The following is a 60,948-nucleotide window of genomic DNA, read 5'->3' as shown; positions in this document are numbered from 1 at the left end:
TCATCTTGAAATAGTTTGTTAGAAAATAACATATGCGGACCGGGCGCGGTGGCTCAAGCCTGTAATCCCAGCACTTCGGGAGGCCGAGGCGGGCGGATCACAAGGTCAAGAGATCGAGACCATCCTGGTCAACATGGTGAAACCCCGTCTCTACTAAAAATACAAAACATTAGCTGGGCATGGTGGCGCGTGCCTGTAATCCCAGCTACTCAGGAGGCTGAGGCAGGAGAATTGCCTGAACCCAGGGGGCAGAGGTTGCGGTGAGCCGAGATCGCGCCATTGCAGTCCAGCCTGGGTAACAAGAGCGAAACTCCGTCTCACAAAATAAATAAAATAAAATAAAATAAAATAACATATACAAGAACAGTGCATTTTAATGACGAAGAATGCTGCCTCGTTTTCCTGTAGTTCGAAAAGAAGATTGCTGAGATTAATGGGCCAGAAGAGATACAGGATTTAAACCTCCAAGGGTAAGGACCCAGGTTCCACTGTTAAAAGAGGGGGGAAAAGAATCCGGCCTAGCTCAGCGAGAAATTGATTAACTAACAGAACATGAGTATGTAATGTTTTGTACGTACAGAAAACATAGTTTATAATGTACTTGGAGAGACTGAGTTTTTAGAATAAAAATAGATAATTATTAAAGAAGTAAATAATCGAACACATTTGAAATATAAAAGGTAAACATTACTGATGTTCAGGAAGAAAAAGAGTGAATGTCGGCAGAGAAAATCTGATATCTGGAGGTGTGCAAGTCAGGGCCAGAGAAAGGTGATTCCAAACAGCCTAGGTCAGGAAAGTCACCCAAGACTCTCCCTTCGAAACTCTTTTTATTGGAATAAAGTCATCCTTGGTTTCTCCCTCCTGCACTTTATTTGTAAGTTTAAAAGACAGGGTTCCTGGGCACAGCTGATTTCCTAGTTCAACAGAAAAGAATGGGGGAGCTCAAGTGGCATGTCGACCACTTTAAGAAAATAGAGGGTAAAAGCTACCTTTCTTCCTCAACCAGCTTCCTGAAGTGTTTCTAGGTGAATGAGGAAAAATATAGAAAGTCAGTTCTTCCCCCAAAAATGTGGCCAGCGAGGGAGAGAAAGAAACAGAAAGAGCCAAAGGTAAGGAAAATAACAGAGAACCAGATCTGAGAAAAGGTGAGGAATCTCACCTTGAAGCTCTCATCAGGCGTCGGCCTTTGCAGTCAGCCGCTCCACAGGCTGATCACTTTGAGATTGTAGGAAGCAGTTTCTACACCCGATTTCACAAATGCCCGAAGCCACTGTGATTACCCCTCTAGAGAGAGCGCCACTAGGTTCCAGCAGCCACAAGGCACCAGAGCAATGGATGCTTAGAGGTGACAGGGAAAACAGACAGCGAAGACTCAAAGGAATATCCCTGCAGCGGTGCTCAGCGCAACACACCGTGGAAGGGCAAGGTGAACAGAGTATTTTTAATTGGGCTTCGTTTTTAGAATCTCGAGTTTAAGCACCGCCCTTTCTATGTTTTCCTGAAGTCGTGGGCAGGGCTCAAGGTCTGTAAATTGAGTGACCGGATGCAGCTGGAGTGGAGAGCTCTCAATCAGGTCCGATTTATCACTATATAAAGCGCTGCTGCGAAGGTCGCTTTCTCGCCTTCTGCTTAGAACAGAACATGTCTGGACGCGGCAAAGGCGGGAAGGGCTTGGGCAAGGGCGGCGCCAAGCGCCACCGCAAGGTGCTGCGCGACAACATCCAGGGCATCACCAAGCCCGCCATCCGGCGCCTGGCTCGCCGCGGCGGCGTGAAGCGCATCTCCGGCCTCATCTACGAGGAGACCCGCGGGGTGCTCAAGGTGTTCCTGGAGAACGTGATCCGGGACGCCGTGACCTACACGGAGCACGCCAAGCGCAAGACGGTCACCGCCATGGACGTGGTGTACGCGCTCAAGCGCCAGGGCCGCACCCTCTACGGCTTCGGCGGCTGAGCGTTCCACTTGCTTATCCCGTTCCTCAAGGCCCTTCTCAGGGCCACCCATGAAATCTGTGAAAGAGCTGTAGACTAAAGACTCGATTTCCTTACACCTAAACGTTTGGCAGTTTTCGTCAAAATAGCGGTTTTACATAAACAGTCGCCAAAGTTTCTGCAGCTCGGTGCCCCTTTTCAGCATCACTTAGTGGTTAGAAGTGCCGGATCCTCTGATAAACCACCAAATGTATACCGCCTCTGGTGTCTCCAGAAGCTACAATAGCATCACGGCCGGATTCATTTCGCTTATATGGATTACTTAAACTGCAAGGTCCGTGTAGCTGACAGCGTGGTCCGCAACGCCCAAAATGCTTCACTATCGCCCTTCGCAGAAAGTCGGTCAACCCTCAAAACATTAAGTACGTTTAAATCAAATACTGGCATGCCGCAAGGCTCGAATTTCATACTCCCTTCAAGGCCTTCATTTACAAATTTACTCTTTTCGCTTTTCTTTCACGATCTTAAACTTTTTGTCAAATAATAGTGACGCCCAACAGTTAAAATAGTGTAAGGCAAGTTTAGATCTTCAAGCTGACATTGAAATAGGATTTCGATGCTTGAAAAATCCTACAGTTTTGGAGGGTTTTTTGTTTCCATTTTGCGTTTCTTGATGCACAGCAGAGGCGGAATGTTTCCCTTTCAACAGCGGATTCAACTGGGAGCCAATTCCGTGAGTGAGACGTGACACGCCACAGTCTACTGTCCAATCAGAATGCGAGGGCGGCTATAAATACCGGGATGGTCGGTTTTTTTTCTTTCATTTGTGTTGAGCAGTTGGATCTACTTAGCCATGGCAAGAACTAAGCAGACGGCCCGCAAATCCACCGGCGGCAAGGCTCCGCGCAAGCAGTTAGCCACCAAGGCGGCCCGCAAGAGCGCGCCGGCCACCGGCGGCGTCAAGAAGCCGCACCGCTACCGGCCCGGCACGGTCGCTCTCCGGGAAATCCGCCGCTACCAGAAGTCCACCGAGCTACTTATTCGCAAGCTGCCGTTCCAGCGTTTGGTCCGTGAAATCGCGCAGGATTTCAAGACCGACCTGCGCTTCCAGAGCTCCGCGGTGATGGCGCTGCAGGAGGCCTGCGAGGCCTACCTGGTGGGGCTCTTCGAGGACACCAACCTGTGCGCCATCCACGCCAAGCGGGTGACTATCATGCCCAAGGACATCCAGCTCGCGCGCCGCATCCGAGGGGAGAGGGCATAAATTTGTTTATATCAGCCCACAAAGTCTTCCTCACCCCAAAAGGCTCTTTTCAGAGCCCCTCAATTGTCACCAAAAGAAAGCTGTAGCTTTTGAAACTGTCTTAGCCCCATTTTAAGTGCAAGTTACGTACAAAACGTGTTGGCTCAACACTAAAATCAGGAGTCAGGTCACAGGCTGGTATGCTAACCCGATTCCATTTGCAGAACATAGTCCTAACTGTTAAGGGTATTTAGTTTTGAAAAGCATTCCTGTTCTTATTCTTAAGGAATGTATATACTGCTTGCCTACCTGCCCCTAAGGAACGGAACAATCAGTATGAGTGTTTAAGAAACAGTCTTCTTCGGACGGGTGGCTCACGTTTGTAATCCCAGCACTTTGGGAGACCGAGGCGGGCAGATCACCTAGAGTCAGGAACTCGAGACCAGGTTCGCCAACGTGGAGAAACGCCGTCTCCACTAAAACTACAAAATTAGCTGGGTGTGGTGGCGCGCACCTGTAAACCTAGTTACTCCGAAGACTCAGGTAGGAGAATTGCTAGAACCCAGGAGAGGGTGCGGTGAACCGAGATCCCCCGCATTGCACTCCAGACTGGGCAACAATAGCGAAACTCGGAAAACACCACAGGCTCTACCGGGCCCCGAGCTCACTGTAATCCCTGCAGTTTGGGAGGCCAAGGGGGGCGGATTGTGAGGTCAGGAGATCGTGAGATGGTGTTGAAACCCCATCTCTACTAAAAATACAAAATTCTGCCAGGCGTGGTGGCAGGCGCCGGTAGTCCCAGCTACTCAGGAGCCTGAAGCAGGAGAATTGTTTGAACCCGGGAGGCGGAGGTTGCAGTGAGCTGAGATCGCGCCACTGCTTTCCAGCCTGGGAACAGAGCTGACTGCGTCTCAAAAATACAGACAGCAACAAAAGCAGCCTCTAAAAACTTCACCTGTAGGACAGTGTAACAATAGACAATGAGGACTCAAAAGGGAGGAGAGAGCGAACAAGTTACTTAGTTGGTACAATGTAAGTTATTTTGAGACAGTGTAACAACAGACAATGACGACTCAAAAGGGAGGAGAGAGTGAGTAAGTTACTTAGTTGGTACAATAAGTTATTTAGCTCTTGTATACCCTATGTAACTTGACCACCATGGAACTTATGCATATAAGAAAGTTGCCCTTCTACCCCCATAAATTTCTGCAAGTAACAGTTTTGACCAAAAGCACAACACTTTTGTTCTGTTTCAATGTAATGTTTAGCAAGCCATGTGGGCCCCAGAAGACGGAATCATTAACTTGCTGCATGCTGTCATCTGCGAAATTAACTTCTAGCTCTGTAAGTGGACCTTAAAAAATATTTCCTGGGCAGGGTGGCTCAGGCCTGCAATTCCAGCACTTTGGGAGGCTGAGGCGGGTGAATCACGAAGTCAGGAGTTTGAGACCAGCCCGGCTAATACGGTAGAACTCCGTCTCTACTAAAAATACAAAAATTAGCCAGGCATGGTGGCAAGCACCTATAGTCCCAACTACTCGGGAGGCTGAGGCAGGAGACTTGCTTGAACCCGAGAGGCAGAGGCTGCAGTGAGCCGAGATTGAGCCCCTGCACTCCAGCCTGGGCAACAGAGTGAGACTCCATCTCAAACAAAAAAACAAAACTTTCAGGTCGGGCCAGTGCCTCACGCCTGTAATCCCTGCACTTTGGGAGGCCAAGGCAGGTGGATCACAAGGTCAGGAGATCAAGAACATCCTGGCCAACATGGTGAAACCGCGCCTGCAGTCCCAGCTACTGGGGAGACTGAGGCAGGAGAATCGCTTGAACCTGGGAGGCAGAGGTTGCAGTGAGCCAACATCAGGCCTCTGTACTCCAGCCTGGCAACAGAGCAAGACTCTGTCTCAAAAACAACAAACCTCCCCCCCCAACCCCGACACACACACACAAACACACACACACACACACACACACACACACACACACACACATTTCTCTGTCATTTCACAATGTGCTTGTTGTAAAGTGTAAGTTGAATTTTCATGAGTTTGTTTTGTTTTGTTTTCAGCAAGAATCAGTCTGGATATTAAAATTCAAGTGCTATTTTAAAGCTCTTCCTGGTTTCTAACCAAACTTGTCTAGTATTTCCAGCTGTTTAGAGTTTCCTCATGTGCTCTTCATATGTGACTGTCATGACCTCATTTTGCTATTTAGCCTTTTGAAGTACACATCTTGACCTAGGAGATATCTGGCAGAGATGTGAAGGCAATTTTTCTCCTGAGTGTTCTCAGCCAGCTCAGCCCCTTATTTGCGCCTTCCCTTCTTTGTTATATTAGGTTCACTCCTGCAAAGAGGCGTCTATCCCAGCAACGGGTGCAGCAGTGTCCAACCTTTTGGCCTCCCTGGGCCACATTGGAAGAAGAATTGTCTTGGACCACACGTGAAATACATAATCACTAAGGATAGCTGAAGAAAGAAAGAGAAAGAAAAGAAAGAGAAAGAAGAAAAGATCTGTGCATAATTTTTGTCATATCCACCATCACAGATAAGCAAAAAAGTCCTCACATTCAAAGGGTTGGATACTTGTAAGATTTTTGGAAACTTAAGATTTGGTTCTGGAAAAAAAAACAAAAAAAAACAAAACAAACAAAAAAACACACACAAAAAAACAACCAACCAACCAACCAAACAAACAAACAAAAAAAAACAAACCACTTCTGACCCATAGGGCCAGAAGCTTTTCCCAACAATTTACTTAGAACTCTTTTAGTGGCTGTCTGCTAGGTGTAGGAACAGCTTGACACTGCCTCTTCCAAGCTTTGAAGATAGTTCTCTCCTCACCTCTTCAAGGATTTTCCCTCCAGAATGGAGCTGAGGTCATTTTGTATGTTTAAACCTCAGAGCTGCCACTTCGTACCTGTATAACCTTTGGCAAGTTATTTGTTATCTCTGGGCCTCATCTTGTATAGCTGTAAATGTGGCAAATTAACAAAAACCTGTAGAACATATTTAAGGTGACTTTCTGGCACGTAATAAATGCTGAATGAGTATCAGCACTTATTATTATATCCCTGCTACCATTACCCATGGAGTTTTGGGACTTTCTTCTCTTGCATCTTACAAGTTTTTTGTATAGAACAGTGGAAAGTGCTCGGTTAGAATATTTTCTTGTGAAGATATCCTCTTCCTTAGTTTTCAATTTGCATTGTTCGGTAAGAGGCCTATAGCAATATCTGCATCTCTGTGGAGAAATTTATAACACAGCAAAACGACTAGATAATAAATACGTTAGGGCCGGGCGCGGTGGCTCACGCCTGTAATCCCAGCACTTTGGGAGGCCGAGGCAGGTAGATCACGAGGTCAAGAGATCGAGACCATCCTGGTCAACATGATGAAACCCCGTCTCTACTAAAAATACAAAAAAATTAGCTGGGCATGGTGGCGCGTGCCTGTAATCCCAGCTACTCAGGAGGCTGAGGCAGAACTGCCTGAACCCAGGAGGTGGAGGTTGCAGTGAGCCGAGATCGCGCCATTGCACTCCAGCCTGGGTAACAAGAGCGAAACTTCGTCTCAAAAAATAAAAATAAAAATAAAAATAAAAATAAATAAATAAATAAATATGTTAGGGTTTAAAGGCCATATCTAGTCTCTGCCACATGTTCTTTTTAGTTTTTAGTTAGTTTGCTTGTTTTTTGAGAGGATCTTGTTCCATCTCCCAGGCCTGAGTGCAATGGTGCTACCACTGCTCACTGCAGCCTTGATACCTTGAATTCAAGTGATCCTCCCACCTCCACCTGCCCAGTAGCTAAGACTACAGGGATGTGCCACCACACTCGGCAATGGTTTTTGTATTTTAAGTAGAGACAGGGTTTCACTATGTTGCCCAGGCTGGTCTGGAACTCCTGAGCTCAAGCAACCCACCTATCCAGGTCTCCCCAAGTGCTGTGATTACAGGCATGAACCACCATGTGTGACCTTTTTAAAGACAGTTCTTAGTTTGAGGGCCGTACAGAAAGAAGCCATTGCCCAGATTTGGCCATAGTCTTCCAGCACCTCCAGGAGCTCATAGAGAGAAGATGGACTGTGTTGGCTACTTTAAATTTTCTTGCACAGCATTTCAAGGTGGTAAGAAATAAGTGACTGTTTATTTCATTAGAGATCCAAATCATTATCTGATCTTTTTTTTTTTAAATCATTCAGGAATCCTGTCCATTCCCCTCCACTTCCCATATATAGCAAACTTCACATTCATTTCCACCTCACTGTATTTGCCTCCATTGTTTTCCTGAACCTCTATAATCTGAAGTTTCTCAATATCCAACACAACCTTTTAAGTCAATAGCCAGATATTCTTCTAAAATATTAGTCTGTCTGCACTTAAACACACAAACATTCTCATATTGATGTATCCTAGCTGCTTATAGGAGACAGTATTCTTGTTAAATGCAGCTTGTTAAATGTGGATGGAGATTCAGGGGGCACAGTGAAAACATTTTGAAAACCTGACAGAGACGTGGGTCACAAAACAGTTTGTGCATCTGAGGATCACTGGGAGCGCTTGAATAATTTTCCACAGATTTGAATTTTTTCTAAACGGAATTATCTATATTATTTTTCTTCCCCATTTTCATGGATTTTCCCAGGAACTAAACGGAGAAAACACTTTAATCAGAAAACATATCACATGTAAGTTTGAATTTGAATCTGTGCAGTTGGATTCTTGAAGCGATTTTTATTACTCGTGCTACAATGCAGTCACTCTGACAGTGGAACTCTTCCAAGCTGCACAATCCCATTCTGTAAAGACATCAGCACATGGAAGCTCCTGGGACACCGAATCAGTTTGTAAAGTCAAGTCTAAGTGGTTGAGTTGAGGCTGTAGGCAACCAGCTGCCCTGTGCCTGTGTTACTTGCTACAGTTAGAAACAAAGTTCATGCCCAAACCAAGAAACACACTGTCTTTTCTCTTGCAAAAATCAAAGCCTGAACTCACGGGCAAATTTTTAAAAAGAAGTTTCTCCGGATACTTAGTGGAAATTTATCATGACACCCAACTAACTAACATGATGCCCGCAGTCTAATGGAGTCTTACAAAAAGCTGAAGGGATTTTTTAAAAATATCTTTCATCAATTGCACGAGATTCGTGAAAACACAAACAAGTCTGTGAACCTGGAGGCTGTTTTCCTCCTTTGGAGCTTCAAAGTACTAAATTCTGTATCGTTATTTCAAGCATTTAATCAAATTTTGAGGACTAACAAACACAATTTGGGAGTCCAACCGCGAGCTGCGGCGGCCAGAGGGCGGTGGATTGGACGCTCCACCAATCACAGGGCAGCTCCGGCTTATATAAGCCCTGGGCCACGAGCATAGCAGCAATGCAAAACTTGCTCTTTGGATTTTGAGCTTAATCTCTTCTAGCAGTTTCTTGTAGCCATGTCGGAAACCGCTCCTGCCGAGACAGCCACCCCGGCGCCGGTGGAGAAGTCCCCGGCTAAGAAGAAGACAACTAAGAAGGCGGCCGGCGCGGCTAAGCGCAAAGCGACCGGGCCCCCAGTCTCAGAGCTGATCACCAAGGCTGTGGCCGCTTCCAAGGAGCGAAATGGCCTTTCTTTGGCGGCCCTTAAAAAAGCCTTAGCGGCGGGTGGTTACGACGTGGAGAAGAACAACAGCCGTATCAAACTTGGTCTCAAGAGCCTGGTGAGCAAGGGCACCCTGGTGCAGACCAAGGGCACCGGCGCTTCCGGCTCCTTCAAGCTCAACAAGAAGGCGGCCTCCGGGGAAGCCAAGCCCAAGGCTAAGAAGGCGGGCGCCGCCAAAGCTAAGAAGCCTGCGGGGACCACCCCTAAGAAGCCCAAGAAGGCTGCAGGAGCGAAAAAGGCAGTGAAGAAGACTCCGAAGAAGGCGAAGAAGCCCGCGGCGGCTGGAGTCAAAAAAGTGGCGAAGAGTCCTAAGAAAGCCAAGGCCGCCGCCAAGCCGAAAAAGGCAACGAAGAGCCCTGCCAAGCCCAAGGCTGTTAAGCCGAAGGCAGCAAAGCCTAAAGCCGCTAAGCCGAAAGCAGCAAAACCTAAAGCTGCAAAGGCCAAGAAGACGGCTGCCAAAAAGAAGTAGGAAGCTGGCATGTGAAAACCGCAACCAAGCCCCAAAGGCTCTTTTCAGAGCCACCTACAGATCTCTAAAAAATTGCTGTGCACAAATGACTTTGCCTTCTCACACGCCGTTTGCAGAAACGTGGTTTGTAAACACGAGCAGGCAGAGATTCCTTGCGTTCGAATATCTCGGGCAGTTTTTCTTCCCTGAGCTTAATGGCGTCATGAAAGGCAGGCAGGAGCCCGGGGTGCTGGCTAGACCCTCCATGCAATTTCCCAAAGCAATCGGTCATTAAAGTATATGAGTTCCAGCTGGTGCTTTTGGAGAGTTCGTATCATGCTTTCTAGCTTGGCTATAGAAAAAAAGCTTAAAAAGCCCGCTCTATATTCTGATTGGTCAGTTTCTGTTCCATCAGTTTTCCCCGGGTTTAAGCCGTTTAGGCGCCAGCCGCTAATGGAGACGGTTGGTGGAAGTAGCAAGTTTAAAGCTACATGTCGATTTGGGTATTTTAAATGTTAAAACATCTCAAGATGAGAGCCAGTTGGCATTTGTGTCACCCACGCCGGCGCGTGGTCTCGACTCACTGCAGCCTCAACCTCCCTGGCTCAAGCGAACCCTCCCACTTCAGCCTAGGACTATAGGCGTGCACCACTACGCCCAGGTAAATTTTTGTAGAGACGGCGTTCCGCTACGCTTCCCATGCAGATCTCGATTTCGAGTTCAGTGAGTCTCCTGCCTCTACTTCCAAAAGTGTAGGGATTGCAGGCGTGAGCCACTGCTTCTGGCCCTGGACTTTATTGTTGGCTCGCGTACATATAACACCGGATGAATAAACTCAGAATAATTATAATATGACTTATTCAAATCTGACTTAAACCAGTGGCCCAGCGCTTCCGCAGAAATAGTAGGTGGCTCTGAAAAGAGCCGTTGTACTGGAAAGTGATTCGTGGAGACATTATTTGCCCTTGGCCTTGTGGTGGCTCTCGGTCTTCTTGGGCAGCAGCACGGCCTGGATGTTGGGCAGGACGCCGCCCTGCGCGATGGTGACCTTGCCCAGCAGCTTGTTGAGCTCCTCGTCGTTGCGGATGGCCAGCTGCAGGTGGCGCGGGATGATGCGGGTCTTCTTGTTGTCGCGGGCCGCGTTGCCCGCCAGCTCCAGGATCTCGGCCGTCAGGTACTCCAGCACCGCCGCCAGGTAGACCGGCGCGCCGGCCCCGACCCGCTCGGCGTAGTTGCCCTTGCGGAGCAGGCGATGCACGCGGCCCACGGGGAACTGGAGCCCGGCCCGGGAGGATCGGGTCTTGGCCTTGGCGCGGGCTTTGCCGCCCTGCTTGCCGCGTCCAGACATGATGAAGAAACGATCCGCGAAGGGTGAAGAACGGATTAGAGAAAGTCGACAGAGCTCCACTACTTATAGTCCATACCGGGCGCGAAAAGAAAGCTGTGTGATTGGCTCAAATTACAACTGTATTTCAGCCAATGGAATCGCTGATTTTAAGTACGCGTCTTTGGATTGGACAAAGCGGCATCTGACGTCATCTAGAAGCGCCACCAGTCCTACACAGTAATCACCTCGTTTCCGTAAGAATTCGTGAAGCGGAGGTTGCACTACGCAAGACTCTTCCTTGTTTTTATTTATTGATTTATTTGAGACAGGTTCTCTCTTGTCACCCAGGCTGGAGACCTCCGCCTCCCGGATTCCAGTGATTCTCCTGCCTCAGCCTCCTGAGTAGCTGCCATTCCAGGCGCAGCCACCGCAGCCCGGCTAATTATTGTAGTTTTTCGTGGAGGCGGGGTTTCATCGAGGTGGCCAGGCCGCTCTCCAATTCCTCACCTCGGGTGATGCGCCTACCTCGGCCCCCCGACGTGCTGGGACTGCAGCCGTCAGCCGCAGCGCCCGGCCTTCTGTGTCCTGCTTTGAAACAGGGTCTGGCTCTGTCGCCCAGGCTGGAGAGCAGCCTCCGCCTCCCTGGCTGCAGCGATGCTCCTCCCTCAGCCTCCCCCGTCGCTGGGACTACAGGCGTGCCCCACCACGCCCGGCTAATTTTTTACATATTTTTGGAGAGTCGTGGTTTCGCCATGTTGCTCACGCCGCTCTCGAAATCCTGACCTCAGGGGATCCGCCCACCTCCGCCTCCCAGACTGCTGGGATTACAGGCGTGCCCTGCTGCGCCCTTCCGATTTTTCCTATCCTTTGTACCTTTTTTACAGTTAAACTACAGCACGTCTGTCCCCGCCAAGTCGGCCCCAGACGTGAAAAAGCGCTCCAAGAAGGCTATGACTAAGGCGAGACGCGCAAGCGCGGCCGCAAGGAGAGCTGCTTCGTGTACGTGTACAAGGTACGTCCCCCGACACCGGCATCTCGTCCAGAGCTGTGGGGATCCTGAACACCTTCATGAATGATATCTTGGGGCACATCGCGGGTGAGGCCTGGCGCATTACACCAAGCGCTCGACCATCACCTCCAGGGAGATCCAGACTGCTGTGTGCCTGCCAAGCACCCTGCGTCCAAGGGCACCACGGCCGTCACCAAGTACACCAGTTCCAAGTGAGCTCCTCGCTGGTTTGTCCAGTTGGAACTCCACTCGGTTCGTCCTGACCCACACCCCAAAGATTCTTTTCAGAGCTGTCCATCCTTTCTAAGCTGAACTGACGCTCATTTAACTCTAGTTTTGAAATGCCCAGTTGGTTTTAACCTAAAGCCTTCATAAATGCTTCTTGATTTATGCAAAAGATACATTGTGGCCTTATGGTATTTCCAGTAGTATTTGCTACCAAGTATTTTATGTTACAAATGTCAAACACACAAAACAGGAGTTTTATTGTGTACATTTCACTTATCCGGATTAAAGTTCAACCCTGAGAATCCCGTTGAGTAAGTTACTGTCTAAAAAAACAAGTATTCTTTAAAGTAAAATTCCTATTTTCTTCTACTGAAGTATCATTGGACGTTTTGCAGGTTATACCACAATTTTCGGGCCTCCAGGTAGGATGCTCAATGAATAGCCTCCCAAAGTGCTGGCATTACAGGCATGAGACACCACGCCCTGCCACTTCCATCAAATTACAACTGAAAAACCAAAGTTACGCTTTGTGCCTTGTAGAAGCCTATGCTCCATGGGTGTGCCCACTGCCAAAGTCTACCACCAGGACAGAAAGAGACAACAATTGCGTTAAAAGACATGAAGGTAGCTGAAAGAGAGAAGCATCCCTTAGAAAGTCAGGATGCTCTTTAGGAATTAGACCCAGCAAAAATAGAAGGATTGTCAGAGGACGGAAGTGGTGAAGTCGTTTCATTGCAGATGTCACTTAGTTCTATGACGGCCTGAGAAGGATCATCTTAATGTGAAAAGTGGTGGATATACGTAGTTCTGAAAAACAAGGCAGAAGTGAAAGTTCCTTCTGAAGTGAAAGATGTGATTGAACAGATGACAGGTTTTGCTTAAAATGTTCCAGATGGTAAAGTGAACATATTTTGATGGTTGAATGTTAAGCTGTTTGGTGAGAATCCTGCAAAAATATAGTCAGGATAAAATGCCTAGCCTTCAAGAGATTTGATTCAAATAAAACATGTAGTTTCTAAGATAGCTACTATTTCTTCTGCCACTAGCCTACCCTTCAAGAAATTTGATTCCAATATGATATGCACTTTTTAAGGTACCTACTATTTCTTCTACCAATAAGGTAGTGCGATTAATGTCTGTATTTTTATTTTGGACTTCACAGACATGTGAACTGTAAAAGTCATCGATCTGTTTAAATTTTCAAGCAGATTTACCGATTCAATAATAGGTTCTTTAGTCTCTTCCTCTAGCTCTAATGCTGAATTCCCCATAATTTAGCAACTCACTTCTTTGGCAATACACAACTGAATCAACATGGCAACTAATTTGCTAACTTAAACATCATTAGTGAGAATTTGAATTATTACATGGGAAATTCACTCCTGGACCAGAGAGTATGATGGCACTGATGTATATCATTTTATAGAACTGCATTTTGAAGAATTGGAAGTCCTAGAATAATTTAATTATTGATATTTTTAAAACATGTTAACAAATACTATACTATCGATTCTATTTTCAGTAATTATTTTCAATAAGGGTAGACTAGACATCTTAGATCAACCCTGATGCTTAAAACAACTAGAAAACAATCTGATTGAAACTGTAGGGGAGGGAAGACTCTCTCTGCCCTCTGAGGGTTTGATAATTAAGTGTATGAAATAAATTGACAGCAGGCAGATTAATAAAAGATGAAAAAAATTTACTTTGTGCATGGAGTTATCACATGAAACAGAAGTGAATGCCCCCAAATCCCCTGAGATCTAGAAGTTTATATACTCTCAGAGGGAAGAGAGGAAGAGGGACGTAGGCAATGTAGGGGAGAGGAAATTATTTTGGGGAAAGATGAATGGGTCCTCCAAAGAATAGATGACTGTCTGTAACAAAGTTTGTCTTGTATGATATCAATTTCGAGTCTCCTCCCCTGTGATACAAATTAATCTTCTCTGGGTGATGAGATTGATTGGGAGGGGACAGATGACACTCGAGTTCCTTTTGGAGGGACTGTCTGTTTGCAAATATGGGGAATTCAGAGAAAGTTACACCATGTATTTGCTGTTTCCTAAGTGCCTTCAGTGACGTATTTTGAGGTGGCATTTTCTGAACTTCTTCAAAACTCTCAGGCAGCTTTCAAGACAAGGAGGAACTACACACCAAGAATCTGCAAAGGAAAAAAATCCAGAGTATTTTGCAGCTGGGAAATAATGAAGGAGGAAAATTTCCCTGTTATAAATGATCTCTAATATATATAAAAGTGAAATAAGCAAGATAGAGAAAATTGTTATGTAGTACATTACTGTTTATCTAATAGAAGCGTATTAAGAATACATAACATATATACTTATAATAAACAACAGAAGGCTCTTTCATAATATTTAAAATTATTACTCTAAGGTAAGAGACGCTGTGAGGATGGAGGAGAAAGATATCTTTGGATATGATTTTATTTGACCTTGGGATTATATAACAATATTTTATGTAATGGTAGAGTCAAATATTAAAAGGTCCAAACCCTAAATATCAACAGCAAAATGAAGTAAATGGATTTGTATATCAAGATCATAAGTGTACAGAAAGGAATACTCCAAATACTTTGAAAAATAGTCATTTGAACATAAATGAACATTTTTAGTGTGGTGTATACCCTAAGGCAGCAGTTCTCAAATCTTCTGGTCTTATGACCCACTTACACTTTTTTTTTTCCTTTTGAGACAGAGTCTTGCTCTGTCACCCAGGCTAGACTGCAGTGGCATGAATTCGGCCCACTGCAACCTCTGCCTTGAACCACCGGGTTCAAGCAATTCTCCTGCCTCAGCCTCCTGAGTAGCTGGGAGTACAGGTGCCTGCCACTGTGCCCGGCTGAGTTTTGTATTTTTATTAGAGACTGGGTTTCACCATCTTGGCCAGGCCTGTCTCGAACTACTGACTTGATGATCCACCCCCACCTTGGCCTCCCAAAGTGCTGGGATTACAGGCGTGAGCCACTATGCCAGGCCCGCTTACATGCCTGTAAAGTAGTGAAGTGATGCAGAGCGTAATTTGAGCATTACAATGTGGATGCCAGCAGTGACAGTCATTAAAATGAAATATGCTGTCCTGACATAACATTTCCGTGAACACGAGGTCAAGAGATCAAGACAATCCTGGTCAACATAGTGAAACCCTGTCCCTACTGGAAATACAAAAAATTAGCTGGGCATGGTGGGGCGTGCCTGTAATCCCAGCTACTCAGGAGGCTGAGGCAGGAGAATTGCCTGAACCCAGGGGGCGGAGGTTGCGGTGAGCCGAGATCGTGCCATTGCACTCCAGCCTGGGTAACAAGAGCGAAACTCCGTCTCAAAAAAAAAAAAAAAAACAACTTCTGTGAACAAAGCGCCATGGAGTTTTTCAGGGAGCTCTCTTTTGAGCCTTGATCTACAGCAGGTTAGGTGGTGGAGCTTTGAGATCCAAAGATTTTTTTTTCTGTAGGTTATAACTATTGACATTTACCATATTATATAGTAAAAAAAACTGGCTAACTCATTTAGAAATAACAAACCCATTTTATGTTAGCAAGCATATTTTATGAAAAATAGCTATATGTGGGCCAGGCGCGGTGGCTCACGCCTGTAATCCTAGCACTTTGGGAGGCCGAGGTGGGTGGATCACGAGGTCAAGAGATCGAGACCATCCTGGTCAACATGGTGAAACCCCGTCTCTACTAAAAAAAAATACAAAAGATTAGCTGGGCACAGTGGCGCGTGCCTGTAATCCCAGTTACTCAGGAGGCTGAGGCAGGAGAATTGCCTGAACCCAGGAGGTGGAGGTTGCAGTGAGCCGAGATCGCACCATTGAACTCCCGCCTGGGCACCAAGAGCAAAACTCTATCTAAAAAAAAAAAAAAAAAAAAAAGGAAAGGAAAAGATAAATAGCTATATGTTTAATAAAAAGAAAAGTGACACTGTTTTACGTTTTTGCAAATATCTCTAATGTCTTGTGTAATAAAAGACAGTTGAATTCTTATATTTGCTTAGGCATGCAATCTGTTGCAATATATGTAAAGTGAAAATAATGATGAAAAAGAAGTGTCAGAATTAGTATGAAATAATTTTAGCCTCACAGACGCACTAAAAAGGTCTCAGGGACCTCAGAGGTCTCCAGACCACATTTTGAGAATCACTGCAGTTGTTGTCATTATAGAAATCACTGTCCTTAGTACCAAAAAGGAAGCAAACACTTTTTAAAAGTTATTTTTTTTAGTAACCATATTGTTGGTGACGCTGGAGGGGATGGCTATGGCAGAAGCTGATGCAGATGATAATTTGAGAATGCCTTGGGAATTAGAGTTTGGATTCCCGGCAATGAGAGTCATTAAAATGAAATATGATTGTCTGAAATAACGTTTCAGTGAAAAAAGCACCCAGGAGTTTTCCAGGGAACTCTATTTTGAGCCTTGATCTACAGCTTAGGAGGAGGTGGAGCTTTCCCCAAAGTAAATACAACAGAACCTTACAAATGCAATGATGGAAGCCTCCTGTGGAGCGTGACACTCATCAGAGATGTAGGGCACAGTGACCTAGGGGAAGACAAATCTTAGACCACAGAGTAAGCTTATTGTTCAGTTCATCATAGTGTTTGTTCCAATAGAATTGCTGGCATTTTACATGCTGAATCTATTCTAATTGACGACTGCAATTGTTCTATTTAACTAAAACTCTCCAATTAGCAATACTTACACAGTGAGGATTCTTTCCGGCTTTCTTGCTTCCCTCCTGCCCTAACTTATTTTTTATTGCTTCTCTAGACATCTGAGATCATCCTCACTTTGCGTCAGCATGATGTCCTACACTCATTACGATTTCCTAGTCCCCAAAACTTGTGATTGGATCCTCTTCAGGAACTTCAGATTCTTGACTAGATACTGAAAATCTCTACTCTGGGGTTTATGTTAGATTGTTTTCTGTGTGCCCTGATGCACATGGCTGACCTGGGGGACTTTGAGATGTTTTTTTTTTAATAACAGATTTAAAATCCAATTTTTTTTTTCCCTCCTCTTTCACATATCAAAGAACACTGTTTTTAAAGGGTGGGTGCATGTTACTCCTTTCACTGAAAGTCCTTTTTCCTTTCTAAAAAGTTTTCCTTTTTAAATCTCACTTTTCTTCCCAATCTAAAAGCTTCATTTATTTCTGTCATAAAACATATTCTATTATCAAGGCTAATTTGCTATATTACAAGTTGTTGATTTAACAAATGTGTTTAAAGAACAGTATTATTTAAAATTTTAGAAAGCACATAATGGACTTTTATCCATGTACATATTAAAGTCACACTACTGACTTTAGAACCAACTAGTAAAATATACTAATATACTTGGATTATAATGCGTTTTAGGTGCAACTTCATATATATTCACGTCACATGTACAAAATTCTAATATTAAATTAAAGTAATTGAGATGTAGATTTACAGGTTTTATTTTTCTTTGAAAAGTACAGAGACTTTAGAAGTTATCATTACACAACATCCTCGTTCTATGTAAAACCTGAATTTTTGCCTGACTAGGCCATGCCTATACTATCAGTTTTATATTCTCTATTAATTCTACTATTAAAGCTAACATAATATAAAACATAATCTTAAGAAATTAAAACACATAAAACACACACACACACACACACACACACACACACACACACAGGTCCCTTAATTTATTAATGGATGCTTTTCTTCATTCTAAGCATCTGAGGAAATCCTCTGGAAAACAGTTCATATCTTTGTTTTAGTATAACATGTTAAACTAAAATTACTGTTTTAAAAGTAGTGTTTTATATCATATGGCTTCCAGAACTACATAGGCCATACTTATTCAGCTTTGAATGTGAGGCTTTAAGCAAAAATTCAGTTTCTCTCCTTTCCATAATGCAAGACTTTTTTTTCCCCCACACCAGGATATATGACAGGAAAGAACTGAGAGACATTTAATGGGCAACCAGTAGTTTATATCTTGGGAATACTGCAAATTAAACAAATTAGGTCACCTCTATGCATCTTCATGTGCAACTTGAACAAAAGGGAAGTACTGTAGTAAGTGGTTAATTGGTAGAATAGTGGTTTTTGTTGTTGTTGTTGTTCTTGAGTAACAAGATATGTTTCCAAAGTTTAGTGGCTCAATAGGTAAGAAATACAGAAACAACAACAAAAAGAAATACAGAAACAACTATATATTGCTTTTTAATTCTTATTTTTTACAATGATGGCAATCCATAATGTTACTTGTTATTTAATCCATAAGCATGTTGTTCTAGTTTTTTCAGTAATTAAAAATACAGCTCTGGAAGCTTCCATAGACTTATCTATAAATCTGTTATTGTTTTGACTTCATATGACTTTTAAAGATTGTGTACACTTTTTTGTTTTGTTTTGTTTTTTTAAGTAACATGGTGCAGCTATTTGCCCCAGCTGGAATGCAGTGGGGCAATCCTAGCTCAGTGCAGCATTGAACTCCTGGGCTCATGCTATCTTCCTACCTCGGCCTCCCAGGTAGCTGGGACTACAGACAAAAAGCACCTCGCCGAGCTTCACTTTTAAAGGATTTAGAATCTAATCTTTCTCTGGTTTTAGATTGCTTTATACAAAATTCAGTTGTGTTTTGTTAGAAAAATTCCTCTACTTTGGGATTGTGGTAGAGATCCTCTTAGCAATGGTGATGGGCAAAACAAAAGGCTTTTGATTTTATTGAAACGTGTTTGATAGAGTACACTTAAGCAACTGCACAGAGAAACCTCCTAGAGCAAAGGAGTAAAGAAATCATTGGTGAAACTCTGAATCTTGGAAGGGAACTCAAAAGATCATCTTATTAAACTTTATCTTTACTTACATTCGACGGAATGAAAACCTGAAGCATTGGTGAAAAGCAATCTGTCACACCAGAACGCAGGTCTCTGGGATTCCTGTACAGTGGTGTGTGTGTGTGTGTGTGTGTGTGTGTGTGTGTGTGTGTGTAGGAGAGAAAGTGGGAGGAGGGGAAGGACCAAAGGGAGACAGACAGCACAGTTCTCTCATTCAGCATATATGTATTGAGTGCCTACTATATGTCAGCGATACACTAATACATAATATGGATTGTAACACATACTTTTATAAATGAGCATTCCATTTTAAAAGATAAATATGCTTTTAGTTAGTAAAATAGGCAAGCATGCTTGTTTTAAATAGGCATAAGTAGTTAGTAAGTAGAGCATATGTTGTTAAATAAAAATGTAAGGGATGGATGAGTCAAAAGAGACTAATGTTCATGAGGCACAAAATATACGAAAGGAGCCACATATTCAGAATTCACAGATACATGAGACATCAAAGCACTGACTCATTATTCATGAGGCCCTAAATCACCCGCACACTGGAGACACCATAAGTTCTCTACTTCAGAAACAAAAATAAATTCCATGGCTGTTCAGTTAAGTAATTGGTTGGGACCAGGCATGTATATCTCTGTCTGTCAAACAGGCTGATTCAGTGATGTAAGACAGATCACGCATAGGGAATTGCTCACACTTGATTCAGATAGGGTGGTTCTTCCAACTCGCACACTAAACTGTTAACTTGCTCTCCTTTTTTCCCCTTGCTGTTTGGTGTGTTTTTTAATGAAGCTGTGATTTGAGCATTTCACTGCATAGTCTGCAAACCTATTTGTGCTGTGTCCTCTGGGAGAGCTTGCATGGGACCGTACTTGGAGCCTATCAGGGCACCAAGGCAATTTCCCACGTGGTACCAATAAGGACCCTCCATCATAACCAAAATGTGGAAGAGTCACCTTTGGACAGCAAGTTGCAGGAAATGAGGGGAAAATGCTGCAGGTGTGTTCCAGACAGAGGTAAATAAAGTACAGGGGCTCACAGAGACACAATGCTCAGCAGTTTGAGGAACATCAAAGCGGCCAGGGTGGCTGGAATAGAGGAAGCAAGTGAGACAGCCCGAGGAGATGAGGCCACATACATCACCGGGGCCAGAGTATGCAAAACCTCACAGGGCAAGGCAAAGGCTTTGGAAGTTTCTGAGTCAAGGAGCAGGCAATCTGACTGAAAATTTTAGAAGGCTATCTGGATGCTGAGGGAGGCACAGAGGTAGGAGCAGGTGCACCCGATAGAAGATATCCAGTAATCGGAAGACAGGAGGTGGGTGTGGAGGAGGTCAGCGCTGGCAGTAGGAAGTAAAGGGCTCCCAGTCTGGATTGTTTGTCCCTAGATTACTGCCAAAAGGGTCTTCTTTCATAGTCTCATTACTCTGTTCATTTCTGTCCAATTAAGATCTCTAAAATGCTTTTTCCTGTTTAAAAACACTTATCAAAACAATGCTTCCCTTTCTACACAGATTTAAACTAATCTGCCTGAGCATTGTGTTTCTAGAGCTCTGAAAGATGGTGCCTGTTTTGTTAAAGAATTTGTCCATTCTGTCCCATTTCTCTGAATTAGGACACACCACACTAAATCCTGGTATATCAATTGTGTATATCAGTAAGGCTTCTTTAGTTGTCATCTGTTATGATGTATGTCCTTTAGGACAGTGACCACATTCTTTTGTATTGACTGTTTCTCCAAGAACACATTCAATGAAATCAAGTTCTTTCCTCCATGCCTCCCCTTCCCCCATACCCGCATTTATTTTCATTCCCTTCCTTCTAGTCTGGCACAACATGTCAGTAAAAAGGCCACAAGACCAGAAAGCAAATTCTGAGCTGTGGGGAATCTGTCTCAGAATAAGCAATTGCAATACACCTTATTGTTCCCAGAACATGTTCTTGCTCCACGTCCAGCAATAAAGTTCCAAGAAGAATTCGTCAACATCTCTGTGACTGATTTAACACAGTGAAGACATACCTATTTAACGGTTATTGCTGGTGGTCAGAGTACAGAAGCTATTGAGACCTCTGCAGTGAGGTACCTGTTGCAAAGCCCTACCAAGAAGGGGGCTGTTGGGAACTCATTCTTCATTGGGATCAGCATGGTTCTGTATTACAGTTTTAGAAGAGTTGAGTTTCCTTATGTTCTTAAGGTCCAGGGTGTATACAGGAGCTCCAGTATCACAGTGGACCCCATAGAAGTGGCCAACTACTTATATTTCAGTATCCTTCTCTGCTTTTTTATCAGGCTAAAGCTGAATGTGAATCTGAAGCTGCTGCTTTAGTTCACACGCAGTATTCTCGTTGACATCTTTCCTGCTCTCAGTTCCTAAGTTATTCAAGTAGTTCCTGATGGCTCAAACTTACATAAAGATATATAGGTGCAGAAATAGAGACATCTGTCTATATTCTCTGAATGTTTAGTAAGGAGTCACTTCACTATTCTTTATTCTGGCCTGGAGAATGTGTTTAGGTAACTTAAACCTTCTAAATCCTCTTCTCACTTTCTCTTCTGGATTTTAACTACAGATTCCTCCGTTCCATAAAACCAACCAATAACAGAATTTCTTGCTGATTATCTGCATCAATGGAGAGGCTCAAAGGCACCTGTGCTATGAAAAGTTGTGCTGAAAAAACTTAAATGCATAATGAATTTACCATCCTCAAGTATTTTTATGGTGAGAGGAGATGATACTAAGTGAAAAACATATAATCTCTGTTCTAACAGCATATGCACACATACACATGTATAACATATATACAAAATCCACATATGCATACACACACAGCCTCCAGAGAGATGTTACAAAGATTGTGTGGGAAGCTAAATAGAAATTTATAAGAGCTAGAGGAGCTGAAGGAAGACAGCTCAGCTAGGTCCCAATAGGACTTCAGAGAGTGAGACTTACGTGAACTTTGGAGGATGTTAGGATTTAGATCTGGCGTCCCCAAACTACCGCCCCCTGAGGCCATTTATCCGGCCCCCCGCCACACTTCAGGAAGGGGCACCTCTTTAATTGGTGGTCAGTGAGAGGAGCACAGTGTGTGGCGGCCCTTCAACGGTCTGAGGGACAGTGAACTGGCCCCCTGTGTAAAAAGTCTGGGGACGCCTTTTAGATAGGTAAAGAAGTAGGGAGAAAACATTTAATTAAATGGATTTCATGAAGTCTGAATTGTATCAGTTCTGTGCTAAATGCAGGTTCAATACATCAAGTAATGTAAAGAAACCAACTGCAATGAAGCACCATCAAGATCTTCCAAGCACTTTCTAGGAATCAGGATTCTTGGTTTAGGGTCTTTAGTCTACACTACAGATTGAGAAGCAAGGGTACCTGGAGATTGCTTGCTGACTCTTAACTGTAGCCAAAATCTTGAGCTTTCTGAATCTGTGGGCCTTCTTAATACCCTTGGTCAGTCTTCTTTTTCTCTTCCTTAAGAGAGGAAGAGGAATGAATAATATTTAGAGAATGAATAATGGAAACACTATTAGGTTTGGGTTTCTCATCTATAAGTTTTCCTTTATGAGAAACTATGTGATGCTTGTAACTTGTTTTTACAAAGGGATTTTTATCCTATCATATTTTCTCATATAGTATTTGATACCTAAATTTAATATATGTAACATATATTTAAAGTTTAAATCAAATTATATCAAATACCCATGATCAAACATCTAACTCAAAACTGGAGTATTGGCAACAATTTATATTTATCTCTGTGTTTTTCCCCATCCCCTTGTCCTGCTTTTATCACTGACATAGCAACTGCCAGGTATTTTTAAAAACTCTCTTAAAAGTTTTCATCATCACACGTATATGCATACTTATGCTGTATAAGTGTTTCTATATATACTTCAACAATGTATAATTTTATTTTATTTTCATTTTACTTTATTTACTTATTTATTTTAGAGATAGAATCTCAGGATGTTGCCCAGGCTGGTCCTGAACTCCTGAGCTCAAGCAGTCCTCCCACCTCAGCCTCCCAAAGTGCTAGGATTACAGGTGTGAGCCACCATGCCTGACCATGGTTTTGAGTTTTAAAAAATGGTATTATATATGAACCTTCTGAAACTTATGTTTCGAAAACTCAACCGTGTACTATGTGTACCTCTATAAATGCATTTATTCTTTTGGCCACAAACATGTAGTTGCCTCTAGTGTTTTTATCTATTAAAAATAGCATTTTTTCCCATTATTGTATGGCTGCTGTTGCATTTGTGCAGAATATTCTCTCATGTAAACAGCTAGAAGTCAAGTAGTTGGGTCACTGGAGTGCACTTACTAGATAAAAAATAGCATCAAAAACCTTCAGCAAATACAATTCAGTGTTGAAGAGCTCCCACACTAATTCCCAACAAAGACCAAAATAGTTTTAAATGTGCCACTCCTAAGGGCTTAAAAATGAAGAGACTGATTTTCATTTCCTGACTTGGGGGTAAGGGAAAACAACGGAGAACACCCCTTTCTCCTGCTCTATGTTTTTTTCTTTTAAAATTTCGTCCAAGTAAGAGATACAGTAAATGCAAGAAAACAGGGAGTAGACCCTAACAGAAGAGGTAGGGAATAGAAACTATGTTCGTAAATAGGAATTCCACATAAGAGAAGTATGTGAGTGAGTAAAACAGCAAGATTCCTCCCAGAACTTTGCCCTTCCAAGAATTTTCCTAATTAGAACACTCACCAGAGAAAACCGTGGTCAAGTTTCAAACTGCCCACACAGCATCAGGATTGGCCACTGACATCAGCTGGGCAACAGCTGACGTGTAGGACGCTGTAAACTGGGTTCAAACTTTTTTTCTGCTGCCTTTCTATCTTAATATTTAGGAAATTCAAACTGGGGACGAGGGAGGAGAAACAGCGCCACTCAAAACAAGGCGACTTGTACGTTTATGTGTGTGCCAACTGCTTATTACTAAAGGACACGTGAAGTTGAGGGACGCAGCACCAGAAGCATTGTGGATTTTACCAACTGACACTTGTAATACTAGATTTGGGGACAAAAGAAATTGGATTTTCCCTTTACTAGGTTTGTCTGATGATAAACCTGATCCTTCTTCATAGAAACCTATATAAAATGGTGTCAAGCCTTGCTGCAGTATGCAGTACACTGCAGTGCAGATTGACTTTTTTTTTTTTTTTTTTTTTTGAGACCGGAGTCTCGCTCTATCGCCCAGGCTGGACTGCAATGGCTCCATTTCGGCTGACTGCAACCTCTCCCTCTCGGGTTCAAGCGATTCTCCTGCCTCAGCTTCCTGAGCAGCTGGGATTACAGGCGCCCGCCACCATGCCCGGCTAATTTTTTTTTGCATTTTTAGTGGAGACGGGGTTTCACCGCATTAGCCAGGTTGGTCTCTAATTCCTACCCTCAGTTGTTCCAGCCGCCTCGGCTTCCCAGAGTGCTGGGATTACAGGCGTTAGTTAAAATTAGTTTCTAACAAGGTTAAAATAAGGAATCTTGGAAATTGTCTTTGTAGCAAGAAGTACCTGTAAAAACAGTGAGTGCCAGCTCTCTTTGGAAAGAGTGGATGGCTCTGAAAAGAGCCTTTGGGGTGTGGGCCGAGACAGACCGAACGTTCCGCGGTGGGCGGGCTCACTTGGAGCTGGTGTACTTGGTGACGGCCTTGGTGCCCTCGGACACCGCGTGCTTGGCCAGCTCCCCGGGCAGCAGCAGGCGCACGGCCGTCTGGATCTCCCTGGAGGTGATGGTCGAGCGCTTGTTGTAATGCGCCAGGCGGGAAGCCTCGCCCGCGATGCGCTCGAAGATGTCGTTGACGAAGGAGTTCATGATGCCCATGGCCTTGGAGGAGATGCCGGTGTCGGGGTGGACCTGCTTCAGCACCTTGTACACGTACACGGAGTAGCTCTCCTTGCGGCTGCGCTTGCGCTTCTTGCCGTCCTTCTTCTGCGCCTTGGTCACCGCCTTCTTGGAGCCCTTCTTCGGGGCGGGAGCGGACTTGGAGGGCTCAGGCATGGCTGGAAGCAACTGGCGGAAAACTGGAGAAAAACGGGAAGAATTACCGCAGCTCTGTCTACCAACTGCTCATTCAATGCTTCTTTAGCAAATGGGGCCGACAGTGAAGTCGTGTGTTTAACTAGAGGCGAGTCCTGGAAACCTATATTCGCTCTGTCCAATCAAAATAAATGTTTTTCAAAACCTCAATTTCATTAGTTAAAGCGAAACTGTAGTCTTAGCCAATGGCACAGCACAGTTTTCGCGACCAGTATCGACTATAAGTAGCGGAGCTCTGGCGACCAAGCCCCAGCCAAGCCATTGATTGGTTCTTCGCCATGTCTGGACGCGGCAAGCAGGGCGGCAAAGCCCGCGCCAAGGCCAAGACCCGATCCTCCCGGGCCGGGCTCCAGTTCCCCGTGGGCCGCGTGCATCGCCTGCTCCGCAAGGGCAACTACGCCGAGCGGGTCGGGGCCGGCGCGCCGGTCTACCTGGCGGCGGTGCTGGAGTACCTGACGGCCGAGATCCTGGAGCTGGCGGGCAACGCGGCCCGCGACAACAAGAAGACCCGCATCATCCCGCGCCACCTGCAGCTGGCCATCCGCAACGACGAGGAGCTCAACAAGCTGCTGGGCAAGGTCACCATCGCGCAGGGCGGCGTCCTGCCCAACATCCAGGCCGTGCTGCTGCCCAAGAAGACCGAGAGCCACCACAAGGCCAAGGGCAAGTAGCCGGTCTGGAGTAACTCATTACTCATATCGCTTCAAACCAAAAAGGTTCTTTTCAGAGCCACCTACTTTTTCACCAAACAGCTGTGTCACTGCTTTTAGATCATGGTTGACTCATTTTGCAGGGGCATTGGAATGCTGTGTAGAAATAGCGCGAAACCAAAGGGCTTTTGCACCACATTGTTTTGAGAGACAGCAAGTAAGATACATTCGTTACATTAAGAAATAGGCGCGGCAGCTCCCCCTGCAATACAACCGAGACAATAGGAAAAGTGAAGCAAGAGAACAGCAAAGGGAACTGAAAGTTAGGTAATGGGCAGGATAAGTAAAAGCAACGAGCGGCAAGGTGGACGGGAGGGTGGTCTTTGCCGCCCTGCTTGCCGCGGGAAAGGTGGACGGGAGGGTGAACAAGAAGCGAGATAACAAGCGCAGGGAACCTTCTGCAGCCAAAACAAAAATGAGATAATGAAAGCAAGGACCTCGTGGCCGGCAAGATCCGGAGGGAACCAGTAGGAGGCAGCGCTTCAGAGATGTGCATGCGCATTAGAGACGAAAGAGTATCCTTAGCAAAAGGCCGAATAATGATTATCCGCTGCTTAAGGTTCATGCACATGGACTACGTATCATGCATGTATTTAGGATGATGGAATAGAGGTGATGATGGAATAGTGGCAGAAGCCACAGAGGCCAAACTAAGCAACAAACCTATCAATCAAAAGGGCAGACGCTGGTTAGATATTAGACAGCATTGGAAAGAGAAGACCAAAAAAAAAAAAATACACACATGAAATGACCCAAACCACACCAAGCTGATGCTGATCTCATCTCGCAGAGGCGGGTGCGCTCTCCCCTTCCGAGAGTGTAACGCTATGCATAATAAAGTTTTGCTGCTTTGCTTTGCTATCTGTGTGTGTGTCGTCCAATTCTTTGTTCGGGGCACCAAGAGCCTTGAACTGCGTGGCACCGTCGGGTAACACAACCGATTTCGGAGGCCGAGGCAGGAGGATCTCTATGAGCCTAGGAATTCGAAGCCAGCCTGAGTAACATAGCAAGACCTGATCTTTACAAAAGTAAAATAATTATCCGTGCCTCGTGTCTCATAGCCTATAGTCCTAACTACTCCGGAGGCTGAGGCCAGAAGGATCACTTGAGCCCAGCAGTTCAGGGCTGCAATGAGCTATAATTGCACCACTGCAGTCCAGCCTGCGTGATAGAGCAAGAGTGTTTAAAATGAACCCAGTGTCAGATATTTACTTTCTGTATTATAGAGGACTGAAAGCTAGCTAAACAGTATTTTTCACTGTACCTGTGTTTCGGAGATAAAATTGGTAAACTGACCTTTGCTCCTCACTTGTGCTTTTTAGTTTATATTTCATAAGACCATGAAAGCAAAATTTAGGTATCTGATACTTCTGCAGAATTGAATGTTTATCCACACAAATTAAGGACCCCATGAGTGTTTGGCCTACCTCTTCGAGTTTAATTGAATCTTTCTGGGCACCTATGGTGTGCCAGGCACCCTCCTAAACGGGAATGCAATATTCATCCAGATACATAAAGTGTATGTCCAAAAGGACCTTCAAGTTGGCTTGGGCGAAGAATACACATCGTTTATATAAATGGACTATTTATATAAACAATGGGAAAGGGTTAGGGTTAGGGTGTGAGATTACATTAGAACGTGTTACCTAAAAGCAATATGAATGATGGACATTGTAAGTCAGGTTTTTTATTGTATCATTGTCATAAAGTCCTGCTCCTGTCAGTTTTTACTGCTTCTTTTCTCTTACCAAGATCATCTCCCTCTTCAGATCACCAGGTCCTCCTAGCTACAGAGGGCCTTCTATTCCTGTCCACCTAAACTTCTATAAGCTACTGCTTTCCTCATAAGGACATGTTAATGAAAATGAATTTCTATAAGCATCTCTAGTCCATTGAAATACATTGATTTTTGAGTCTCTTCACATATATTTATTTCCTAGATTTAATTATTAATTGCAATTGCATACAAATAACATTACTTGGACTAAAACAGCAATCACAACAATCATAAATATTACTTTAAAAAATTTATCAGTATTTGATGTTGAGGATTCCATCCTCATTTCAATCAATTCATTTGTTCCCTTTCAAATGTCATCTGCATGACTTATGTGTATAAATTTTCAACAATTGTTTCTGTTACAACCATCAATATTAAGTAAATGATTCAGTTGCATAGAAGGCCTATAAGATTTTTGAAATTAAAATAAGTTTTTAAATAAAATATCCTGCTATGATCATTGAAGTTGATGATAAAATTATTAGCACTTGCTTTATTTCATTGTTTCTATTTCCTCCCAAAACCACCATCTAATAGTGAAAGCTAGCTAAATAATATTTTTCAGAGTTTGTGGGTTCCAGAAGTAAAATTCTTTAAGCTAGACAGTTTGTAACTTTTGCTTTATAGTTATTATAATTTTAGGTGTTATTTATGCAAATTCTAATCCATATACTTGTAATCAAAACACTCACAAATGCAAACTTATGTATTATGTAAAATAAAATCTACAAGTGTGATATACCATTGTTTATAAATCTATAGACAGGTAAAGGAAAATGGAGCTGTTAGATAAGTTGCTTCAAAGTAAGTAAACTAGAGGAGGCAACCTAAACATCAGAGGGATCCCAGGGGCAAGAACCAATTAGGAATATTTATGCAGCCTTCTCAAGGTTTTAAATCCTTATCACTTCAGAGCATTAACTCATCTGTAAAAAGATTGAACTAGATGGATGTCCCTACTGATTTGGTGCCCTCTGAAGGTTCGTTGAAAAATCAGACAGCCATATTAATAGAAAAAAAGACATACACATTTACAGCGTGCATGGGGAGAATCAGAGTGACGGCCCACCCCAGAACGTGGTTCAGAAGTTTATATACCATTCTAGCAAAAAAGTTTCTGGGAGGGAGAAGAGGAATTCATTTGAGGGATTACCAGGGAGAATGAATGGATCAGGGAAAAGAAATTAAACTTGTGCATTATCTTGTGAAATGATCTGTTTAGGTGTGATTAAATTCATCTCACCAGGTGAGTCCGGATCATAGGGAGATAAAGGTTGGGGAGCGGGGCGAAGGTCAAAGGGACCTTGAGGCTTCTTTAGTTCAGTTTGTCACCATACCATAGTTTGGGGTGTTGATTTCTGAGCCCAACGTTGACAACAAGTACTAAAAATAAATACTAGTTATTTAAGTTAACTCTTAATGTGTTATACATAACATAGATTAGTTTATGATATATTAACATGTTTTAAAGTGTAATAGAAATATAAAATATTTGTAAATTAGTTATAAAGAAAAATATGGTGGGGCACAGTGGCTCACGCCTGTAATCCCAGCATGTTGGGAGGCTAAGGCAGGCGTTCAAGTTCAGGAGTTCATGACAAGCCTGGCCGACATAGTGAAACCCCATCTCTGCTAAAAATACAAAAATTAGCCCGGCCTGGTGGCTGGCACCTGCAGTCACAGCTACTCAGGAGGCTTAGGCAGGAGAATTGCTTCAACCTGGGAGGTAGAAGTTGCAGTGAGCTGAGACTGCACTACTGGAGTCTAGCCTGGGAGTCGGAGCAAGACTCCATCTCAAAATAATAATAATAATAATAATAATAATAATAATAATAATAAAACAAAAAGAATAAAAACTTAAACAGAGGTAGGCTTTGTGCTTGATATTTTATGTAAATTACCTCCTTTTTTTTTTTTTTTTTTTTAAGATGAAGTTCCTGTGATGTTTCTGAGGCTGATTTCTGACTCCTGAGCTTGTGCTATTTTTCCACTTTGGCCTCCAGAGTAGCTGGGACTACAGGGAGGCCACCGAGCCTGACCTCCATTAATCCTTACAGTAACTCAAAGAGGTAAATACTGCAGGGGTTAAGGGAAGTTTCAGAGATAATCAACTGACAAAAGGCAGAATAATGGGAGAAATGACATACAAATGTATTTACGTGGACGAGGGAGAATCACAGAAAGATCACCCCAGTTCCTCATGGGGTATAGAAGCTTATGTAAGCTTATGTAAGCTTCTATAGGGAAAAGAGGAAACTTTTTTCATAGCGGAAAGAAGAAATGGGAAAAGTAAACAATTCCTTTGAGGGACAATAAAGGATTGTAAGGGAAAATAAATGGACCACAGAAAGAAATTAGCTTGTAAATGATTGTCTTTGATATTTATTAATTTAATTTATTTATTTATTTTGAGATGGAGACTTACTCCATCACCCAAGCTGTCACCCAGGCTGGAGTGCAGTGGCACAATCTCCACTCACTGCAACCTCCACCTCTGGGATTTAAGCGATCCTCCTACCTCAGTCTCCCGAGTGGCTGGGACCACAGGTGAGCACCACTATACCTGGCTAATTTTTTGTATATTTTGTAGAAACGGAGATTCGCCATGTTGGCCAGGCTGGTCTCTAGCTCCTGTGCTCAAATGATCCGCCTACCTCGGCCTTCCACAGTGCTGTGATTACAGGGAGGAGCTTGGGCATCTGCTATCTCTTGGTAATTTAAATGAGACCGAGAGGCATGGATTATCTTGAAAAAGTCCATATTCAGTCTTCTTTTCTGCAATAATGAAATAACAGGGATGGGATAGAAGGCAATTCTGTTTCTTTTAGTAAGAAATTTTCTTGGTCCAATAAGGAAATGTCAAGAGTCCCTTCTCATGTTTGGGAAAGAGAAACAAGAGGAAATTAGAGGGGCTTTGATTCTGAAGCTTTTCAACGTTCAAAGCACTCAGCATACCAAAGAGCCACATTCTGGGAAGCATTCTACACTGCAACAGTACTGTCACTATCCTGATCTAACTTCGTAGATGAGCAAAGAATTTTTTTAAAAATAAACAAGTCACATCGAGTCCGATCGGTTACAAGTTAGCTCGGGTCTGATTGGTAGACATTTAATCTAAAACTACTTCTACTTGGTTTTTCTACTTCCAGAGTTTCAGCTCTTAAACACTTTCTAAACAAATAATTGAATAAGAGGTTATATTACAGTAGTTACAGGAGTTTTATAATTTTCATTAAGGTTAAAAGTAATTTCAAAGTATAACCCTGTATTAGTGAAAAAGAAAAAAAAGTAAATATATGCAAAGTTGTTGCATAATTGTTGATAACAAATCTTTATTTGGATCATATAAAAGTGACCTTTTAAAAACCTACAAACTGCTGGGCGCGGTGGCTCATGCCTGTAATCCCACCACTTTGGGAGGCCCAGGTGGGCAGATCACGAGGATAAGAGATCAAGACCTTCTTGGCCAACAGGGGGAAACCCCGTCTGCACTAAAAATACAAATAATTACCTGGGCGTGGTGGCAAGTCCCTGCAGTCCCAGCTATTCGCAAGTCTGAGGCAGGAGGGTCGCTTGAGGCAGAGGATGCAGCGGGCCGAGATCGCGCCACCGCACTCCAGCCTGGCGACAGAACGGGACGCCGTCTCAAAAAACAGAGAAATGAACAAACAAACACCCTACACACACCAATTTTCTAGTTATAAGAACTTGTTTTGAGGATTTTAATTCTATCCCAATTAATTCCTAAGGCTAATACACTCATGATAAGAATCTCGAAAAGAATTTATTCAAACTTCGCAAAATGTCTCTAAAGCTAAAATGTCCAGAATCTTTGGTGAAACAGATTAGGAAATTTGGTAAAATGAGACTCGCAGTGCCAAATCGTGAGACCTCTAATGGAATTTTAAATATCATTTTAATAAAAATTTAGGCCGGGCGCGGTGGCTCAAGCCTGTAATTCCAGCACTTTGGGAGGCCGAGGCGGGTGGATCACGAGGTCGAGAGATCGAGACCATCCTGGTCAACACGGTGAAACCCCGTCTCTACTAAAAAATACAAAAAATTAGCTGGGCATGGTGGCGCGTGCCTGTAATCCCAGCTACTCGGGAGGCTGAGGCAGGAGAATTGCCTGAACCCAGGAGGCGGAGGTTGCGGTGAGCCGAGATCGCGCCATTGCACTCCAGCCTGGGTAACAAGAGCGAAACTCCGTCTCAAAAAAAATTAAATAAATAAATAAATAAATAAAAATTTAAATTTTGGTGTAATAAAAAAATCATACAAATTTCGATACTGGTCACAAGTAAAGAGAAAAAGTAAATTCATGTGGAACGTGGAAAACATTGTTTTTAAAATATGGCCGATTAAAAAATTGCTGGGGAACTGATTAAAACTGTTAATTCCAGAGAAAGACATTAAAAATCACTTTTATCTCATAAAGAGAAATTGATTAAACTATAATCAATGTAAGGAGGCTGCAAAAGGCCATATACAACACTGTATACATTTTCTTGGAAAAATGTGCATCTGCTAAGCAAAATACTTTATCAACTGGCAGTAGTGATCTCTGTGTGATGTGCAAACAGTCTGGAGTTTGTTGATTTATTGTCCTTTTTTGTATTTCCCACAGTATTGATGTCTTTCTTCTGCATTCAAAAGCAGTTTTTTAAAGCCTTATACCGTGGCTAACAAAACGCTCTCGGCACGTTACAAAATTCAGAAGACGGAAAGGAGAAGCTCGCTTTTCTTTCTCTATTTCGGTTCGGCCCTTTGGACCACCCCTCCCCCACCCGGGCGGGAGTGCCCGCCTACTTCTTTCGGGTTCTCAGTTCGGTCCGCAACGGTCTTATAAAAGCGCCGCCCGAGGCCAGCGTCCTCACACAGGCCGTCCGAGTCTGGTCTCCCTCAGCATGTCGGGCCGCGGCAAAGGCGGGAAGGGGCTGGGCAAGGGCGGCGCCAAGCGCCACCGCAAGGTGCTGCGCGACAACATCCAGGGCATCACCAAGCCCGCCATCCGGCGCCTGGCTCGCCGCGGCGGCGTGAAGCGCATCTCCGGCCTCATCTACGAGGAGACCCGCGGGGTGCTCAAGGTGTTCCTGGAGAACGTGATCCGGGACGCCGTGACCTACACGGAGCACGCCAAGCGCAAGACGGTCACCGCCATGGACGTGGTGTACGCGCTCAAGCGCCAGGGCCGCACCCTCTACGGCTTCGGCGGCTGAGTGTTTCTCGTCGACTCCAAAAAGGCCCTTTTCAGGGCCCTCTACCTTCTCAACGGAGGAGTGGTAACACTGGGTCTGGTTGGGCGGATATTTTGCTTGTTTTTTTAACATTTGGGGTTAAGAATCTAATGACAGCGCTTGTGTGGCCGCTCAGCTGTGGCCGCTAGCGAGGAGTTGCAATGTGTTCTAAGCATTTTCTCCGGGCGCGGTGTCTCACCTTGTAATTCCAGCACTTTGTGAGGCCTAGGCAGGCAGATCACAAGGTCAGGAGTTTGAGACCAGCCTGGCCAACACGGTGAAACCCTGTGTCTGCTAAAAGTACCAAAAATTAGCCGGTCGTGGTGGCACGAGCTTGTCCCAACCATTCGGGAGGCTGGGGCAGGAGAATCGCTAGAACCCGGGAGGCGAGGTTGCAGAGTAAGCAGAAATCGCGCCACTTCTCCAGGCTGGGCAACAGGAACGAAACTTCATCTCGAAATCAAATGCCTTGGTTAAAAAGTTCGTGAGGCTCTTTTGTCTGCAATAGGGCGAATACACACAGAATGTGCTATAGCAGTAACAAGCTTGGTAACCGGAAATATTTTTTGAAAAACCCTCAAGTACAAAAGGATTTAGGTTACTGTTGTCTTTTTTGGGGGCAGTCTAGCTCTCACCCAGGCTGTAGTGCAGTTGGCACGACTTCAGGTCATTGCAGCCTCTACCTCTCAGGTTCAAGTGATTTCCTGCCTCAACTTCAGCCTCCCAAGTGCCTGGGATTACAGGTTGTGCTGCCACACCCACCTAATTTTTGTATTTTAATAGAGACGGTGTTTTGCCATGTTGGCTAGCTGGTCTCAAACTAGCCTCAAGTGGTCCACCCACCTCGGCCTCCCAAAGTGCTGGTATTACAGGCATCAGCCACTGCACCTGGCCTCCTAAAGGATTTAGAGAATTTTACGTTCCTCCACCATCATTAAGGTCTGACAAATTACAACATGTATAATCTGATCTGACATATTGATCGTGGAATGATTAAATCCAGCTTGATATCTATCTAATTTCCTGTGGCGAGAACATTGTAGTTTTCAAGTATACAGTTCATGAACTAGTGTCACTATGCTTTACAATAGACCTCCAGAATTTCTACCTCCTGGGTCCCGTTGGACCTCCATCCTCCTTCTCTGGCAATCACCATTTTACTCTGAGTTCAACATTTTAGATTCCTAAGTGAATCATGCAACATTTGTCTTTCTGTGCCTCGTTTGTTTTACTTAGCATACTGGTCTCCAGTTTCATCTATGTTGTAAGAAATGACAAGATTATTTTTTAAGGCTGAGTAGTATTCCATTGTGTATATGCCATTTTCTTTATCCATTCATCTGGCATTGGACGCTTAGGTTGATTTATTGAGATAGCTTTATAAGTTTAAATTTATCAATGAAATCTAGTGAACAAAGCTAATTTTTGTTTTTTGTTTTTGTTGAGGTTAAGTCAGTCAGTTATTTTATGACGATGAAAATGATGCATGTGTGTTATTGGGGATATCAAAAGATCTGGAAGGACAATAAATAGTCACATTGATTCAGATTAAGGAAAGTCAGAACTTTGTAGTCCAAGTAATTACTACAGTGAAATTTTAATTATACTTTTTAATTTAAATTTTTGTTAAGGCAAAAAAATTATATTTTACATGAAAAACGGTTTTAAATCGTGAAAAGTCAGATGTAGAACTGCTGAGTCTAAATAAAAATTTCTGGACATTAATGATGTGTGTTTTTTTGTTGTTGTTGTTTTTGAGATGCTGTCTCACTTTGTTGCCCAGGCTGGAGTGCAGTGGTGGGATCACCGCTCACTGTAACCTCTGCCTCCCAGGTCCAAGCGATTCTCCTGCCTAAGCTCCCGAGTAGCTGGGATTACAGGCACCAGACACCACACCTGGCTAATTTGTAGTATTTTTCAGAGGCAGTTTTCACTGTATTAACCAGCATAGTCTCAGTCTCCTGACTTTGTGATCCACCTGCCTCAGCCTCCCAAAGTGCTGGGATTACAGGTGTGAGCCACTGCTCCGGGCCAAAAATAAACTTTAAAAGTTATGACATAAATGTTGTTTTATAACTTTACACCACCAAAACAATGTGACATGGTGAAAAGTTTAATCATGATCATAAGCAGATTATTTGCAATCAAATCTGTAACAATCATATTATCCTTGTGGAATCTTCGGTTGCGTTGTAGGTCATTTCTTGAGTCTCTATTTTTGTAAACAATTATGTGATGATGATAGTACCTTGCTCTAAGGGTTGTTGCAGGGATTAAATGTGTTTGGCCAGGCTGGATGAGGGGCTCACATCTGTAATCTGTTTTTAGGGAGGCAGAGGTGGAAGGATAGCTTGAACCCAGGAGTTGGATACTTGCCTAAGCCACATAGTGAGATCCTGTTCTCCACAAAAAGGAAAAAAACAAAACAAAACAAAAAGAAAACAACAACAACAACAAAAAACAGTCAAGTGTAAATGTATTGGTAAATAAAAAGAACACTTTCTGACAATAGTACATAGAGTGTGAAACACTTAGCATTATTCATTTATGCTAGGCCTGCAACTGCATCCAACCATCATCCCTGGGTAACAGCAGTATTTTGTTGTTGGTGGTCATGGTGGTGAGACTCTGTCACTCAGGTTGGAGGGCAGAGACGTGATCTTGGCTTACTGGAACCTCTGCCTCCCAGATTCAAATGATTCTCAGCCTCAGCCTCCCAAGTAGCTGGAATTACAGGTGTGCACCACCATGACCAGCTAATTTTTCTATTTTTAGTAGAGACTGGGTTTCAACCATGTTGGCCAGGCTGGTCTCCAGCTCCTGGCCTAAAACTGTCTGCAAGCCTTGGCCTTGACACGTGTTGGGATTATAGGCATGGTGAGGCCCAGAGAGCAACCTTTTCTAACAACCCCATTGCAATCCTCTAGATTCAGCCAGCCATTGTGTGATTAGTTCTTGTTTATTATGAAGCCATAAGAAATACCTGTCAAATGCATTTTTACACAGTTTTTGCAAATGGAGACATCTCCATTATTTCTATATTATCATACCTTTAAGTTTGTACTCAGTCTGAGTGGCAAATGACGGGCAATATCTCTCCCTATCCTTGTGAGGATGGCTACAGCCTGACTGGATAGGTTTGCTATAATTGTTGTCTTTCCCTGTGTTCTCACTACTGTTTTATTAATCTCAGTTCCTTTCCACAGGGGAGCACAGAATTTAACTAGTAGAAAGAGATCCAGCCATGTGGACCAGATTTGTCTAAGTGACAGCACGTAAGAATCAGAGTTTTTTGTTGAAATACCAACAGGTTCTTCCCTTAAACCAGTTGTTATTTTTAAAATGTAACCAATTAAATCAATTTCGAGTTGGATAACCTCAAATATGATTTATTAGCACTAAGGCTAGAGACCTTTAAGTTTACTTAGTAGGAATCTCACTTTTAATCGCTTATCAACCTCAACTCAGAATACTCAAAAGCGGAGGAATTCTCAGCGGCAAAGCTCTGACCCACGTTAAGTGACAAAGGGTGAGATCGTTTTTGTTTTGATCATCCTTTGTTGTACCGAGAAACTACATATTCTGTTCGAGGATTCAAATTCTCACCTTTCTGAAGAATTGGGGCCAAAACGGGTAAGTTGAACTCATTTATGGCCCACGGATTAAAGATTGTTGCTTGAAAAGACCTTGCTACAAACATCTGTGTTCAGTAGGTGGATTCACGGCGCCAGAAACCTGACAACCGCTTCTTTCCTCCCCAGGTATACTGCGAAAAGTGCACCTTTAGAAATGAGCAATTAACTCTAAAATCCCAAGAGTATCCCGGCCAGGGGTATATTACTCACTCCTGTAATGTCAACATTAGGTTTAGGAAAGAGGAGCGTTTGAGACCAGGATGGTTTGGAAACCAGAATGGGGAACACAGGGAGATCCGGTCTCTGAAAAATTCGCCTCGCGTGGGGACGCGCCCGAGGCTCCAGCCAGTCGGTGGCTTCAGGTAACCACGACCGGGACGCAGCGCTACAGTCCGGCACCCCGCATCGGCGGCTTCCGGAGCATTGGAACAAGCTGGAGCCCCTGCTGGAGCGCGCTGGCGGACGCCGGCTTCAGCCACGAGGGACGCACGGTCCGACGGCGGCGCGCCCTCGGCACGGGCGAGCGAACGGCGAAGAGAAACGAACGCGTGTCCCGGCTCCTCAGGTGAGGGGGTGGGGGCCCTGAAAAGGGCCTTTTTGGAGTCGACGAGAAACGCTCAGCCGCCGAAGCCGTAGAGGGTGCGGCCCTGGCGCTTGAGCGCGTACACCACGTCCATGGCGGTGACCGTCTTGCGCTTGGCGTGCTCCGTGTAGGTCACGGCGTCCCGGATCACGTTCTCCAGGAACACCTTGAGCACCCCGCGGGTCTCCTCGTAGATGAGGCCGGAGATGCGCTTCACGCCGCCGCGGCGAGCCAGGCGCCGGATGGCGGGCTTGGTGATGCCCTGGATGTTGTCGCGCAGCACCTTGCGGTGGCGCTTGGCGCCGCCCTTGCCCAGCCCCTTCCCGCCTTTGCCGCGGCCCGACATGCTGAGGGAGACCAGACTCGGACGGCCTGTGTGAGGACGCTGGCCTCGGGCGGCGCTTTTATAAGACCGTTGCGGACCGAACTGAGAACCCGAAAGAAGTAGGCGGGCACTCCCGCCCGGGTGGGGGAGGGGTGGTCCAAAGGGCCGAACCGAAATAGAGAAAGAAAAGCGAGCTTCTCCTTTCCGTCTTCTGAATTTTGTAACGTGCCGAGAGCGTTTTGTTAGCCACGGTATAAGGCTTTAAAAAACTGCTTTTGAATGCAGAAGAAAGACATCAATACTGTGGGAAATACAAAAAAGGGACCCGGCTCAGGGGCTGAGGTCTGTGATCCCGCCATTTTAAGAGGCGGAGGGGGGAAGTGTACCTGGAGTAAGGACTTTGAGATCAGCGTGGGCAAAATAGCGAGACTCCAGCACTACCAAGAAAAACTTAAATTGAATTAAAACATTAACCCAGCATGGTAGTGCTGCACCTTAGGATAACCTCTGTTTCTTACAAAAAAGGGCGGGGGGGGGGAAGCCAGTACAGTAACACAGCCTGTCATCCCATTTTCCCATCATACAAAGATCTCTACTGCTAGCTACTAAGATATTTTGGTGAGCAGATAAATGCAGATTTTTTTTCCACAAAATGTATGCAGTATATGGCATTTTACCACTTCACGCTGTTATTTTAATCAATTTTCCTTACCTAAAGAGTTTACAAAAAGTGGTTTTAATGTGTGCTTATTTCTTCTCATGAACTCTCCCTGCAGCAGTGTTAAATCCCTAGAAATTTATTAATCAAAGATCTTTTAAATAATTCACTTTTTCTTTGCTAATTAAGTGCCACCTTTAACAGTACACATACACGGAACTATTACCAAAATTCTATTCTGCTCATGATTTAGTCAGCGTTGTTTACCACAGCGTATCTATGTTCACAGTAAAAGTTTAGAAAATATGCTTTAGGAAAATTTTTAAAAGCAGTCATTTATATCTGCTTAGTATTCCATGATAAGAATTTTCTAGGTCCACTTTAAGAAAATTTCTAGTAGTTAGCAATAATCTGCTTTCTAATTTTCTTTTTCGTATTTTAAAGAAGAACTGTTTGAAATTTACATTCTGAGAAAAATCTAGAATTGAAATGCTTTGCGACAAAAGATGCAGGTTTTAAGGTATTTTGATGAGTGTCTCCACATTTTCCTCAAAAGTTTTATTCCATCCACTTGTGCCAGCAGTAACTGTTGGGTATGTTTACCATCACTGAGTATTATGCTTTTTAAATTCTGTGTTACATTCAGAATTTACTTTGGTTTTGTTGATTGAATCTTGAGCTAATCAACTCTTTACCCAGCAAGATTTATTGGTTTGTTTATAAGTGATAAATTGTCATCTTTAATATAACCTGGTTTAGGCCATGTGCAGTAGCTCAAGCCTGTAATCCCGGCACTTAGGGAGGTCAAGTCGGGCAGATCACTTAAGGTCAGGAGTTCAAGACCAGCCTGGCCAACATAGTGAAACCCTGTCTTTACTAAAAATACAAAAAATTAACCTGGCATGGTGTCGCATGCCTGTAATACAAGCTACTCAAGAGGCTGGAGGAGGAGAATTGCTTCAACCAGGGAGGTGGCGGTTACAGTCAGCCAAGATCTCACCACTGTACTCTAGCTTGGGCAACAGAGCAAGACTCCATCACAAGAAAGAGAGAGAGAAACAAAGCGAGAAAGAAACCTAAAAACTTTAATTTTTCATGTAAAACCTGGCCACAAAGGAATTATTTAACTTACCTTGTTTGGCTGTAAGTTGTAAGACCAACATTTCAGAGAGGGCCCTGCCCCATATACAAAAGAAATACTGCACAGAGAGCCCAAGAAGAATCTAGACAGGCCTTGATGGGTTTCCACACTCGGTCTCTTAGCATTAGATCATACTCCTTATGTCGAATCATATTTCTACACAGCTATCAATACTTTACTGAACCTAAGCATAAAAATGGACAGTTTCCGCTGTATCTTTAGATCTTCATTCTGAAGGCTCCCGTGTACATGTTAAATAAATTCGTATGCCTTTTCTCCTCTTCATCTGCCTCTTGCCAGTGATTTTCAGTGAAGCTTCGGAGTACAAAGGGAAAAATTTCCCTGGGCCCTAACAAGTTCAATGTCATATAGTCCATGATTCAGTCAATCCTGCCTGCAAAATAAAACCCCCATAAAAACTCTGGATACCAAGGTCAGTGAGTTTTTTGGTTTGTGAACATATAGATGTCCCAGGAAGGGGAGTCCTGGTTTCACATAGAGACGGAACCAGGCACAGAGACTCTGCTTTCAGGACCCTTCCAAGCCTTGCCCTATGTGTATCTTCATCTGACTGGTCCTGATTTGTGTTCTTTATGATAAAAGTATAATCATAAGGGTAGCACTTTCTATATTATATGAGTCATTCTAGCAAATTATTGAACATGAGGGGGTAGAGTGGATTTAAAGTCAGTTGCTCAGAAGCAAGTGGCCTGGGAACCCCAGTTGCAGCTGGTGTCTGAAGTTGAGACAGTCTACTTGGGAAATGTGCCCTTTAACTGGTGAGGTCTGGCTAATTCCAAATAATTAGTGCCTGAATTGAATTGCAGTACACCAGCTGGTGTCCGAGTAACTAGAAAGCAATTCATGTACGTGGTTAAAAATTGGGGAAATTCAGATTAGGCAAACTGAAAAATAACTATAAATCACAATCCAAGGATTATCCTATTAACTTTTTAGCCACCCATGATGGCAAGAGTCTGTAATCTCAGCTGCTTGGGAGGCTGAGGCAGGAGAACTGCTTGAACTCTGGAGGCAGAGGTTCCAGTGAGCCAAGATCATAGCCCCAGCCTGGGCGACAGAGCTAGACTCTGTCTCAAATAATAAACTAATTAATTAAGCTTTTTAAAAAATTTTATATCATTATTTTATAGTTTGCTCATAAAGATGTATGTTATATTATACAGACACATTTTATTCACCTTATTTTATATGGTCACCATTGATCTAGGCACTATGGGGGGCAAAAAGAAGAAAGAAACCCAGTCTCCACTCCACATGACTTGTAAAAACACAGTTCCATGCTACAGCAGTGGGTCAGAGTACTCCAGGTATCTGGGGATGTGGGGAACACTCCCGTGTGAGACCCCTAAAAGGCGTGAGTCTCACTATACGGTGAGTTTGATCCCAAACACAGTTTCCTACTGGAGGCAGTCGAGCTATCCGGAATATAGGAACTGAAAGATGAATGATCAGTTTCTAATATCAACCACAATATCGTTTGGGCCTAAAATTATGCTTTGCTGCTAGACCGAGTAACCCCCTACCAGCAACCTGTTCCTGCTATGACCTTTCTATGACTTTAAGTTTTAACCTTTACTTACCTAACTGCCTTGTACCATACATAGATAATGGTTTAACTGTTGATATCGGCAAAGAAAAATGCCACCATAAGGGATGGCTTGGATTCCTGACTTAGAGATTCCTGAATAATGTTTTGATATACACAAGTCTCCTGGATAATGTTTTGATATAAACAAGTCTTCTGGACAATGTTTTGATATAAACAAGTCTCGGGGATAATGTTTTGATATAAACAAGTCTCCTGAATAATGTTTTGATATAAACAAGTCTCCTGAATAATGTTTTGATATAAACAAGTCTCCTGGATAATGTTTAGATATAAACAAGCTTTGTGATTGTAGAAAATTTTGTTACTTTTTACAACCATTGATCGCATATCTAACTTCTCTATTGTATAGGCCATGTGAGGCATACATTTACATTCCTCTTACTATGACGTAGATCAAAGCCAAGAAAGTGTATTTATTCCTGGCATTTGAAAAATAAAATTTGCTGTTTAGGCACAGCCTATCAGCCCTCCAGACGCCTCGCTTTCTCTCTCTCTGTCTTTATTAATTTTCCAGGCGCACTCCCTCTTCCAGGTATTGGGACCCTCTTGCAGGTCGAGAGACCCCCGGGCAGACGTGCCTACCCGTCCCGGACGGTCCACGACATGGGGAAAGTAAAATTAATTTAGGTATGGGTAAAACAACTCAAGAAAGAACTTTTAAATAATGTTTTGTTAACTGTACATACATAAAAAGATTGTGTAGACTCCAAAATTCCATTGTGTTCCATTTAAAACATAAGGGCAGGGTACAGTGGCCCACACCTGTAACCCCAGCGTTTTGGAAGGCCAGGGTAGGAGGACCACCTGAGCACAGAAGTTTGAGAACAGCCTTAGCAACACGGTGAAACACCGTCTCCACCAAAAAAGATACAAAACTTAACCAGGTGTGGTGGCCTGTGCCTATAGTCCCAGCAACCCAGGAGGCTGAGCTGGGAGGATTGCGTGAGCTAGGGGAGGTCAAGGTGCAGTGAGCCATGAGTGTGCCACTGCAGTCCAGCCTGGGCAACAGAGTGAGACCCTGTCTCAAAAATAATAATAAACAATTTACCAAGATTTCTGGAAAGTATTTTCCTAAATTTTTTTTTTTTTTTTGAGACAAGGTCCTGCTCTGTCACCTGGGCTGGAGTGCAGTGGGGCGATCTCAGCTTACTGCAACCTCTGCCTCCCGGGTTCAAGCGATTCTCCTGCCTCAGCCTCTTGAGCAGCTGGGATTACAGGTGCATGCCATTACACCCAGCTAATTTTGTATTTTGATAGAGATGAAGTTTCACCATGTTAGCCAGACTGGTCTCGAACTCCTGTCCTCAAGTCATCTTCTTGCTTCAGCCTCCCAAAGTGTTGGGATTGCAGCACTCAGCCTAAGTTTTTTTTAATCTTTTGACCTTTAATTGTTTTCTAACATGATTTTGATGTATCAAGAATAGATACTTTGTCTAATGAGATTGCATTATTGGGGCTCAGAAACTGGTACCCCAAAATATGGAGCCTTGACATACTGAACTGAAAAGAACCTTCAAGGCCTTTCTGACCTTCCGCCTACTCCTGCCGCTCATTTCTTTATCTATCTGAAAGCACAAGATGAAGTTGTTCTCTGAAATTCCCTTGTCTCTCTAAAGCATAGACCTGCCAAAAAAGAAAAGAATTACCTCTCGTCTCTTCTCTGAGTTTTCAATAACTGAAAACTCATATCCCAAGAAGAAAGACTAAAATCTGTCAACACACTAAAACAAACTTTTGTCACAAACCATTGTTTGCTCTGTGGGTCAAACAGACTTTGTCCCGGGCTATTATATATTATTCAAGCCTATTGAATTCCCCTTAAAATCATATAATAACCTGCTAAAATCATCCACACTTCCCCATCTCCCTTTTCCCTAAGAAGGATATGTAATCCTCTACAGTATATTCTATTGCATGAGGTTGGGGGTGGGGGCAGTAATCACTGATTCTCCCCCATGCAAATTAATAAATTTCTATGCCTTTTATCCTATTAATCTGCCTTTTGTGAGTTGATTTTTCACCAAACCTCTACAGTTTCAATAGACAATCAAAAGTAAAAGTTGGGAATTATTTAAATTATGCTTACTCTTTGAATGTTTTACTCTTACTTAATCCATGAACATTTGTATGTCTTTGCTAATATTATAATTGATTGGAATCCTAAATTTGAAATTTCTAGCATAAATAACAAACATTTTAGAAAATAATTGAGCTTAGACAGGGCGCGGTGGCTCACGCCTGTAATCCCAGCACTTTGGGAGGCCGAGGCGGGTGGGTCACGAAGTCGAGAGATCGAGACCATCCTGGTCAACATGGTGAAACCCTGTCGCTACTAAAAATACAAAAAATTAGCTGGGCATGGTGGTGTGTGCCTGTAATCCCAGCTACTCGGGAGGCTGAGGCAGCAGAATTGCCTGAACCCAGGAGGCGGAGGTTGCGGTGAGCCGAGATTGCGCCATTGAACTCCAGCCTGGGTAACAAGTGCGAAACTCCATCTTAAAAAAAAAAAGAAAAGAAAAGAATTGAGCTTCTTTAAAGAAGCATGAGGATTCAAAGCTTCTTGAAAAGGTGAGTGCAGATGTCTTTTGAATCCTTCCAAGTATCTGAGTTTCCTCACAATTTAAAAAATTTATTTAAGCATAATTAGATTATTTCTGGCAACTTCACTATAACACATCTATAGAACATTCACTAGGTTTTCACAGTAATATTAAGAGCAGTTTTTTTTTTTCCCCCCAGATCATTTTCTTTGATTTACCTGATTTTTTTTTTCTTTTGAGAGTCTCTGTCGGCCAGAATGCAGTGCAGTGGCTATCACGACTTGAGTCACTGCAACCTCTGCCTCCTGGGTTCAAGTGATTCTCCTGACTCAGCCTCTGGAGAAGCTGATATTACAGGTAAGTGCCACTATATCCGGCTAATTTTTGTATATTTAGTACAGACAGGGTTTCCATGTTGGCCAGGCTGGTCTCAAACTCATCCAGTGATCCACCTGCCTAGCCTCCCAAAGTGCTGTAACCACATGAGCCCCCGTGCCCAGCCTAACCCTCCACATACTGATTTATGACTTTACCTGTAACTGCTGCCTCCCTAAAATGTGTAAAACAGCTCATTCTGACTGACTCAGAACCACTTTCTCAAGGTCTTGGGAGGCTGTGTCTTCCCTAAGCCACGGTCACTCATACTTGCTGAGAATAATCCTCTAAAATATTTTGGGCCAGACGCAGTGCCTCATACCTGCTATTCCAACACTTTGAGAGGCCGAGGCAGATGGATCACCTGAGGTCAGGAGTTCAAGACCAGCCTGAACAACATGGTGAAATCCCGTCTCTGCTAAAAATTCAAAAATTAGCCGGACGTGGTGGCACATACCTGTAGTCCAAGCTACTCTGGAGGCTGAGGCATAAGAATGGTTGGAACCCGTGGGGTGGAGGTTGCAGTGAGCCGAGATAGTGCCATTGCACTCCAGGCTGGGCAACAAAGTTGAGAGTCACCCTCAAAACAATAGTATACACACATACATGTTTATGCATATATATGCACACATGCATGTGTATACGTATATATACATCCATAAACATGTATATCCTCATATATATGCATGAAGTTGAGTCCCAAAGGGAACCTAAGGAATGACAAGGTAACAGTGAACTGGCTCTTCCTTGAGAAACGTGGATGGCTCTGAAAAGAGCCTTTGGGGTGTGGATCAGGACAGACCTATACGTCTGCAGCAAGGGGCTCACTTGGAGCTGGTGTACTTGGTGACGGCCTTGGTGCCCTCGGACACCGCGTGCTTGGCCAGCTCCCCGGGCAGCAGCAGGCGCACGGCCGTCTGGATCTCCCTGGAGGTGATGGTCGAGCGCTTGTTGTAATGCGCCAGGCGGGAAGCCTCGCCCGCGATGCGCTCGAAGATGTCGTTGACGAAGGAGTTCATGATGCCCATGGCCTTGGAGGAGATGCCGGTGTCGGGGTGGACCTGCTTCAGCACCTTGTACACGTACACGGAGTAGCTCTCCTTGCGGCTGCGCTTGCGCTTCTTGCCGTCCTTCTTCTGCGCCTTGGTCACCGCCTTCTTGGAGCCCTTCTTCGGGGCGGGAGCGGACTTGGCCGGGTCAGGCATGATGAGACAACGCTGCCAAGAGCAGAACAAGAACGCCGTCTCTTCTTTTTATGCAACAGTTTATGCGGAAGAGGCGGGGGGACGGTCTCTGATGATTGGTGGATACCCGCGGATGACGTCAGATGCCGGCTCTGCCCAATCACGATAGGCATCCCGCTTAGTAATTGAGAGCCATTGGTCTAAACAAAAGTGAAACGTTGGCCAATGGCACAGCTTCCTTTTCGCGCCCAGCAGAGGCTATAAACTTTGCGTTTTCTACTTTTGTCTCAGTCGTCGTCGACTGTCATTACGGGGCTACCGCCATGTCTGGACGCGGCAAGCAGGGCGGCAAAGCCCGCGCCAAGGCCAAGACCCGATCCTCCCGGGCCGGGCTCCAGTTCCCCGTGGGCCGCGTGCATCGCCTGCTCCGCAAGGGCAACTACGCCGAGCGGGTCGGGGCCGGCGCGCCGGTCTACCTGGCGGCGGTGCTGGAGTACCTGACGGCCGAGATCCTGGAGCTGGCGGGCAACGCGGCCCGCGACAACAAGAAGACCCGCATCATCCCGCGCCACCTGCAGCTGGCCATCCGCAACGACGAGGAGCTCAACAAGCTGCTGGGCAAGGTCACCATCGCGCAGGGCGGCGTCCTGCCCAACATCCAGGCCGTGCTGCTGCCCAAGAAGACCGAGAGCCACCACAAGGCCAAGGGCAAGTAGAAGCCTGGATTAGTTTTCGGCAACTTAATCCCAACGGAACCAAAGGCTCTTTTCAGAGCCACCTACACTTTTGTGAAAGAACTGAGCACTATGTTTAATGTGATTTCTCGTCTTTTGCCTACTTCTAGACCACTCAAGCGGTTACTTAGCTCAGTCTTTGGTGACTTGGCTAGGTAATGACAATTGTCAATTTCTAAAAAAGCCTGGATAATGTTAAGAGTTATTAAAGTCTTAATCTTTTAAGCTTAATACAAGAAGACTTGCATCTTAAAGTTGACATTTTATCCAAGTTTGTTGAGTTCTATATGGTTCACTGGAGGGGTTTACTATCTACCCACCATTTTTTAGTCTGCTGAGAAACAAACATGACTTTGTTTTAGGGCCAAGTGTTTTCTGGGTCTTGATAAATGGCAAACGGAGCATTCAAGCTTTAATCCAAATGTAGATCAATGACTTGGATTCTTTATTTCTGAGAAACATCGCTGGAATCGGGATAATTGGATCGCACTCTAATGATTGAGTTAAGAGAATAGTTATTAGATTAATTAGAACAGTTAATTATGGTGCCAGGTAGTTCTCTGAAGTATTTTCTGGAAATTCATTGAAATTAAAATTTCTTGAGCTTTCTCACTCCTAGCTACACAAATTGGTTTAGTATAGAGACGACCCTTAATTTGTTTTAGCATGCTGAATTACGCTTTAAAAATGTCTTTGACTCTATGTTTTTTATCTGCTTTAAATAAATCAGATCTGGATGTACGAATGGAGAAGTTTACTTAAGATAAATGAATTACGTTTCTACAGTGTTAAGAAAAGTCAGTTAAGGTGCAGTGGAATTAGTTTAATCCGAACGTGAAAAGTTCACAAAAGATTTTCTTTGGCATTTTCAGACCTTGAATTTCTCACATGCTAATCAACTTTTCTTGGTTAAAAAAATGCAAAAGTTTAAAAAACTTAAGCGGTCAAAGGATAGAAAATTGAGGGAAGAGGTGTCTGTGGTTGTGCTGTCCAGTATTGTATCCACTAGCCAATTGTGGATAGTGACCATAGGAAATCCCGTAGCCTGAATTTTATGTAAACACACATTGGATTTGGAAAAATCAGTGCCCTAAAGTGTAAAATACGTAACAGTTTTTATATTGATTACATATTGAAATATGTGGGCTATATTGAATCAAGCAAAATATTAAAATTAGTTTTTCCTTGTTTTGTTCTAATGTCTCTCCTAGACAAATGTGAATTACTTATGTTTTCATTTATCTCCACTGGAAATCGCTCATACAGCGAACAACTGTAGCGAAAATAGAAAATAAAATAATATGGAGACTATGAATCGCCACCACTGTCAGGAATTGGTGAGCCACAAAAATTTGAGTCCTTGGCCAATCCGGTTACAGTTGGGTGGGTCTTCAACATACTTTTGTCCAATCAGCTTCAGACTCTCACTATAAATAAGCGGCTAACTTTCTCTTTCCGGTAAAGTGAATCCAGCTCTGAAGGCATGGCCCGAACTAAGCAGACGGCCCGCAAATCCACGGGCGGCAAGGCTCCGCGCAAGCAGCTGGCCACCAAGGCGGCCCGCAAGAGCGCGCCGGCCACCGGCGGCGTCAAGAAGCCGCACCGCTACCGGCCCGGCACGGTCGCTCTCCGGGAAATCCGCCGCTACCAGAAGTCCACCGAGCTGCTGATCCGAAAGCTGCCGTTTCAGCGCCTGGTGCGCGAGATCGCGCAGGACTTCAAGACCGACCTGCGCTTCCAGAGCTCCGCGGTGATGGCGCTGCAGGAGGCCTGCGAGGCCTACCTGGTGGGGCTCTTCGAGGACACCAACCTGTGCGCCATCCACGCCAAGCGGGTGACTATCATGCCCAAGGACATCCAGCTCGCGCGTCGTATCCGCGGCGAGAGAGCTTGAGTCTCAAGGGCTCACCCATTACATACCCAAAGGCTCTTTTCAGAGCCATCCACCTGCGCGCTAAAAAGATCTGTTTCTCTGAGGTATTCTTCCTGCCTGGTACTTGTTTCGCCTATGGTAGATAGGGCCCATTTCCAGACGTTATACAATATGTTTTCTAAAGCTCTAAGGCTCGGCCTGTTAAAATGCTAATTTGGGGAGTCTTATTAACGGTTGATAATATCCGGCATCTTTCTGTTAAGCATGGGTGTAGCTATTAAGTTCCTTCATGTGTTACCCGCTCAGCTCCTGTACCCAGTTTTGACTGGATGGTGCTTCGAATTTTCTACTAACCTCTACTGTGGTCTGTGTATTTCTTGCCAACACACCAAGAAAAGTAAGGTATTGAAGTTGGAAAAATTCAGGTTACTATAGCTCATACTGGCTAAAGTGAAAATATTTCGCCCCTCTTCCAACCCCCCGCCCCCCCTCCGCCCAGCACCGTTTCCTAAGCAGTGTTAACTTTTTGAAATTTTCAAGTCGTATTTTGGCCCTTTTTAAACTCCTTAAGTGTAGTTAATGACATGGTTTGGGGATCAAAAGTCATCTGGAGGGAGACTCCGCCAGAGAATGTTCCCTTTGAAGTCTCTAGCTGTGAAAATATGTGAGAGAAAGTGTTTTCTCTTTTGACTTTTGACAGTGGCTGAAACATTGAATAACTGTCTCAGGAGTATCCAAAATTAAGATTGCTTTGTGTGGAAGTCTGTGGCAGTTTTTCTGAGCATAGGATAAAATGCTTGAGTCTTTGCTTAAATGTTACCTTCTCACTGAGGCCTTGTATGACTAATTGAAATCTATATAATCCCTGTTTTTTTTTACGCTAGACTTTGTCACTATACGCTGTACCATAGTTTGCTGATGTATTGTCTGATTGTGCTGAAATACAGGCTCGTGAGAGGAGGAACTTCGGTTTACTTGCGTATCTCCAGTAACATAGTAGCTTTTGATCAATGTTTTTTGGATAAATGAATGAATGCATAGCTATATGATAGTAAGAAAACACAAACGCATGGAAAATCCCAAATGAAAGATAACATCAGCTTGCTAGGTGTGCTAAAATCAGCTTCTTGTGGGCCATGACAGCCCTTACCTCATCCATTCGTTTTCAGAATGCTAGGTTTCTGTAACTTGTATTCTGTGAACTCTCTTGCATTCTCATACGTATTCAAGAATTTACGTGGTAAGTTGGCTTGTGTATGTGTGTTTTCATCTGTCTCTCCTGACCTTAGTGTGTGAAGCTTGTAAGTGGAAAGATCATAGTATTTTTACAGAGTTTTTAAAAGCAAGTTTAACTATCTTGTTTTAGTTAGTTACTTATGTGTGTTCGCTTATTAGAATGTTACATTCTTAATATACTTTTTTGGAAATTCCGTAACATGATCACTACTGAGCCTTCACAATCTGCTCATCCTCATCTTCTTGTGTGTGGGTTCATGATTCCATATTATCACAGATGGAATTTAGAACGATAAATAATTTATAATTTATATTTTACAAATTAAAATAATGCTGTCATTCTTTTTATTGGAATCAACACTCTAGGCAAAACAAAATAAAGTGTTCCCTTCTCAGAAATTAGCTTTCTTCTGAAAAGGAAGATACTCTATTAGGAGGAGAAAAGCAATGCCTCTAGGACACTTAGGGGGGCAACTGCTGAACTGATGGGTATTGTTGGTATTATTGAGTGTGTAAGTAGTGCACTCCTTCTTTCTGTGCTGGGAAACTAAGCTAGTAATACATCAGGAAGTGCTCATACAGAGATTGCCTGGTATGTACTGAGCAGTACTCTTGCTGGCTGGGTAGGGCATCCTCTCCTGGAGATAATCAGCAAATATACTCCCAATTAACTTTTCAGTTATGATTACATGAGGCATTATTTATTTAGAGAATAGTGAGTACTTCTAGTTATATGGAAATGAATACTATGTCTTTTCAAAACATTCCGTGTACTGAATTACAATAGTCTGTTAACTATCCAAGTAAGCTCATTTGAGGTCAGGAGTTCTCGATCAGCCTGACCAACATGGTGAAACACCGTCTTTACTAAAAATACAAAAAACCATTAGCCAGGTGTGGTGGCATGTGCCTGTAGTCCCAGCTACTCAGGAGGCTGAAGCAGGAGAATAGCTTGAACTCGGGAGGCCAGGGTTGCTGTGAGCCAAGATAGCACCACTGTGCTCCAGCTTGGGCGACATAGGGAGACTCCCTCTCAAAAACACAAAGCAAACAAACCAAAACCCCCCAAAAAGGACATAATTCTTGTGTCTAACTTTCCTGATTTGCAAAACTGATAAGTGGCATAAATGTTCCAATTCTTTTCAAGGATATGCCCATATAGAAATATGGACAACAGGCAGGGCATGGTGAGTCACAGCTGTAATCCAAGCACTTTGGGAGGCCAAGGCGTGCTGATCGTCTGAGTACTGGAGTTTGAAAACAGCCTGGGCAACATGGCGAAACACCAGCTGTCCAAAATATTAAAAAAAAAAAAAAAAAAATAGCTGGGCATGGTGGCGTGCGCCTGTGGTCCCAGCTACTCAGGAGGCTGGGGTGGGAGAATCGCTTGTGCCCAGAAGTCAGAGGTTGCAGTGAGTCAAGATCATATCACTGCACTCCATCCTGGGTGACAGCAAGACCCTGCTTCAAAAACCAAAACAGAACAAAACAAAAAACAAAATTAAAAAAAGGATAACATGAGAAACTTTGACCTCATTATTCTCAAAATAGCCTTTGGTTTTTTTCAGAAGAGATAGTATTTTTTTCGAGTGTAGTTGTTCACCCATTAATACTCTTAGAATCAACTTAGTAAGTATTCAGTTACCATCCTTATCATCACCAGCTTAGACTGCTGTGCTTGGCCATCTAATTTTCTGGCAGTTACTAAGTATTTAACTCATTTACTAATTGTAACAACGTTTATGGGATACATTTGTAACATGAGAACACCCAGCTACAAAAGGTTAACTAAATACAGAATTGAACAGAAGAGTATCAGAACACATACAATGAAGGTAGCTATTATTTTTAACGTGTTATTTCGGCAGTGCACTAACATATATACATGTGATTATTGGGTCACAACAAAACATGTATATGTTGTAAAGACCCTTAAGACTTCTAATGCCAGGTTTTTTTTTTCTATCCCAAACTCTTAAGTGCAAAAATTAAAAACAAAACATGGCCCATGTACACATTGGCAAACATAACTGCATGTTTTTGTTTAAATATACCTATTGAGTTGCTCCTTTCCTAGAGGCAAGGAAATAGGGCTGAGGAGTCCACCATCAACTTTACCACCTAGATTAAAAAACTAAAGTATACTGTCGGCCGGGCGCGGTGGCTCACGCCTGTAATCCCAGCACTTTGGGAGACTGAGGCGGGTGGATCACGAGGTCAAGAGATCGAGACCATCCCGGTCAACATGGTGAAACCCCGTCTCTACTAAAAATACAAAAATTAGCTGGGCATGGTGGCGCGTGCCTGTAATCCCAGCTACTCAGGAGGCTGAGGCAGGAGAATTGCCTGAACCCAGGAGGCGGAGGTTGTGGTGAGCCGAGATCGCGCCATTGCACTCCAGCCTGGGTAACAAGAGCGAAACTCCGTCTCAAAAAAAAAAAAAAAAAAAAAAAAAAAAAGTACACTGTCAGGTAGCAATCTGTATTTTCCTCGTAAGCATATTAAAAAACCAAATACTGTTATTACTTGCACCTCAGTGAGTTTCCCAGGACATATATGAAACCCACCAGTACTGTAATGCTTGGATTTTTATTGTCAAAGTGCCTTGATTTTCTATGATACCACAAGCTGGCCTGGCGCAGTAGCTCACGCCTGCAATCTCAGTATTTTGGGATGCCCAGGTGGATAAATCACTTGAGGTGAGGCGTTTGAGACCAGCCTGACCACCACAGCAAAACCCCTGAAAATACGTGTTAGCAAAGGCTCCTTGTAGATACCTACATTAAGGGCTAAAGTTTTAAAAATCTCAAAATTCTGGCAAGGTAGACAGAGAGGCTTAAGACGGAAACCCAAACTTGTGTATCGTGGAGTAGTAAAGCAGCTGAAAACCTGAGTCGTGTCATCTTTTCATGATTAATGAGGTGGCTCTGAAAAGAGCCGTTGTTTCATGCGCTTTCAGGCTTGGTCTTTACTTAGTCTTATGGTGGCTCTCGGTCTTCTTGGGCAGCAGCACGGCCTGGATGTTGGGCAGGACGCCGCCCTGCGCGATGGTGACCTTGCCCAGCAGCTTGTTGAGCTCCTCGTCGTTGCGGATGGCCAGCTGCAGGTGGCGCGGGATGATGCGGGTCTTCTTGTTGTCGCGGGCCGCGTTGCCCGCCAGCTCCAGGATCTCGGCCGTCAGGTACTCCAGCACCGCCGCCAGGTAGACCGGCGCGCCGGCCCCGACCCGCTCGGCGTAGTTGCCCTTGCGGAGCAGGCGATGCACGCGGCCCACGGGGAACTGGAGCCCGGCCCGGGAGGATCGGGTCTTGGCCTTGGCGCGGGCTTTGCCGCCCTGCTTGCCGCGTCCAGACATGGCGGTAGCCCCGTAATGACAGTCGACGACGACTGAGACAAAAGTAGAAAACGCAAAGTTTATAGCCTCTGCTGGGCGCGAAAAGGAAGCTGTGCCATTGGCCAACGTTTCACTTTTGTTTAGACCAATGGCTCTCAATTACTAAGCGGGATGCCTATCGTGATTGGGCAGAGCCGGCATCTGACGTCATCCGCGGGTATCCACCAATCATCAGAGACCGTCCCCCCCCCCCCGCCTCTTCCGCATAAACTGTTGCATAAAAAGAAGAGACGGCGTTCTTGTTCTGCTCTTGGCAGCGTTGTCTCATCATGCCTGACCCGGCCAAGTCCGCTCCCGCCCCGAAGAAGGGCTCCAAGAAGGCGGTGACCAAGGCGCAGAAGAAGGACGGCAAGAAGCGCAAGCGCAGCCGCAAGGAGAGCTACTCCGTGTACGTGTACAAGGTGCTGAAGCAGGTGCACCCCGACACCGGCATCTCCTCCAAGGCCATGGGCATCATGAACTCCTTCGTCAACGACATCTTCGAGCGCATCGCGGGCGAGGCTTCCCGCCTGGCGCATTACAACAAGCGCTCGACCATCACCTCCAGGGAGATCCAGACGGCCGTGCGCCTGCTGCTGCCCGGGGAGCTGGCCAAGCACGCCGTGTCCGAGGGCACCAAGGCCGTCACCAAGTACACCAGCTCCAAGTAAATTCTCAAACTTTGTCAAACCCAAGGGCTCTTTTCAGTGCCACTCACTATAATCTATAGAAGAGCTGGTTCGCTTTTCCTGTAGCTGCGAGTGAAATTAATCTACCTCTTGGAAAGTCTTTTCAGGTGAAAAGTACACGAGCTGCCAACGTCTTAGAGGGTCCGACCCTGGCGTTTGAGGGAGTAAGCTGGGTCCATAGCAGTGACTCTCGCTTTGCTTGCTCTGTGTAAGTCGTGCGCAACCCGGATCACGTTACCCGGAAATGCGTTCGGCATCCACGGCTTTCTAAGAAGATGAGAGCAGAAATGCGTTTGACACCGCGGGACAGGCTCCGGATGGTGGATTTCGTGACGTCCGGATGTTGGCAGCACGGTGCGGTGGCGCCCCCTTTACCGAGTCCCTTATCACTTTTGAGCAACCAGGCATGATTTGGAGGCACGACAACGGACCCGAGGTAAAAACCAAAATCGGCACTAGGGAAACAAGGCTGATTTTTTTTTTTTTTTTTTAATATTTCCGACTAAACTAGAAATGAGGCGTGGGCGAGATGGCTCATGCCTGTAATCCCATCACTTTGGGAGGTGGAGGCGGGCGGATAGCTTCAGCACAGGAGTTCAAATCCAGCCTGGGCAACATAGCAAAACCCCGTCTTTACAAAATGTACAAAAATTAGCCAAGAGTAGTGGCGCGCCCGTTGTCCTAGCTACTTAGGAGGCTGATGTGCGAGGATGGCTTGAGCCTTGAAAGTGGAGGTTGCTGTGAGCTGAGATCGCACCACTGCACTCCAGCCTGGAGGATAAAGCCAAGCCTTGTCTCAAAAAAAAAAAAAAAAAAAAAAAAAAAAGGCTTGCCTTCTATTTGCCAATGACTTTACTATCAAAAGATGCCAAAGTAGATTTTTAAATGTTTTTCTTGCTGTCACTCAAACCCAGCTGTTTTTCGCAGACTGTTTACCATCTAATTTACTAACATTTTATTAAGCATCTGCTATTCATCATCGGCCAGTCATAGTATTCTGCTACAGGAATGGAAAATCCTGAATAAGGCTCCCAGACCTTAATCCTCAATCATTGCTGGCGCCTCCGCAAATTGGTAGTGCTTTCATAAAGGAAAATTTGGTAATCTCAAAATTTTAAAATGTACCTATCTTTAGATCAGAAATTTTACTCCTAGGAAATTACCATTTATGAAAATATGCAAAATAACATGTACAGGGTTTTGAGTAGCACAATTTGTAGTATAAGACTAGAAGCAATTTGGTTGATTAGCAATTTGTTGGGAACCCAGGCTAAGCTGATGCAATTGAAACAAGAAGTTGCATCAGCCCTCCCCGCCAAAGGCAAGTTGCATCAGCCCTCCCCGCCAAAAGTATGCCCCGGGCGTGGTGGCGGGCCACCAATAAAGGACCTGATCACGCACAGAACATGCATGGCTGCACCAATGGGGTAGCTGATCATGAGCTAAACACTCGTCTCCTAGCCTATCAGAACTACTTCCCCTTTCCCCTCTCTACCCTCTCCCCTCCCTATATAAGGAACCCATTTTGAAATAAACTTTGCAGCTTGATCAGAACTTTTGTCTTGCTGCCATTCTTCGCGCCTCTTGTCCCTTCTTTTCTCATCCACGATAGGCTCGCCCGGGTTCCTGTCTGTTGCTCTGCGGGACAGAGCAAGTGGCGCCCAGACGTGGGGCTCGATGCCGGCCTCCGTGGACCGCCTTCCCCATTAACCGGTTCCCCACACGGAGCACCGCGGACCGCCCGACCGCGAGCCGACTCCTGGAGTTCGTCCCTCGTTTCGACGGCGGCATTACTCAGGTAAGACCCAATCATGGGACAAGCATCTTCACACAGTGAAAATGATCTCTTTATAAGTCAGTTAAAGGAATCTCTCAAGGTGCGCAGAATTCGGGTTCGCAAGAAAGACCTTGTCTCCTTTTTTAGTTTCATTTTTAAAACATGTCCATGGTTCCCCCAGGAAGGGTCTATTGACTCCCGTGTTTGGGGACATGTTGGTGATTGTCTGAACGACTATTACCGTGTTTTTGGTCCTGAGACTATTCCGATCACCACTTTTAATTATTATAATTTAATAAGGGACGTCCTTACTAATCAGGGCGACTCCCCTGACATTCAACGCCTCTGCAAGGAGGGTCAGAAAATTCTTATTAGCCACTCCCGACCTCCATCTAGACAGACCCCTGTAACAATTACCACCTCTGAAAAGGCCCCCTCTCGCCCTCCCTCTAGGGCCCCTTCTACCTGCCCCTTGGTTGCAATTGACATTGGTTCAGATGATACAGGGCAGTCTTCACTGTACCCCAACCTTGCAACCCTTACGGACCCCCCCATTCAAAGTCCTCATTCTCGGGCGCATACTCCGCCCCAACATTTGCCCTTGCTTGCTAATTCTAAAACCTTGCATAACTCGGGTAGTCAGGATGATCAACTAAATCCCGCCGATCAAGCAGATCTGGAAGAGGCAGCTGCCCAATATAACAACCCTGATTGGCCCCAACTAACTAACACCCCGGCATTGCCACCTTTCCGGCCGCCGCCCTATGTTCCTACAGCAGTGCCCCCAGTGGCAGTCGCGGCTCCGGTCTTGCATGCCCCCACACCAGATGCTTTCGCCCCCTCCACAGCTCAAAATCTATCCAATAAAACCTCCATTCAAGAAGCTGTAGTCATCCTCAGAGAAATTAAAACCCTAGCTTCAGTATTGTCCGATTTGGCCCTTCTACCTCCCGCGGGAGTTATGGCTTTTCCCGTTACCAGAAGTCAGGGACAGGTTAGTTCCAATACCATGGGCCGAGGGTCTCCTCACCCTGACACGCACACCATCCCTGAGGAGGAGGAAGCAGACTCCGGAGAATCTAACTCAGAGGATGAGGAGGAGAAAAGCTCAGAGTCCACCGAGCCTACATACACCCATACCTATAAGCGGCTAAATTTAAAGACAATAGAAAAAATTAAAACTGCTGTTGCTAATTATGGTCCTACCGCCCCATTTACCGTGGCCCTAGTAGAAAATCTCAGTGAAAGATGGCTTACTCCTAGCGATTGGTTTTTCCTGTCCCGTGCTGCGCTAAGCGGAGGTGATTTCATCCTTTGGAAGTCTGAATATGAGGAAACCGCAAAACACTTTGCAGAGCGTAACGCGCGCAAAGCCTCCTCCAAAGGATGGACCCTTAAAAAAATTCCTAGGCACCAGCCCTTACCAAAGCAATGACAAACAGGCCCAATTCCCCCCAGGGCTTTTAACCCAGATTCAGTCCGCAGGCCTAAAAGCCTGGAAGCGACTCCCCCAGAAAGGAGCGGCCACTACTTCCCTTGCAAAAATCAGACAAGGCCCAGACGAGTCATACAGTGATTTTGTAAGCCGCCTCCAGGAGGCGGCAGATCGCCTTTTTGGCTCCGGGGAAAGTGAGAGCTCCTTTGTAAAGCACCTAGCCTATGAAAACGCTAACCCCGCTTGCCAAAGTGCAATTCGGCCTTTTAGGCAGAAGGAGCTTTGCGACTATGTTCGCCTCTGCTCTGGTATTGGCTCTGCCCACGCTGTTGGCCTAGCCATAGGAGCTGCCCTCCAAAATCTTGCCCCCGCACAACTGCCTGGAGCCCAGGCCCGCCTTTGCTATAATTGTCACCAACCCGGCCATCTTTCAAGGAACTGCCCCCAAAAAATACAACCGCCTGCCCAACTGCCAACTCAACCTAATGCCCCACAGGCCAGCCTTATAAAAAATTTAGGTCCCACAACAAAATGTCCCCGCTGCAAAAAAGGATTTCACTGGGCTTCAGAATGCCGTTCTCGATTAGACATTAATGGACAACCCATTATTAGGCAGGGAAACTTGAACAGGGGCCAGCCCCAGGGCCCCACTACTGGGATGAACTCCGGGGCTTCACAGTTCACCCCCCAATACCGCCAGCCAACCCCTGCCCTCCCAGTAATCAACCACGCCGCTACGTCGCAGACCTCTGGCGAGCAACAGCGGGCAGTGCAGGACTGGACCTCTGTACCACCACCGACACAATACTAACCACCCAAAATAGCCCTCTAACACTTCCAGTTGGAATATATGGGCCCTTACCACCCCAGACATTCGGCCTCATATTAGGCAGAGCCAGCTCTACCCTCCAAGGGATCCAAGTTCTGCCCGGCATATTAGACAATGATTTTGAGGGAGAAATCCATATCATTCTCTCTACAACTAAAGATTTAGTCACCATCCCAAAGGGCACCAGACTAGCTCAAATAGTCATTCTCCCCCTCCAACAAATTAACTCCAATTTCCATAAGCCCTTCCGCGGGGCTAGCGCCCCTGGGTCTTCTGATGTCTACTGGGTTCAACAAATTTCTCAACAGCGGCCTACCCTGAAACTTAAATTAAATGGTAAGCCCTTTTCTGGCATTCTTGATACAGGGGCCGATGCCACCGTTATATCTTACACTCACTGGCCGAGAAACTGGCCGTTAACAACCGTTGCTACTCACCTGCGCGGTATTGGCCAGGCCACCAACCCCCAACAAAGTGCTCAAATGCTTAAGTGGGAGGACTCTGAAGGCAACAATGGTCACATTACCCCTTATGTCCTCCCCAATCTGCCAGTCAATCTCTGGGGAAGGGACATCCTCTCTCAAATGAAACTTGTCATGTGCAGTCCCAACGATACTGTCATGACTCAAATGCTAAGCCAGGGGTATCTCCCCGGCCAAGGGTTGGGAAAAAATAATCAGGGAATCACCCAGCCCATTTCTATTACCCCCAAAAAAGATAAAACAGGCCTGGGATTCCACCAAAATTTACCGTAGCGGCCATTGACATTCCTGTACCCCACGCTGATAAAATTTCCTGGAAAATTACAGACCCTGTGTGGGTTGATCAGTGGCCACTTACATATGAAAAAACCCTCGCTGCCATTGCGTTAGTACAGGAACAGCTCGCAGCAGGGCATGTTGAGCCTACAAATTCTCCATGGAACACTCCTATATTTATCATTAAGAAAAAATCAGGTAGCTGGCGCCTTTTACAGGATCTAAGAGCCGTTAATAAGGTAATGGTCCCCATGGGAGCCCTTCAGCCTGGTCTTCCTTCTCCTGTAGCCATTCCCCTAAACTATCACAAAATTGTTATTGACCTTAAGGATTGTTTCTTTACCATCCCCTTACACCCTGAAGACAGACCTTACTTTGCTTTTAGCGTCCCTCAAATCAACTTCCAGAGTCCTATGCCTCGTTATCAGTGGAAGGTTTTGCCACAGGGCATGGCCAACAGTCCCACACTGTGCCAAAAATTTGTTGCTGCCGCCATTGCCCCAGCAAGATCCCAGTGGCCAGAGGCCTATATCCTCCATTATATGGATGACATCCTTCTTGCTTGTGACAGCGCCGAGGCAGCCAAGGCCTGCTATGCTCACATTATATCCTGTCTTACCTCATATGGACTAAAAATTGCTCCAGACAAGGTACAAGTGTCTGAGCCATTTTCTTATTTAGGATTTGAGTTACACCATCAGCAAGTATTTACTCCCCGAGTCTGCTTAAAAACTAATCACTTAAAAACCCTTAACGATTTCCAAAAATTACTCGGGGACATTCAGTGGCTTCGACCCTATTTAAAATTGCCCACCAGTGCCCTTGTTCCCCTTAACAATATTCTAAAAGACGATCCGAATCCTTTATCAGCTCGAGCACTAACCCCAGAAGCAAAGCAATCCCTAGCCCTCATCAACAAGGCCATCCAAAATCAAAGTGTTCAACAGATTTCGTATAACCTTCCCCTAGTACTCCTTTTGCTCCCAACTCCCCATACACCCACCGCGGTGTTTTGGCAACCAAACAGTGCAGACCCTACTAAATACGGAAGCCCCCTCCTTTGGCTCCATCTACCTGCCTCCCCATCAAAAGTCTTACTCACCTACCCTTCGCTCCTCGCCATGTTAATTATTAAGGGTCGGTACACTGGCCGCCAACTGTTTGGCAGGGACCCCCACTCTATAATCATTCCATACACCCAGGATCAATTAACCTGGCTCCTGCAAACCTCTGACGAATGGGCCATTGCTTTATCCTCCTTTACAGGAGACATAGACAATCATTACCCCAGTGACCCTGTTATCCAATTTGCCAAGCTTCACCAGTTCATATTCCCCAAGATCACAAAATCTGCCCCAATTCCTCAAGCCGCGCTAGTTTTCACTGATGGATCCTCAAACGGAATTGCTGCATACGTTATTGATAACCAACCCATCTCAATAAAATCCCCCTACCTGTCAGCTCAACTTGTTGAACTCTATGCTATTCTCCAGGTGTTCACAGTTCTAGCCCACCAACCGTTTAACCTGTACACTGACAGTGCGTATATTGCTCAATCAGTCCCTCTTTTGGAGACAGTCCCCTTTATCAAATCCTCAACCAATGCTACCCCCTTATTTTCTAAACTACAACAGCTAATTTTAAACAGACAACACCCTTTCTTTATCGGGCATCTTCGGGCCCATCTAAATCTTCCAGGACCCCTAGCTGAAGGCAATGCCTTAGCCGATGCTGCCACACAGGTTTTTCCCATTCTGAGTGACTCAATACATGACGCTACCCAGGCTCACACCCTACATCACCTCAACGCACACACCCTTCGCCTACTCTATAAAATCACCAGAGAACAGGCTAGAGATATTGTAAAAACCTGCAAACAGTGTGTCATAGCCACCCCTGTACCCCGTCTAGGGGTAAACCCTCGTGGTTTAGTCCCCAATGCCATTTGGCAAATGGATGTCACTCATTTTGCCCCTTTTGGAAAACAAAAATTTGTTCATGTTACTGTTGACACCTTCAGCGGTTTCATCTTAGCCACCCCTCAAACAGGTGAAGCATCAAAAAATGTTATATCTCATGTTATCCACTGTCTTGCTACCATAGGAAAACCACACACCATTAAAACTGACAATGGCCCGGGATATACTGGAAAAAACTTCCAAGACTTTTGCCAAAAACTCCAAATCAAACATGTTACTGGTATACCGTACAACCCCCAGGGTCAAGGAGTAGTTGAACGAGCTCATCAAACATTAAAAAATGCCCTAAATCGCTTAGCCCGCTCTCCCCTTGGGTTTTCCATGCAACAACCCAGAAACCTTCTTAGTCATGCCCTATTTCAACTAAATTTTCTACAGCTTGACAGTCAAGGTCGCTCGGCAGCTGACCGTCTATGGCATCCCCAAACTTCTCAGCAGCATGCTACGGTTATGTGGCGTGACCCTCTCACCAGTGTTTGGAAGGGCCCTGACCCTGTCCTCATATGGGGGCGAGGCTCAGCCTGCATATACGCTCAAAAGGAGGATGGCCCCCGCTGGCTCCCTGAGCGACTAATTAGACACGTCAATGATCAGACAGCCCCCTTGTGTGACAGGCCAAGTAATCCAAATACAGCCCCAGGGCCAGAAGGCTCGCCCTGAGGAGCTCCTTTTCTCTTCTTCCAGAAAGAATGCTCTGCATCCTCATCCTCCTTCTGCACCCACGCCTCTGCCCAGTCACAAAGGGAGGACTTGGAAAGCCATCCGGAGACATTTACACTGACCTCTTTGGAGCGCCATGTGACTGTAAAGGGGGGACTCAGGCCAATAATTACGCCACCCCAACTTACACTCAGGTAACAGATTGCGGGGACAAAAATGCCTATCTTACCCATGACACCAATTGGAATGGAGTATCTTCACCTAAGTGGCTTTGTGTGCGCAAGCCCCCTAGTATACCGGTCATTAATGGCCGCCCAGGCCCGTGCCCAAGCGAGTGCACAAACAACATTAAATCCCAGATGCACTCCTCCTGCTATTCTAGTTTCTCACAGTGTACTCAAGGCAATAATACTTATTTTACTGCCATCCTACAAAGAACAAAGAGCACCTCAGAAACCAATCCTGTCACCAGCGGCCTACAACCTCATGGGGTCCTCCAGGCCGGATGCGAGGGCACGATTGGAAAATCTGTTTGTTGGAATCAGCAAGCCCCTATTCACGTCTCCGACGGTGGCGGACCCCAAGATGCTGTGAGAGAGCTTTATGTACAAAAACAAATAGAGCTTATTATTCAAAGCCAATTCCCTAAGTTATCCTACCACCCCCTAGCTCGCTCAAAACCAAGAGGACCTGACATTGATGCGCAAATGCTTGATATTTTGTCAGCCACCCACCAGGCCCTCAATATCTCCAACCCCAGCCTAGCCCAGAATTGCTGGTTATGCTTAAATCAAGGTACCTCCATGCCCCTAGCCTTCCCTGTCAATATATCTAGTTTTAATGCCTCACAAAATAATTGCACCCCCAGCTTACCCTTTAGAGTCCAGCCCATGCCTTCCCAAGTATACCCTTGCTTCTTTAAAGGTGCACAAAACAACAGCTTTGATATTCCGGTTGGCGTTGCCAACTTTGTAAACTGCTCCAGTAGTTCCAACCACAGTGAGGCCCTTTGCCCTGGCCCAGGCCAAGCTTTTGTTTGCGGCAACAACCTCGCCTTTACTGCTCTGCCTGCAAACTGGACAGGGTCAT

General features: G+C 44.7%; 13 protein-coding genes and 1 pseudogene across 14 annotated transcripts; 9 read left to right on the top strand and 5 right to left on the bottom strand.

Moving 5' to 3' along the window:
- The first annotated feature begins 1,623 nt into the window (after positions 1 to 1,623).
- Positions 1,624 to 2,469, top strand: LOC141584422 (histone H4). The gene has a single exon (XM_074398571.1). The coding sequence runs from the start codon at positions 1,645 to 1,647 to the stop codon at positions 1,954 to 1,956; it is 312 nt and encodes a 103-aa protein (XP_074254672.1). The 5' UTR covers positions 1,624 to 1,644; the 3' UTR covers positions 1,957 to 2,469.
- Positions 2,470 to 2,747: 278 nt separating this feature from the next.
- Positions 2,748 to 3,890, top strand: LOC141584421 (histone H3.1). Its single transcript, XM_074398570.1, has one exon. The coding sequence runs from the start codon at positions 2,788 to 2,790 to the stop codon at positions 3,196 to 3,198; it is 411 nt and encodes a 136-aa protein (XP_074254671.1). The 5' UTR covers positions 2,748 to 2,787; the 3' UTR covers positions 3,199 to 3,890.
- Positions 3,891 to 8,540: 4,650 nt separating this feature from the next.
- Positions 8,541 to 9,551, top strand: H1-5 (H1.5 linker histone, cluster member). Its single transcript, XM_003944730.4, has one exon. It carries the CDS (start codon positions 8,609 to 8,611, stop codon positions 9,281 to 9,283), a length of 675 nt encoding a protein of 224 aa, XP_003944779.1. The 5' UTR covers positions 8,541 to 8,608; the 3' UTR covers positions 9,284 to 9,551.
- Positions 9,552 to 10,166: 615 nt separating this feature from the next.
- Positions 10,167 to 10,642, bottom strand: LOC101039271 (histone H2A type 1). Its single transcript, XM_003944731.4, has one exon. It carries the CDS (start codon positions 10,608 to 10,610, stop codon positions 10,218 to 10,220), a length of 393 nt encoding a protein of 130 aa, XP_003944780.1. The 5' UTR covers positions 10,611 to 10,642; the 3' UTR covers positions 10,167 to 10,217.
- Positions 10,643 to 11,374: 732 nt separating this feature from the next.
- On the top strand, positions 11,375 to 15,179 carry LOC141584420 (histone H2B type 1-H-like; annotated as a pseudogene).
- Positions 15,180 to 24,259: 9,080 nt separating this feature from the next.
- On the bottom strand, positions 24,260 to 24,767 carry LOC101040570 (histone H2B type 1-N). Its single transcript, XM_003944737.4, has one exon. The coding sequence runs from the start codon at positions 24,677 to 24,679 to the stop codon at positions 24,299 to 24,301; it is 381 nt and encodes a 126-aa protein (XP_003944786.1). The 5' UTR covers positions 24,680 to 24,767; the 3' UTR covers positions 24,260 to 24,298.
- Positions 24,768 to 24,977: 210 nt separating this feature from the next.
- LOC120361134 (histone H2A type 1) lies at positions 24,978 to 25,461 on the top strand. The gene has a single exon (XM_039462627.2). It carries the CDS (start codon positions 24,997 to 24,999, stop codon positions 25,387 to 25,389), a length of 393 nt encoding a protein of 130 aa, XP_039318561.1. The 5' UTR covers positions 24,978 to 24,996; the 3' UTR covers positions 25,390 to 25,461.
- Positions 25,462 to 32,070: 6,609 nt separating this feature from the next.
- On the top strand, positions 32,071 to 32,466 carry LOC101044508 (histone H4). The gene has a single exon (XM_039462661.2). The coding sequence runs from the start codon at positions 32,116 to 32,118 to the stop codon at positions 32,425 to 32,427; it is 312 nt and encodes a 103-aa protein (XP_039318595.2). The 5' UTR covers positions 32,071 to 32,115; the 3' UTR covers positions 32,428 to 32,466.
- A 4,187-nt stretch (positions 32,467 to 36,653) lies between these two features.
- LOC101039577 (histone H4) lies at positions 36,654 to 37,053 on the bottom strand. Its single transcript, XM_003944732.4, has one exon. It carries the CDS (start codon positions 37,007 to 37,009, stop codon positions 36,698 to 36,700), a length of 312 nt encoding a protein of 103 aa, XP_003944781.1. The 5' UTR covers positions 37,010 to 37,053; the 3' UTR covers positions 36,654 to 36,697.
- Positions 37,054 to 44,097: 7,044 nt separating this feature from the next.
- Positions 44,098 to 44,555, bottom strand: LOC104650371 (histone H2B type 1-H). The gene has a single exon (XM_010332711.3). It carries the CDS (start codon positions 44,535 to 44,537, stop codon positions 44,157 to 44,159), a length of 381 nt encoding a protein of 126 aa, XP_010331013.1. The 5' UTR covers positions 44,538 to 44,555; the 3' UTR covers positions 44,098 to 44,156.
- Positions 44,556 to 44,794: 239 nt separating this feature from the next.
- LOC104650372 (histone H2A type 1) lies at positions 44,795 to 46,406 on the top strand. Its single transcript, XM_039462628.2, has one exon. The coding sequence runs from the start codon at positions 44,840 to 44,842 to the stop codon at positions 45,230 to 45,232; it is 393 nt and encodes a 130-aa protein (XP_039318562.1). The 5' UTR covers positions 44,795 to 44,839; the 3' UTR covers positions 45,233 to 46,406.
- Positions 46,407 to 46,707: 301 nt separating this feature from the next.
- Positions 46,708 to 47,226, top strand: H3C10 (H3 clustered histone 10). Its single transcript, XM_010332710.3, has one exon. It carries the CDS (start codon positions 46,734 to 46,736, stop codon positions 47,142 to 47,144), a length of 411 nt encoding a protein of 136 aa, XP_010331012.2. The 5' UTR covers positions 46,708 to 46,733; the 3' UTR covers positions 47,145 to 47,226.
- A 3,653-nt stretch (positions 47,227 to 50,879) lies between these two features.
- LOC104650373 (histone H2A type 1-J) lies at positions 50,880 to 51,761 on the bottom strand. The gene has a single exon (XM_010332718.3). The coding sequence runs from the start codon at positions 51,712 to 51,714 to the stop codon at positions 51,328 to 51,330; it is 387 nt and encodes a 128-aa protein (XP_010331020.2). The 5' UTR covers positions 51,715 to 51,761; the 3' UTR covers positions 50,880 to 51,327.
- Positions 51,762 to 51,995: 234 nt separating this feature from the next.
- LOC101040244 (histone H2B type 1-H) lies at positions 51,996 to 56,116 on the top strand. Of its 2 annotated transcripts, none has more exons than XM_010332713.3 (2): positions 51,996 to 52,857; positions 54,034 to 56,116. In XM_010332713.3, the coding sequence occupies exon 1, from the start codon at positions 52,023 to 52,025 to the stop codon at positions 52,401 to 52,403; it is 381 nt and encodes a 126-aa protein (XP_010331015.1). In that variant the 5' UTR covers positions 51,996 to 52,022; the 3' UTR covers positions 52,404 to 52,857; positions 54,034 to 56,116. The 2 variants fall into 2 exon arrangements, with proteins under 2 accessions (XP_010331015.1, XP_074254669.1); XM_074398568.1 differs by having other exon boundaries at positions 52,458 to 52,857.
- The last annotated feature ends 4,832 nt before the right edge of the window (positions 56,117 to 60,948 follow it).

This window comes from Saimiri boliviensis, chromosome 4, assembly GCF_048565385.1.
Source record: "Saimiri boliviensis isolate mSaiBol1 chromosome 4, mSaiBol1.pri, whole genome shotgun sequence".
In the NCBI taxonomy this organism is placed as follows: Eukaryota; Metazoa; Chordata; class Mammalia; order Primates; family Cebidae; genus Saimiri; species Saimiri boliviensis.
Note: the sequence above shows the minus strand (reverse complement) of the source record. Positions and strands in the feature narration are given on the sequence as shown.

Coding starts and splice junctions, on each gene's coding strand:
- LOC141584422 (XM_074398571.1), top strand. CDS start 1,645: ATGTCTGGACGCGGCAAAGGCGGGAAGGGCTTGGGCAAGGGCGGCGCC.
- LOC141584421 (XM_074398570.1), top strand. CDS start 2,788: ATGGCAAGAACTAAGCAGACGGCCCGCAAATCCACCGGCGGCAAGGCT.
- H1-5 (XM_003944730.4), top strand. CDS start 8,609: ATGTCGGAAACCGCTCCTGCCGAGACAGCCACCCCGGCGCCGGTGGAG.
- LOC101039271 (XM_003944731.4), bottom strand. CDS start 10,610: ATGTCTGGACGCGGCAAGCAGGGCGGCAAAGCCCGCGCCAAGGCCAAG.
- LOC101040570 (XM_003944737.4), bottom strand. CDS start 24,679: ATGCCTGAGCCCTCCAAGTCCGCTCCCGCCCCGAAGAAGGGCTCCAAG.
- LOC120361134 (XM_039462627.2), top strand. CDS start 24,997: ATGTCTGGACGCGGCAAGCAGGGCGGCAAAGCCCGCGCCAAGGCCAAG.
- LOC101044508 (XM_039462661.2), top strand. CDS start 32,116: ATGTCGGGCCGCGGCAAAGGCGGGAAGGGGCTGGGCAAGGGCGGCGCC.
- LOC101039577 (XM_003944732.4), bottom strand. CDS start 37,009: ATGTCGGGCCGCGGCAAAGGCGGGAAGGGGCTGGGCAAGGGCGGCGCC.
- LOC104650371 (XM_010332711.3), bottom strand. CDS start 44,537: ATGCCTGACCCGGCCAAGTCCGCTCCCGCCCCGAAGAAGGGCTCCAAG.
- LOC104650372 (XM_039462628.2), top strand. CDS start 44,840: ATGTCTGGACGCGGCAAGCAGGGCGGCAAAGCCCGCGCCAAGGCCAAG.
- H3C10 (XM_010332710.3), top strand. CDS start 46,734: ATGGCCCGAACTAAGCAGACGGCCCGCAAATCCACGGGCGGCAAGGCT.
- LOC104650373 (XM_010332718.3), bottom strand. CDS start 51,714: ATGTCTGGACGCGGCAAGCAGGGCGGCAAAGCCCGCGCCAAGGCCAAG.
- LOC101040244 (XM_074398568.1), top strand. CDS start 54,233: ATGGGACAAGCATCTTCACACAGTGAAAATGATCTCTTTATAAGTCAG.